At 33.6% G+C, this 68,501-nt stretch overlaps 3 protein-coding genes across 3 annotated transcripts; 1 reads left to right on the plus strand and 2 right to left on the minus strand.

Moving 5' to 3' along the window:
• Positions 1-22,667: 22,667 nt before the first annotated feature.
• LOC130624154 (uncharacterized) lies at positions 22,668-26,523 on the minus strand. The gene is made up of 7 exons (XM_057439720.1): positions 26,141-26,523; positions 25,689-25,906; positions 25,335-25,422; positions 25,026-25,185; positions 24,595-24,622; positions 24,107-24,194; positions 22,668-23,084 (listed from the first exon to the last, which is right to left on the minus strand). Exons 1-7 carry the CDS (start codon positions 26,370-26,372, stop codon positions 22,846-22,848), a joined length of 1,053 nt encoding a protein of 350 aa, XP_057295703.1. The 5' UTR covers positions 26,373-26,523; the 3' UTR covers positions 22,668-22,845.
• A 13,817-nt stretch (positions 26,524-40,340) lies between these two features.
• LOC130623951 (conodipine-P1-like) lies at positions 40,341-41,690 on the minus strand. The gene is made up of 2 exons (XM_057439502.1): positions 41,295-41,690; positions 40,341-40,761 (listed from the first exon to the last, which is right to left on the minus strand). The coding sequence occupies exons 1-2, from the start codon at positions 41,484-41,486 to the stop codon at positions 40,399-40,401; spliced, it is 555 nt and encodes a 184-aa protein (XP_057295485.1). The 5' UTR covers positions 41,487-41,690; the 3' UTR covers positions 40,341-40,398.
• Positions 41,691-48,535: 6,845 nt separating this feature from the next.
• LOC130624158 (uncharacterized) lies at positions 48,536-51,046 on the plus strand. The gene is made up of 2 exons (XM_057439723.1): positions 48,536-49,012; positions 49,087-51,046. Exon 2 carries the CDS (start codon positions 49,235-49,237, stop codon positions 50,978-50,980), a length of 1,746 nt encoding a protein of 581 aa, XP_057295706.1. The 5' UTR covers positions 48,536-49,012; positions 49,087-49,234; the 3' UTR covers positions 50,981-51,046.
• Positions 51,047-68,501: the final 17,455 nt, after the last annotated feature.

Here is a 68,501-nt window from a genome sequence, read left to right on the forward strand (position 1 = left end):
ACTTTCTCTTTTTAGCCAGTGGTAACTAACAGTTAGCTAGATAGCCTCCAGTAGCAGCTTAGTAACCATCAGATTGGTAATAATAACACAAAAAGAAATAATGCTGGCTAAGATCAAAAGCTGTCGTACAAAACTAAATAATAAGGCTAGCTAGCCGGCTTTTTAGGATGCTATGGTGAAATTTACGTTCGTAACAAAATTTTTAAAACTGATAAGTTCAAGATATGCATGTGGTTAAAAAACGTGACAATAAATTTATTTCAACCTGCAAAAACGTATAAAAAACACAAATAAAAAGCTTTTAGAAGAGAAGAAAGTAAAGAAAAACAGACTTACCAACGTCAACGCCACAGCTTTCAAAATGGCCGTAGCTCAGATTGTTCCTTTGTAACAATCGGGTTCTGCGAGGTTTTCAGGGATTTCCCGAAAAAAGCTGCGCGCACCAATTTTAAACAAAATACGGCTATTATTTTATTTTGCGAACCTGTTATGAAATTACTCTGCGGTAGTCATGGTCCCAGGAAAATTACACTTATAGGCACGGAACCAGTATAAACTACACATTTTTCCTTTATTATACCATAGTTTATCGAAAGTAGTGTTTAGCCGCTTTCTCCTAAAGGCCATATAGTCAGGGAGCTGATGATAAAAAAATCCTGCAAATTAGAGGGACCTTTTGAAGCAATGTTTAATAGGTTCCTTACAGACCAAAGATTCTAAAAAGCTTTACTGGAACTTTTAAAATCACTTGAGCCGCCCTATAGCGGTCAGGCTCATCACCTTTGCTGACTTTAATCAACCCTCCAAACCTCTACTAAAGCAACTTAACCTTCTTGATATTTTTGATACCACCAAAATCTGTAATGTAACTCTAGTTCACCAAATCCTGAGCAAAACCTCTTCACTTGACATAAATAGTCTTTTCAGTCTAGCGTTTCGCCCGGATACTATCAATACCAGAGGATCTTCTATTAAACTTTTAGACAAACCCCTTGTTAGAACTTTTTCTTTTGGTACCAACTTTATATCAATGTATACTAGCCTGGAACTTCTTTCAATCTCTTTTCCCTAGACAGGACCTTTCTTCACTATCAATATCTAAAATTAAATCACTCTGCAAAATTTCCCTCCTCAATACATATTCCTAACTAACTTGGTCCCTTTTCTACTTTTTGCAATGATAATACTCTAAACAGATTAAAAACCTAGTACAGTGTGTAGTTAATTTTCTTAAAGAAAACAAACAAAAAATTTATATTTAATTAATTATAATGTTAAACATATAATGGTGGCCATCTCCTTAGATTAGTTATTTAACTAGTGTGATGGTCTCCAGCTTGTTTAAAGTTTTTTAGCAATTTGTCTAGTTAAAGTTCTTTTTTCTATAGAACATTTTTGTTTTTGTAATTAGTGATGTTCTCAGCAAATAAACTCTTACTTACTTACTTACTTTATTTCGAAAATTTAAGCTACACATAAATCTGACATAACAAAGGATCCTGAAGTGTTTTTGTTTTCTTGTTAAATAGACACAATTTAGCTGTTGCTTGTCCTTTCACATTTATAATGTTTAGTTACTTGAAATATTATTATGGTTAAAGGTGAAAGTGTATAGATAACTAGAACTTTATATAGTTTTGTGTGCTTTTGAATTCTTTACTTAAGCTAGCTACAATCTTTGCCAAAAGTGTTCCAATTCTTCACACACTTTCACCTCCACACCCCACGTACTATATTGCTCTCAGGTTTTTTAAAGACAGAAGTTTGCTGCTATTACTCTCCAACATTGTGTAAAGGGATGAGGGGATAAAAAGAATCGTAATTCAGTATTTATTGCCTTACAAACGGTCCTACAAAACTGCCTTGTTACATTTCACATGCTCTTCAAAAATGCTTTTCTGGGACCACGTTTGAAAAGTACTTACTTTCAATCAGGATGACGTAAGGAGTAATTTTAACACAAAGAGCTTGCAAAAAAGCCATTTTTTACTGGTCCCAAAAAACTTGCATAGAAATGAGGTCCCAGAAAACTCACAAACGTTCCTATAAAAGTAAGTGAGCAAGTAAGTAAGTAACAGGAAGTTTTAACGTCCTTGGAAATTCTATCCTAACGGCTGGCTCTCCCCTCCGACTATAACTATGTGACATTACCGCTAGAAAACGCAAAGCATTGCTCTAACTTGCTTGCCTGCCACACAAAACAATTGGCGGTCAGTAGATGGCACTACATTAAAAGTGCGCGGACTCGGACCTGAAACCTTATGAGTGAAAGTCGGATGCTCTACCATTACACCATCTCCGCATATATATATATATATATATATATATATATATATATATATATATATATATATATATATATATATATATATATATATATATATATATATATATATATATATATATATATATGTGTGTGATTTGTATATGGCTTACATAATTAGTAAATTATAATTGGCCCACTAAGGTTTATAATTACGTTATATTAAACAGAATAGGAAGACAAGGGAGACAGCTGTAAAATAGACAATAAGAAATGATCGTGCGCACCCCAAGTTGAAAACGTTAAAAGGGGACAAAAGGGCGCCCGCAATAACAAAAATACACAAGTTACCAATCGTCTACATTTTCTACTATATCACAGGACAAACTAAAAAAGATTAAAAATAACTTATTTTTTGTTGTATTCGGTATATACCAATCACAAGAAGTCTTTAGGACCTCGTTAAAAGTAACCCATAGATTGTTGCGAAGGCTTTTCAAATGGATAATACCTTACCATTAGTGATGTACTCTTCCATCAGAGGATACAGTAGAAGATTTAGTGGCAACTGTGTGACTTTTTTCGGTTGTTTGTTAAACCTATTCGGTCCGGGGTATTTCGAACTTATTATGACCGAGGGGGGGCGGCGGATTCCCCCTCCATGACTTTAAACAGGCTTTAAAGTTTAAATTTGTTGGTTACGTCAGCATATTGGGTAATCGATTTAGTCACGAGACCAAAATTTTTAGAAAGATCCTCCTCGAGAAAATAAAGTTGTCTTGTAAGTTTCAAGTCATAAGGATAATCCTATCGAAAATTATTATATTTTCCCGGTTATAAGGATTTCTAGGGGTAGTTTCGAGTAATTGCCAATATCTAAAGCTCTGAGGGGTATGTGACCTAAATATTTGGGATACAGGTGCCTAATAGTTAAATATAAAAACTCAGGAACTGTCATAACCATGCAGCTTCCAAAAAAAGAGTTATTAAAAATAGTCTGAAGAGGTGGGAGAGTATCCGCCCCCTCCCCCGCACCGATTACTGTTAAGGGGCGTTTCAATTCAACTGCATTTTTGCTATAGCGCAAAGAACTCACGAGCTTTCTTGTTAACGCATGCGCGCTTTGTCCTTTTTTAACTTATAATTTCTAATTTTATCGCCCCGTTTTCAAAAGTTTTAATGTCCAATAAATGACGCAATTTTTTTTATAGGTTTCTATATAAAACATCAATATAGAAAGTGTTGCGGAGCGAGGGACAGGGTCCCCTGAAGTTCGCAAGCGAAAATTTATTGGTGCCACTTTTGGTCAAATCGTATAGAAACCACATTCCCACGTACTTCATTCGGTTTTATCACCAGCATATATATTTTATCTTGTTAACTGAAATCGCAGTGAGTCTTATCCTTAAAAGATGCCTTGAGACATGTCGAGGCGAACAAATATAGCCGCTTTTTCTTACGATGGAATAAAAAAGCTTTATGCAACATGGCACTTTTGTGCTCTATAAATGACGGTGATGACTGTATGCAACTCTCCCCTCTACGACTCAAACTACCTATTATCCTCAATATAGCTATATATATCATGTACTGATATATATACTGATATCCTGGTAGTGATAGGTGCAAGATAATTGTTTTTCCAAGCCCTTGATAAGGTACCCACGGCCGTAACGCTGACCTAAAATCCCGTGTGCACAAAATGCCGCTATTTCACTTCTAAGTAGCAGGGAGGAAGCAGCAAAGAAGTAAGATTTTTTAATTTATTTGTTTACAGATAAAATTGAAAAAATAGCTATGTGCTAAATAGTTTATTAAAATATTTAAAGCCTATATCACATACACACAAAACTAAGAATCGTCTAGAGGCATTTACCAGGGAACATGATTGTATGTACCTTTATGGAGAAGAAAAGCTGGCTTTGGTCAAATAGCGCTTTTGCTACCTGTCGACTTGTCAAGCTCTCCGCTATACTACATTGTTGTAAAAATATATAAAATATATAATTTCCGTCTTTTGTTTGAATTTTTACGAAGACTAGCAGATCGATTTCTGTTTTTTTCACGATTTTATTTCTTTTTACTCTCCCCTAAGGTTTATTATAGACTTTTTTTATATAAAAAACGTCAACACAATAGATATTATAAAGTATAATACAATATTACTGTAATATGACCACATAGGAAAAAAATTTTCGTGTCGAATTATTTTAAAGTAGATTGTAAAAATCGAAATATAAAATAAAAATTTAATTTTCGATAGACTAGCCAAGTTAAAGAAAAAAGAAAAGTGGCAAATTTTCAGAAGATTTTAATTTAATCATCTCCTTTTGTGGCTGGAAGGTGTTAAAGTACTTGGGTGGCTACGCTTCCGGGCATTTAAGGCGTCCTCCCGGGTGAAAAAGCCATTTCCCCCAGCAGCACGTTACAAATCAAAATTCTCGCGGCAAGCGTAGCCACCTATATCTTTCGATAACAAACTCTCTTTAAAAAATTTCCATGCCAATTCTGGCTCCTTCTAAATGGAAAATCAGTCATAATACAAATAAAATGTGGAGGGTAAACATGATACGACGAACAATGCGAACTTACTTAACTTTTAGAGAGGTATCTTCATCATGACTTATTGCTTATATGAATGACATGATTTGCTGCTTTTGGCAAGAAATACGCTACCGGTTTAAATTTACGAGGTTTTGCCGTTTTTTATTTGATCTTTGAAATTATATTTCCGCTAGTAACTTACACACCGTGAAATATCTTTCACCAAAGATTGCTGAAATTAAACTAAAATGCAATTCTATATACTTACTACCGTTGTTTTTATAGAGGCCAATTCCTCCGTGAACTTTTCACTTTCCTCTTCCTACAAGATATAAAATTAAAAATAACAAAGTGAATAAATGCCAATTTTAGAACTTAAACATTACATTCACCATTTGTTTTCTTAATGAGGCTGACCCCTCCTTTTGCTCGACCTAAATATCAAAATGAGAAAAGATTTGTGGGTGTGGTACTAATGCAATGTTGAAAGTAAACATTTATACTCACCATTTGTCTCTTCAGGGAGACTAACTCCGCCTTTTGTTTTTCCTACAACATAAAAATGAGAAATACCAAAGTGTATCAATGCTGATGTTATAACTAACTTGTGGCTATATTTAAATACTGATACTGAAAACAAGTGGATTCTGTACTCACCATTTGTTTTTTTAAATAGGTTGACTCCTCTATCAAGTCAACATTTAAACATTTCAAAGAACACTACAACAAATTGAATAAAACACAGTGGTATTAAAGCAACATAAATTGTTCAAAGTAAAATTATTAATGCTTTAAATTAAACCACACTTACCACTTCATTTTTTAAGGAGGTTATGTCCTCCGATACTATTTCCAACGTTTTCTGAATATAAAAAATATACGTGTTACAATAAAAAAAATACTTAACCTAAATACAAAAGTTTTTGGAGAAAGTTTATTTAAGTATTTAAGGTATGGGTTTCTATTTGACATTTTCGTCACGTCCGGAACGTCACGTCCGGAACACTGTTGCTTCTCAAAGATGGAGAATACTCAATCTTCGCAACCATATAGAAACAAAAATAAGATTTTGAAACTAACAATTGCATAGACTATTGAAATATATTTTACTTGCTACACCAAATTTTATGGCAATTCAGACTTGTGTTGTTTCGGCATATATTGGCTATCGGATAGCTCCATGCCGATCGTGAAAGAAGTGACATAATACGTATTGGATAGCTCTTAAGACGATATTTTATAAATGGAAACATAGGTGAATAAACGTTTCGGCATGCTAGATACTGGGCAAGACCAGTTAGAAGTAATATATACTTCACGAAAAGATATCAAACAGAAAAATCTTCAAATCATCGGGACTCTTCCACTGATTTACTTTTCTTCTAGTGCTCAAGCACGTGTTTTTTGACAATAGTATCCATGGTGAAGTACATTAACGAAACTCATCATCACAGTGTGCATACCAATAGAAAACATCTAATGGAAACATCACCGTGTTAAAACGAATTAATAGAAACTGTTTCCATTAAACAAAAATATCGTATTGATTTTTAAGTCGCGACGCTTTGCTAAATCGTCTAATGGAAACTAAGTGAATTTAGTTTCAAATATTGAAAACACATTGGGCAGATGTTTTAAAATCATATTTTAAAGTTTTCTGTATAATCATGGCTATGAAATATACCAAGTATTCGGTAAATCGTCCTTTTATCGAAAGTTATTATATTTTCCCGGTTAAGCATTTCTAGGGGCAGTTTCGAGTAAAGCTCTGAGGGGTACTGGACCTATATATTTGGGATACAGGTGCCTAATAGATAAACATACAACTCAGGAAGTGTCATAACCATGCAGCTTTCAGAAAAAGAGTTCTTAAAAAAAGTCCGAAGAGGGGTGGGTGTTAAGGGGCGTTTCCATTCAACTGCATTTTTGCTGGACCGCAAAGAACTCACGAGCTCTCTTGTTAACGCATGCGCGCTTTGTTTTTTTAACTTATAATTTCTAATTTTATCGCCCCGTTTTCAAAAGTTTAAATGTCCAATAAGTGACGCAATTTTTTTTTAAAAGTTCCTATATAAAAAATAAGCCTTGCATAATTTTTTGACCAAAGTTTGATTGCTTTTTAAGGTTTTTTAGAATCTTTCGGATGCCTGCGTCGCATTTTTTTTGTTTTTAATAAAACTCATGTACTTTTTTGAAGTTCTTTTTCTCTCGCAATTAAAATTCTTATTTATGGCTACAACGGTACATAACAACGTGCATTGTTCGAGAATCCTAAAACTCAGAAACCCTTTGACGAAGTTTATTAGGAAGCCAGCATTATGAACAAATAAATTCACCGGACTGACTTCTTTTGTGGCAAAAAAAAAGATTGAAAAGTTTCGACAAGTGGCATATTTTTCCCTTTAAATAAACTGTTTAAAATCTTACAACCTTTAAAAAACAAAATTCCACAAAACTAGTTTAATGACAGTTCACACTTCCAATGATAGTGTTTCTAACACAGCATCCACGCGCAGCATTGTACGCCATATTGCATGGACAGTGGTGACAATACGGAACTCCCCATGAACATTGACAGAAGTTTCTTTGAAGTGCATGAGCGACATATCCAAATGGGCCAGTACAGGCGTTACACTGGACATTGTCACCTAGATTAAAATATATATATATATATAATCAATTTAATTTATTTTTTCTTTTAGTTTTATTGGCAAAATAAAAACAAAAAGGAACTTACATGGTAAGATTGGGTGTGTCGTTGGACAGACACCTGAAAAAGAAGAACATGTTTAAATAAATGTGGTAAATCGGATAGATTTTTAATAATGCTCTTACAACAGTAAGCATTTACTTTTAGTACTACTCAGGTTTCTATACATAAATAAAACTATGAATGCAGATTGTTGCGCGCCCAAAAAAAGTATGCGCAAAGGGAGAAGTCGTATTTTTTTTAAACAAACTTATCTACAAGGAGCAGGGCAGCCCTAAAACCACTTGATTTTATAGAGAATCCAATCTACTTTCAGAAAAACTAGATTGTCCATAAACCATGAGATTTTGAGATAAAAACTTTTCAAAATGGTTACCCAGACGACAAGACTAATTCAAATGATTACTATTTCATTTGTTTGAAGTTGATTACATAAAAAAAATAAAAAATTCATGCAGAATGGCCTTTGCGCGAAAATTTGCACCTGCGCGAAAATTAATACGGACATAGTATATTGCACGGAAAAAAAACAAAAATTTATACTTGTGCTTGTTTGGTCAGCTGGACCGACACATGTTTGACAAATTTCATTTAACACCAATATTCTGTCATGGTCACACGGTTTGCAAATTCCACCAGCTTCGCAATCAATATACCAGTGGTTGTCTGTAGGATCTGAATATAACCTTTGAGCTCTTGTTGAACAGAACTGTCTTGTTCTCGCTGTGGGTGCTTCGGAACCTAAAAGAAATGAATAGTTTACTTTGCGATTCAGATAATATCACGGCTAGCTGGATTAATAATGATAATGTACAGTCTATTGAACAATTCTGATTCGTGATAGTTTCGTTTAAATCAAGTTTTGTGGGCAATAAAGTATCAACAATTACAAACAAGAAAAGAAAATATCCTATGGAAACAAGGAACAATACTTCGTTGTAAGAGGTATAAAATCCAACTTTAAGAGAACATACAAGTACCTACATGCTTTTAAAGATTGTGTGGTCCATGTTGGGTATGTTTGAGTCGTATGAAGCTGGAATCCTTAAAGAAAAGAACGAATTAAGTCATTAATTGTGATGTGCGACTTAATCTATGCGTTATGCTCTGAAAATCTTTAGAACCTTTTTTTTTAATTGACGTTACATACGTTTGAAACATCATGGCGCACATCGTAGAATAACTCAGCTGATTATATATGAAATCCGCATATCATATGACAGGAAAATTATGGAACAAGATTTCATTTTTGTATTTATAATTCTTTTTTTTCTTTTTTCACTATTGTCGTCTCCTGTTGAGGCTACTGCCACCATAAAGAAAAATTTTCAATTCAGAAATTTTTTGTGATAGATAATTTGTTTTTTTAGCTTATTAAAATCTATTACACTTCTATAAAAACGAAAAATTTACTACGACAAAAGCACAATGAATAGAAGAAAAGCGTAGCTGCTACAAGAAAAGAATAATTACTAAAGCTACTAAAACGATTAATTAAATTATTAATATTGATTTTGTTCTTGATGGATTGTTTTACATTCTCTTACGCCAAAACCATCAAGTATATGTCACAAAGTTTTTGCACTGCCTAACAAGCACTCACCACTAACTGTGACAGTTGCCAGCAAGAAAAACAGTATTTGTTTCATCATTCCTGCGATGTAGTTTCGATCTGTGTTGATTGCAGTGTTTCTCCAAATGCTGCTTTCATCTGTTTGTTAGATTTTGTTTGGAAGGTTTAAATACAGCTTTGAAACAATAACTGTTATGAAACACGTTTATCTTTCCCATCTTAGGTAAATAGAAACTCTTTTTTTCAATCGTCCTAAAACGCCGATAAAGGAGGCAGATAATTGATGTTTGTCTCAGAGTTTTAAAATGATAACAATTTTGAAAAACATAACAAGCCTTGCTTAACTACCTTTTTAAGAGCTATGTTTTTATAAACATTTTTAAGTTGGCTATAAAGATACAGTAACCGAATCAAGCTAAATTTTTTTTAAAAACGCAGAAATGAGGGCAAAATAAAATTTATAAACAAAAACAGCGTGAAGTTCCTTAATTGAGCCAATTAATGTCTGTTTCCTTAACTCTTTACAAACTATTATTATATTGTTACTTTGGCCTTTCAATCGGTGTTTATTACCGGGCAACATATTTCTTTAAATGACACTTCTCTTCTCTAACGAAAACAATAGATGCCACAGAGTTACAGCGTACATAGATACGATCTGCCTTATGTAATTTTCAATTCTTTTACTTTGTTGATGTTTTCAATCAGAGAATTTAGAAACATGGTGATGTGTTTACCTTATCAGTATTGTTATATAATAACTTGCCTTATCAGGGAAGAAAAGTCGGTAAATGGAGACTAAAATTCAATGACTAATAGTTTTTTAGAGACTTTATCACTGACCAATCATTTTACCGACTTTATTTTTTTAGCTAACAATGTTCCTGATTTCTTCTTTTCAGTTCATTGGAAGATACAAAAATCTGGATTTTTCAGTTTACGATTTGTGAAATTGTTATACAACAAGATCTTTCTGCAGCAATAATGCGGTGGAACCGATGTTCGCAAAGCCAATAAAAAAGCTCAAACATCGCTTCCCATGCAAGACTATACTGTTTCTTTCTTATATTTATATAAAGACAAGAATTTTCGGTAAATATGACTTAAATAAGATAAACCTTTCCTACATCTTTTTATTGAAGCTAAGCTAACCCCTTTTATGACGAATATGTATTATACATGTAAAAGGACTTATTACATATAAACATAAAAATATCTACAAGGGCTAGCTTACAAAGGACAATCAAGTATTTCAGCTTTGACGAAACACTTTAAAACACAAAACATAAAACAATTGATTAAAACAACGAAGAAAAAAAAAGAAAGAAAAAACTATGATGCATATCAAAATATGAAAAGCGTGAGACACATCTATATTGTTATTTCTGCGTTCCTTGATTCAAACTAGCCTAGATACCTGACACAGGACGCGTTGTATCATTTAGATAAATTAACAAGAAACATATAAAAAGCTTGAAATGTCTAACAAGTCATAATAAACACATAGCAGATTACCGCTGTGGGGCATCCCCTTAAGATTTTATTCTTATTACAACGCAGTGGACATAATTTTAAATCAATTAGCCTGTGTGGCTATTTCAGTGTTACCAGTATAAAAAACGTACTATTTCTCATGCTAGAAAGTCATGACATCGGTACAAATTACACCAATGATTTGAAATATGGTATGATGTTTGATGAAATGGAACGAAAAAATCTTTTTACTTATAAATAGTTCCTGAGTTTCTGATTTTAGTCGTTTTTAGAGACGGCGATAAAACATTTTTGACGCGTATTATAATGTGATGTGCAGGAAACATTAAAGGCAATTCTCATGGTTGAAAAAAGACAGACAATTTGGACCAAAGTCCTTATCTGGTTGGAGTGCTATAAAGTATGATGCAAGATTATTCAACCAAAATTTGTAAAGTTTTAGCCTGAAGTATAATCCAGAAATTTTCACATACATTCAATATGGTAATTGATATGACAAGTGTTTCTATAAGTATATCGTGCAGTGAGTTCGTCTGAGGTTTGAAGTTCTGTTGTTCCCGGATCGAATCTCGCTCACTGCCAGGCAGTATGTTAGTGAAAATTAGCTTACACGGATTATATTCGGCCGTCATGATCAGAGGTCCGATCGGGGTGGAACAATCTCTGTTGGGAATGAAAAACGGATGTTCAATGATAAAAAAAAATGACCTATACGTATAGCGCTTATAAACATAATTATGAGGAGATTTTTTAAGCATTGCTACGCATATTGTTCAATCTTTGTGACTCCTTTTGATATGTGCTGTTTAATCTTATGTATGGCGTATTTTAATTAGGTGCCGTCAATCAAATCTTAATTAACTCAATCTTGTGTAATTATACCTTGTTTTGTGGTTGTTGTTTTAAGACTAAAAACAGGTTATTTCATGTTATTCATATTAGTCAGCTAGCTACTTGCTGAAAAAAATGGTTAACTTTGCAAAGTCAGGGTACAATTTAAAACAGAAATAAACAACATCTAAGGATTGACAGAAATCTACTAGAATTTGGTAAAAAAGTGCTTTGTAAGAACATTTTACAAGTATGCTAGCCCCCTCTCCGGATTGGAACACAGTTTGTAATATAAAGCGCAACAAAAAGCTTGAAAATGATAGACCTCCTGATGATGATGCTAGAAGATTTTCCAATCGAAAAACCAAACCATGGAGGTTAGTTATTTCTATCAATTCTATCAATTTTAAACGTGTATAAGCTCAACATTCTACAAACCCTAATCTCTATGTACAAAGTTAAACTTAATCTTACACCTAGAATCTTCTTGGACCAATTCCCAACTGTAAATCATAGGTATGAGACCAGACTTTCAAAATATGGTTTTATATTTCTCAAAACCCAATTTCTCATGTTTAAAGTTTTCCACACTTTTCGCGGTCGTCATTTGTGGAACCGTATCATTATCCGTAACAATACCTTATTTACCACGACTTAAACTGTTCACTCCTTTAAAAATCAGTTAAGAAAAGTTCTTCTATATCAAGACATGAAAGACCTCTGCTAATTCAAAATGGCTTTTTCTATTTTACCCTTTTTGTTAATATAGACATTAGATTGTAAATAAATTTTGCTCGCTTTGAGGAGCTTGATGATAAGACAAAGTATGACTTATCATCAAGCCCCTTCTGCTTGCCCCTGCCATATTGTTAACACTTATATGACTATATTTCTTGTGTTCAGTTAAACAGTCGACTTTTCTATCCTTCATGCGGTTCTCAGTGGCCCCCAGCTGCAGCAATCCACTAACTATAGGCTTTTGTTATTGTTAAAAAATATGTTTACGGTGTAGAATTTTCAAGCTGATACAGAAAAAAGCTACGGTTCTCAAGAAACAAATTTTTTTCAATACGTTTTAAAATTACATAATAATAAGTAACAAAACACGCATCGCTTTTCAAAGTTACTGCCATTTGCAATACTTTGCTCTGAATCTTCGATCTTTAAAAACAGACAAACAAAAAATAAAAGAAGATGTATAAGAAAATAAAAAAGGTTCTAGCAGAGAAAATTTGAGAAAAAGCATTTTTTACTTTATAAAGGCATTCATTTAAACAACATTAAATAGGCGAACTTACTTAATATTGATACCATGGACTGCTGACATCCCAACGAACGCGTAACCAGAAGGAACGACTGTGTGTGGCAAAGGAAATCCAAAGTTGTTCAAAAAAGGCGTAAGATAACAGTCTGAAGTTGTCATTCCTGGAACAGCAGTGCATAAAAATTTATATCGTCTGTCCTTATGTTGACTTTCATAATCACCTATAATTCCGGTAACGATCCTGTTAGATCCGCATTTGGAAATCAATATCTGCATTAAAAATGTTGACATAATCTGTCCATGTGTCTTGTTGACCAGCTGGCAAAGAATTGGTGCAATCAGCAAGCCACACTCGATCTTGTTTTCCACTATCGAAAGTACTCGAGAACGAACTCATCCTCGTCTCTAACAAAAAGAAATGGTAACCCTTTTAATTATTTGTTGAATGATTTTTCATAGTAAATAAGATGATACTTACTGGATGGACATTGAAAGCTGAAATCCACTCCAGGATCATGTCCAATGCTTGCAGCAATGCAAAAAGTGAAGAAAACAATTGGCTTTATCTTTTGTTACTTTCTTTGTCTGTCTCAATACTCAACTGAAATTCTACTGCTTCTTTTCAGAATTCTAACTTTTTTATAGAATTTTCAAAAAATTGGTTGACGTACGGAATATGAGAATCGTGAGCAAAAACACGTGGACATGGTAATCGCCTCAGATGCTCCATTAATTGCTATTGCAAAATCATTGGTTTGTTTTGAAGGGAATTATTTTGTGTCAAAAAAATTGGCGTCGGAAAGTATTTTGAGGTAAGTGACGGCGAAAAAAAATTATTCTAGCTGCCAAAGAAATAACCATTACCTTAACAAAAACCTTTTGTTGATATGTCATGGCAAATGATTGGTATTGCCCATTTGTAATTGTAATTTAATCTCTTTGTAATTTTTTCTCTAAATTTTAAAGAAGCTCTCTCATCTACACTCGCGCAATAGAACACTTTTCATTGCCTTTGTTAGTTTGTGTCAGAATTTTTTCTAAAATTTCCCAAATTTTACACGTTTTTAGTATAAAGAGAATTTTTGGATGATTAAAGGAACATATATTGTTCTTAATAATTGAACATTCTTAGCAAAGAATTAAAAAATTAAAAAAACTTTTTGACTTAAGTCAAAACGTTCTTTCTTATTTGGTACAACGTTTCAAAGTTAGGAGACACTTTATGAAGATTAATTCCATCTTGAGAATGGAGGAAATTCCAAATCAGAATGAAATACGCTTATGCAGAAAACATAATCAGGCTTAGGGTATGCTTACTTAATGGTTTACGGAGAAATAAATTAAAAACTTAAAAGTTGACTTGTGAGATACATGTATACGATGAAATGGTCTTTAAACTTAAAACAAAACAACAATCACGAAGCAAAGGGCATAACTGCACCATGACCTGTTTCAGAAAGTGTAGTAGTATGACTTAAGCCCTAAAAGACTGTCTAATTAAAACACCTATAAGAAGAAAAACATATCAAGATGATTAACAAGCCAAAGCCTGAGCAATATGCTTAGCATGTGCTTAAAAATTTCCCTCCATTAAAGGTAGTTAACAAGCTTCAATCATTTAAAAATATTTAATTGAAAATCACTAAGCATGTACAGATTTGACGTATACGATTTGACGTACTTATTTCTGAATAAGATTTTTTGGACGTTTTTTCCTGTATCAATAAATGCGTTTGTTTTTTTAAAAAAATGGCAGATGAAGCGGTAGTATTAGCAATATCTGCGGCAAAAAAGAGCAAAAAGGTCTCCTTTTTATCCACATTAACATGAAAAACTTTTTATCTCCGTCTATCGCTTGCTGCAATTAATTTCTGGGCGCCGATGGTTGAATGTTCGCACGATTTGTGTAGAATTTAAACATGTCCAATTTTTTTTTGTCGCCTGCGAGAAAAGAGAATGTCATCATTAAAACCTTCAACTAAAAAATGTAGAAAATGTAAATGAGTCGTACATTTTCTTCGCGTAAGAAATTATATGACGCTTTGATTTTCCTCCCTTTAGTTATTTGAGTGGGATTCAAATTAAAGGCAGAATATTAAAATAAAGAAGCATTTACAACCACAAAGAATTAATTGTCATTGTTATGACGCATTAGACATGAATCCGTTCCCTACTATTTCGCAATGTAATTGGGCTTTATCGTCCCAAACTATGGTTACTTCAAAACCTCCGTGGATTTCTTTAGACTAAGGTGCCAACCATCGTCTCTTTCGAATTCTTTTTTTCACTTTTTTAATTTTTATGTCATTTTGAACTTTACTACGACATTTATCAAGTTTGTTGATAACACAAGTTAAGACTTTGCGCTAGGTGACATGACGGACACAGATATGATTCCATCTTCTGATTATGCAGTAGGTAGATAATATATACATTTAAAACACTTCACACCCAGCTAACACATAATTACTGTTGTTCCTCCTCCGATGTTTAAATTCTAGATGTATGCAATTGTATTCTCACAGATGGTTTCATATTTTTATTTCTAAGTAAATGGATGGATTCTATAAACTGTGCGATATAAAGTTAACATAAACAGAGACCTACAGTGAAGAGTTTTTACATTACATAAACTTGTGCCAAGTGTGATCGAATTGGCGGTACTTAGCTGCTCAGAACTGGAAATTTAACGATCGTTCATTACCGTGTGTGTTTCACAATCGCTCTCTCCAGAGCATTCGGTTTTTGTCCTTCATTATTATCATTATCGTTTGTTTTATATGGGTTTAAAATTTAAAGTCAAAGCAAAAAGTTAACTTTATACCAGGAAATTGATAAATAAATAAATTAATCAGGATATATTTTTTCACGTATTCCAGAAACAATTTAATAAAGTTTAGAAACAATGAATAATAAACCTACATATTTAATACAAAATAATTTTGCGATAGTTTAAATTGTGAATTCTCCGAATAATTTAAAGACACCTATCCACAGTTTTTTTTATACTTGTGACACTGCAGACGGAAAGATTACCCCTATAACATGGTTAGGCTGTTTGACTAGACATAAATTTTGTTTATTAAGTGTTGAACTGTTGTGACTTTACCAACTTAAGTTTTATTGTAACGTGAGATTAACAAAAATATTTTTGGGAAAACTTTATAGGTTGCGTTGGGCATTGCATTCTTGCAAGAGGGATAATTTTTTCCAATTTTAAAAAGTGCCGATATTGTTGTACGGGTGTTGTAAAATGATGTGTTTGTTACATAAGATCTGCCACATTTACATTGGTCACAAGGTGGTTACTAAGGGTTTGCTAAGGACAAATATGAGTGCTACAAAATAAAGACCAGATTTTTAGGAAATAATAATTCGGCAGGATCGACGTCTTATTTAAAATGTCATTACAAGGGTTTTTCTTACCAGGACCATCTTGAAATATAGGCGTATGTATCGTTAAAATAGCAATCTTCTTAATTCATAGTCCACAAGAAGCAATAATTAACTTTGGTAACAGCAGTAAAAGGCTTGAAATTAAAGTACACTTCGGGATGTATGGCCCGCCAGCACTTTGGGTTTTATAGATAAAATTAATGTAAACAAATCAGCTTTCTCAAGGGTATTTTGTTATCAAAACTATTATCTGCAATTCTCATTTATCCAAAATATCAATATTGTTTAAGAAAACAAGGAGCTTCATTGCAATAGGTGGCAGTGATAAAGTGCGTCCGAAATGTGGCACAAGATGCACATTCTAAAATGCTGTTAATGGTTATTTCAGACTATGCATGTGATTTTCTCCAAGTATGTAAAAAATTCTAATACTTTCTGTAAGTAATATCTCAGCAACGCTTTCAGCAAACTACAATTAAAAAATACCGCCGATGATTATTATAACAAAACAAAATTAATATCGCTATTACAGTCGAGCCATTATATCACTGAAGTTAACAGCAATTGAATAATGGTGCAGACGTTTTCACTTTACAGTTTTAGATATAATTTCTGATGCCAGGAATGAAAGATTATTGTTGAGAGAACGGAAATGCGTTTTTTCCGCAACGTTGATGTGAAATTTGCTATAGTAGCAAAATTTCACGTTTGTAGAAGAACCTGTTACACCTATCAGAATGTACGTTCCTAAGCACTGTATAGCTTCTATAAAAATCTATATTATAATTCCCGTATACGTCTGTCTGTCTGTCACGCAAAATGGTAATTCAGCTGCGCTAGTAGCGAGACGCACGCAATGCGGTATGAAAAGAACGGGTGAACAACCGTGGATTTTTCCACGGGCTAACGGCTAGTGTGTTATAAAATGTGCGATGCTATATAAATATGCGATGATATAAAAACTTGCGATGATATAAAAATGTTCGATGTTATAAAAATGTGCGATGTTATAAAATGTTCAATGTTATAAAAATGTGCGATGTTATAAAATGTTCGATGTTATAAAAATGTGCGATGTTATAAAAATGTTCGATGTTATAAAAATGTCCGATGTTATAAAAATGTTCGATGTTATAAAAATGTCCGATGTTATAAAAATATGCGATGTTATGAAATGTTCGATGTTATAAAAATGTCCGATGTTATAAAAATATGCGATGTTATAAAATGTTCGATGTTATAAAAATATGCGATGTTATAAAATGTTCGATGTTATAAAAATATGCAATGTTATAAAATGTTCGATGTTATAAAAATGTCCGATGTTATAAAAATATGCGATGTTATAAAATGTTCGATGTTATAAAAATGTCCGATGTTATAAAAATATGCGATGTTATAAAATGTTCGATGTTATAAAAATATGCGATGCTATGAAAATATGCGATGTTTCAAAAATATGCGATGCTATGAAAATATGCGATGCACATGTTACTTATATCAATAACCGCTGTAAAACTTTTTTAAATTGTACCTTGCGTGTAAGTCCTGTGTTAATCAGGTGTTTAAAAGAACTTTTTGGGTTGGCTTAACCGCGAGTGGACTTATACCCATGGGGGACACATACGCACGCACGCAAAGAAACAGTAGCTGGTGTAACACTTGTGAATAAAAACAAGAACTCGTAATTGTGTACTGCAAACATCCTTTGAAATACGATTTTTTTTTCGCTCTTGTGCAATCTGTTTACAAACCTTTATAAATAACGCAATGGATTACCCTCAATTATTATTATTCCGCAATTAGTTCGAAACTGTTGTACATTTGGGTAGGGAGCCAGGAGGAATTCCCCTAGATTTACCGTTTGCTTTCCTCTTCCTCTTTACCCTAGATTTCGACATGATTTCGACCACAATAATCCAATAATGAGGCTATTGTTTTGTATTTTGTTTGTTTGCTTGTTTATATTAGAGAATTGTCAGTTTCAACATATAGAAATAAAAACATCTAACATAAGTGCCTAGTTAGCTCCTTATCCCTCAAGCAATTAGGCGATAGCTCCTAAACCAAGTAAATCTAGTAACGACAATAGAAACACACTTGATATGTGCACTTTTTTTACTTCATGTATTAAAGTATGTGGATACTCAAGGACACACAATTTAATCAACATTATCGGTTCTTAAAATTACTCAACATTGTGCCCAACCATTGTGGGCGCAATTTTGTGGCCTCCTGATTACAAATCTCTGCTGACGTTGTTAATTACTTTATTCCCTAATTGTGACGCATTATGGTGTGCCAGACTTGGATGCTTTCCAAATGATTTCACAATGTAATCGTTGTCGTTGCTACAAATTGTGGTGTATGTATTTGAACTTTTTTAAAGAGGGAAAATATCAAATATGCGTGGGATTTCAAGAATTTTTATACCGGTATTTAGCAACTTGTTTTAAATCAAACAAGAAAACTTGGCAGTTAGCAGTGTGGTAAACATAAGCATGCATAAAAACAATGTACATGGAGATATGAAATGCAAGTGACAGTTAAATGGGGATAATTACAAAGCAGTAAAATGCTCAGTAACTTTGTTGAAAACCCATGCATAATGATTAGCTGTAGATGTGCACATAAATATACAGCACCTGTTCAGGTGGTGCTGCTAGAAATCTTCATTTCTACACCATTTCAAGATATTAATTTTATATATTTTGCTCAAACGACTTGTGAAATTGAGTTTTTGTTTTTTAAATTGCCTTGATTACCCATATAATATGTCAAAAAAAACAGCCTGGTGACAACATGCAGCTCAATAATCCGTTAATCAAGCTAAAGATACTTCAGTTTGGCATATCAGACTTTTCTCTTTGCTTGAATGCTGGGGTTTGTGGGTTTGTAGTTCCTGTTACCATCAACTATGGTGACAAGAGATTATTATTTATTCAGGACAATAGGAGATGAGCAGATTTTAACCTAAAAATATAAAAGAAACTAACAGTTACAACAAGGTTAATGATCTCCTGTTGTATAAAATTTCTAATTTACTAGTTTGCAACACATCATTTTATCTATATCATCTACATAATAATATCAGTAAACGTCAGCCTGTCACGCAAAATGGTACCGCAATTAGCGAGACGCACGTAATGCGGCGTAAAAAGGACGGGGGAACCCGTGGGTTTTCCACGGGACATCAACTAGTTTTATGTAATAGGCTACCTTTCCTCCACATAGTAGAAAAGGATGAGAACTTTAGACGTTATTTTTTAAATCAGAAGAATAATAAAAACAGTCGGTCTTATGGTAAATAATATGGTAAAAGCCTGCATTGTTAACGGGCTAATATATAGACCGATATTGACCTTCGTCAATAAAAATGACAACTTAAAATCTAAACAAACACGAAAACAAAGTTAGAGCAACAGTTAAGATGATTCTACATATAGTTCCATCAAATTACCCAACAGAAAGATACAGAAGCGAGATTCCAGTGAGCTGACTACACATTTTTCTTACCAGATACGTCGCTTAAGGTTGCTCCTGAAGAGGAAGCTTTAGATACCGAAGTCAGTGTATATATAAAGTGAAACTTGACATAAATGTTTGAAATTGATCGATCTCGATTGATTCGACTAATTTTATTTAATCAAAAATCTATAAGATTGATGAAATTGGCACTGTCCTGGCTACAAAACTGGAAGACAGATGCCGAAAAACACTATAGTAATAGCGTTAATTTTCCGTTTGTCACCCGCAACCGGGTCATGCTAAATAACGCACGAAATCTTTAAGCTATAAATAACAAATTCAATTTATTTCCGTAGACTTTGTTGAAATAGGCGAACTGATGTGCGTTTTTCATGGACCAAGGACTAGGTCTGTTTACAATAATCATCACCTGTGTGTCAAATATTGTAACTGGAACGCTACTTTATGCTAGAATTGCAAGAAGGCGAGTAGATAGGGACAAATTATCGTGATATCTTCTACATGTAACTGCTAGTTGTTTATATGGCTGCTTTCTATTGTTTTTCTAAATCGAGTCTAAGCAGATCGCATAGATTTCCTATGCAAACACGTGTAGTTTATACTATTCTTAATACACACATGAAAAGATTTTTATTGCAGATATATTTTTATACATATTAAATTCGAGGCGAGGATGAATGTGCTGTCTTTTTACACTTTTTTCAGATTTAAATATTCTTGCTTGGTGTATTTCCAAAAAGGGAGAATATGTTTTGTCGGATTAGCGGATGACGATGAATGTTTTGAGGATAGGATAAAAATGGTGATTTTAAAGTTTTCTACAGATACTTTTGTTCCTTCATTGTGTATAACGGAATTTAGGCAGAGTACGATCTAAGTATGTTTATAATTTTGGGCAACTCATCTCAACGTTCTAATAAACAAAGTTCTAACAAAAATACAGACAGGAGTAGGAACATTGAACAGGAGGAAAGGGTATACGAACATTTATTTAGACAATGCTTTAATCTATGCCAGGACTTATTTTTCACCGATTTATGTTGAAAACATTTTTAGGACCTTTTCATGGAACATTCAACGTCTTATATCGTTTAAACGCATTGTATAAGAATAATTCCATAAGAAGACCAGTCTGGGTTCGCCAATAATAAAAACAAAATCATACCTTCAGGCTCAAATATTGTTTTCTAAACCAAAAACAATTCCAGCTTGAATTTTGCCATAAATTTAATTCAAAATATGAATTCTCTTACAATTCTCTCTCAAGCTACCAATAATTGTTTTTTCCATTGTTTATCAGTTTAAAGCCATGACTTTTAGCAAACCTTGAATAATTGTACAATTGCTTTGTACATAGGGAAAGTTCTTCCTGAATACGACATAATATTCCTCGCAGTATCCTCCCAAACTTATTCATTTTTTTTTTACCAATTTTCTCCTAACAATACTAACTTTGCCACCTGTGACCGTTTTCTGTTGCTTGGTAGTGCGATGGAAAATAAAGTAGAATAATCCTTTTTTTAAGCAAGACACTGAGTGCTACTGCACTTTTACTCTCTATCCACTAAGCAACAAACTTCCTCCTTGCAATTTTGGACTTAATCTCGAAGTCACCCTCGTCCCCAGGGTTTTTGCCTTCTTGATACTTGTATATCAAAAAGGCAAAATGCCCTAGGAATGAGGGTGGATGGACGTAAAATAAATTTACTTTTTGAGGTCAGTAAAATACCTGCATTTCGGTTTAAAGAAGATTTTTTTACAGAAAATTTTGTTTTCTCTATTAAATTATTTAATTTCAACGAAGCAACCTCGATGAGTTTAGCAATTCTGCATCTATAGCGATGCGTTAAGGAAGTTCACACTACTAAACGGAGATGGTGTAGTGGTAGCGCATTCAGCTTGTATTCATAAGATTTCAGGGGGACCCACTCCGGTGCACTTTGAATGTAGTGTTGTCTGCCTATTTGGTGCTACCTACTGACCGCTAACAGGCTTGTGTGGCAGGCAAGCAAGTTAGAGCAATGTTATACCTCTTTGGTTATACGTATCTCTAGCGGTAATGTAACATAGTTACAGTCGGAGGGGAGGAAGAGCCAGCCGTTAGGATTGAATTCCCAAGGTCATTAAAACTTCCCTTCTAAACTTATTCTGACATAATATAAATTAAGACTGCCTTTCTTAAACCCTACCAGTATATAAGTTATTTCAGTGTTTTGGAGTATTTCCCTAAAAAAGACCATTCGTAACGGCGCCTTTTTATAGAAAGACGTTTCCTAAAAGACGGCATTTAATAAAAGAAACCGTATTTGTATTAAAAAACTCGAGTAAAGGAATTATGTTTCAGGAAACTCAAGCTTAATGAAGGAAGTTTTTCCAAAAAATGACATTCAAAAAAAGAATTGTTTCATTTACATTTATGAAGATCAGAACTCATATTGCTGGTATCAGTTTTGTATAAAGGTCATTTAAATTGTGTGAACGCATGTTGGGGAGTCTGTTTATCAAAATGGGATATACATGGCCCTAGCAACAGGGCCGTGTAATAAATGACCAGCGTGATATATGCTCAAACTTAAGGGTGAGTTTTTGATTAGCTCTGTGGTAGTGCTTACATATCATCTTTTATATTTTAACTTAACTATCACCCATTATAGATTGCAGTTAGTTTTGTCAATATAATATAAGATTGAATGGAGACTATATAGGATTAGGCCAAAACATTGTATAAGTGTACTGTGGATAACAGAACGTGAGTAAATTTGATTGAGATTATTTTCCTTTATCTACAGTTCGTTACATCGTGTACCTTGCAGATCACTATACATTGTGCGGTTTTTCTGTGCTATTACTTGGAAGTCATTAAAAACAAATTATTAATAACGAAATAGTCGCTTTTCTAAATTGTGTGGGTGTCATGACTCGTTATTTCTTTAAGAACGTTACTTCTACTTCCACACGTCCATTCTTTCCTACCTTAACAAGTCATGACCTCTTGTACTCTTATTTGTTTCCTTACTACAGGGAGCTGGTCTAAAGGTCGTCGTCAAAAACGTATTAACAACTTGACCTTTTAACGCAATGCGCGCGTGCTATAAATTGCATGGATATGCAACGTTAAAACGTGCAGTAGATATCTGCAAATAAAGTATACAAAATTAACTTATAATTATATACAACATGTTTTAAAATATCTTTGTAAGTCCACATATCGTGATTGTCAATTATAAACACGCAATGAAATGCTTTCGACACTCCACCTCACGTGTCTAACACTCCTCATGTTAATTATCAGCTTCTATCACGTGATACACAGGCTCAGTTTTATTCACAGTCTCATAATCTTTCTGTGTTTCGAAATAAAATGGTTCAGTTTCGAAATAGTCATGATTTTCCATTTCCACTTCCTCGTCTTTTCCATCAAGTTGTTCTTTTCGTTTGACGAGAGGTGTGTATTCCCTGTTATCAATTTTGCTAATATCTATACTCGTATACTCGCTACTTCCTGATGCTGTTGTCGTCACTAAAACAGAATATCAAAATAATACTTTTGCATAATTGCCTTTCCATATTTACTTTGTTAAAATAAAAAAAGAAGTGAAGACGTTGGGGAATATTGTATAGAATCATTGTTTATAATTTTAATTGAATATACAGTTTTAAGTGCCTTCATGTTAATAAATAAAAGTTTTATCATCTGATGATGCTTTGATATAGACTGTAGAGAAAATTTATCAAATAAAAATGTTTTTGTTTTCTTGCCAAACCCAAACAAAACTAACAAGGACAAATGTTATGCAATGATGAGTGACTTTCTAGTCGGAAACGAGGTTATCTTTTAGGGCTATTCCAAAGTTCTCACAATCTAGACCAGACAAGTATTATAATAAGAAAGAAAGAAAAGACTTGAATCAGGAAGAAGTTCAGAATTACAAATCTTTTAGCAATGAATTGGATTATAAACATGTCAAAAAATATGGATAAAAGTTATCTTCAGTCATTTTCTTTACTTTACAGTAATTTGCATATTACAAAGGTTAACAAGACCTTTCCTATGATTCAATTGGCTAAATAACTAAAAAAGTCCTGGGTACAAGGTTAAGTACGTCTTATTTTTTAAACTTTTTAAAAAGGGGAAGTCATGAAAGTAGCCATTTTAGTATTTGAAATACTTTCTTTGCTTTCAATGGATATTCTTTGTATTAGTGTGATGTAATTTTTAGCTTTAAGGGGAATCACTGTTCTATTTTTAGAATAACTTGAAAACCAAAATATTTTGAATTGTAAGAATAACTTTTGTTAAAAAACAATTTGCAAAAACATTGCCCTGCCTGTTAATAACATTACGTCATCTACCCACACATTCAACATGACGCCATAAAGAAATGAAGGATCGTTTAAGAGTGTTCAGAATAACATTGAATCACCCAAAGACTATTTATTATCCATTGTTCGTGCGATTTAAAAATTATCATGAGGTTAGCAGGCATTTTGATTTATATAGGATTTTGTGTAAAGCATCTGACGAAATATAAATATCCTTACTTGTCGATCCTTGTATGCTGGCATAAAAAGGCTCAGGACTTGTTGAATCTTTTATTGTTGCGTTCGGTTCTTCATTGCTACCCGAATCCTAAAAACATTTATAAATCCATGTAAGGAACAAGTCAATTAAAACAAAAAAAGCCTTCTGTTCTTAAAACATTTGCGACACAATGTTGAATCAACTTAATGCTTCAAGCCACAGAAATCATGGCAGGGAAATCCCAAAAAAGTTACAGATTTTTATTTTCGCTTATAGATCTTAGTGAAGTGAAGTAAAACATGGCGAAATAATGTTATTTTACTGTCTAAACCAAACACTTATATATTGTTTCGCAGTATGGCTAAATGGAAAATTTAAACAAAACTTCTATATTAACGGCGTAAAGCTTGAAAATGATGTTACTACCTAGCTTTGTTTTCTTGCTGCTTTCTTGTGTTTTATCTTTTCTGATTATAAAATAAAGAGAAGAGACACTGGTAAAACTCACCTTTTTGCTTGCAACATCTTTTGAATATCTAAAAAAAGTGCGGCATATAATCAGATTTAGTTAAATTCATAGAGTTGTTAGGTAACAAAACTAATTAAAAGAAAACGGCGAAAGGCGACTGTCATCAAATTTTTAACATTTGAAATTTTCTTACGAGCTGCTATCACGTAAGTCGGAATTATTTTAGCAACTTCAGCCAAGAAATTACTCATAACAATCCTATTTGCAGTAAACACGACAAAGAACATACAATTTGTTCTGGTTTTGATGTCGGAAAGGAAAATCGGAAATTAACGTGATTGGCATAACAAAGATGGAGAAAATAACAATATGTCTGCAGGTTAATCACATAAAATGTTAGCTAGTAAATGCAAGGAAAACAAAAAGGACCATAAAAGGTTTTGTTGACATTATCTTATGTTTTTATGTACCTTTTATAGACGAATACCAAGACTATAACTAGCACAATTAAAACAACTGCTAAACAGGCTAGTAGAATAGGAACCAGGCTAGTTTTCTTTTTAGTGACTGCAACTGGAGTTGACTTTGGTATGGCTGGCAACGTGGACGACTTTTCTTCAGGAAGATGATCTAAAAATATAAATTTAACATGCTGCATGGAAAGGATGATCGCTGCATCGTTATTGATGTAATGTGGTGCATAGTTTTTGGTGTTTTTTTTTTCATTTCTGCATAAATAAAATGTTTTAAGAAAGTCTAAGAATGAAGAGGAAACTTACATGTGAACAATCCACTAACTTTTGCAACTAAATTATAATGTTCTCCATTGCACGTCCAAAACAGTTTATACAGGCCTCCACCTTCTACCTAAAGAATATTTAAATTGATAGAAAAAAATCGCTTTCATTATCAAAGAGTGAGGATGTTTTAACAAAAGGCACTAACAGAGACTTGTGGCTTTACCAAGATTCCGTGGGTAAAATTATTGTTGAAAAATAAAAATTAAAAATATTGAGGTGCCGTAGCCAGCAGAAATAGACTATTTTTAAAAAAATAGATTTCGCTCTATAGCAACGTTTTTATGCATGAGTGCTTTGTGACGTCATAATTCAAAAAAAAAAGAATTTTCTTACCAGTTTATTGTTCGTCACATCAATGGGCGACTTAAATTTGTACGCTAATGTTGAGTTCTCAGTCCAAGCTGCTCCTGGCAGCCATTGGAAAACTTTCTTTGACTCTGCACGACCACATGTGTTTGGCGGTACATTGACAAACAGATAAATTTTTCTATTCTTATAAACAGTGTTCGTGACATATATAGTAGGCTGTTCATCTAACCCGTGTTCAGCTCCTAAAAAGGTAAAATTTATTGAACTTAGAGGGATTAAAGAAATACATGCTGAAACCAAACATTTGACGCAGGTTAAAAAAATGTAGTTTTAAGTTGAAAAAACATGACAAATGCTTTTATTATTGTCGACAGGTAAAAAACAAGACCTGTTTCAGTAATCGCAAAAGCAAACCAGTTATTCATAAGTTGTTTACTTTCTTAATTTTTTTTGCTAATGCGCGAAAATATTCTTACTTGCTCCTAAGTCTTTCATTGAGTAGCAGCCACCGTGGCCAAGTTTAACATGGAACGTGTTGTAATTATCCATACATTTACAGCCATCGTTGTAAATCGTGTTCTTAAACTTTCCACAACTTTTTTCACTAATATCAAGCAATTTATCACCAATTGGGCCTCTTTCGATAACTATCCCATACAAGGTTCGAAAGCTTAAACACCATAAACATAGACACAATAACAAATACATCTTCTTTAAACTTCAATACAAACTTTTTTTAAAATATAAACTTCTGAACGTCTTGTCTAACAGTATCAATTAAACATTAGGAAACGAAATTCGTCATTAACGGTTTTGACAACACGTACGAAATTACGTAATCACACGATCGTCAAGTCGTTAGAAGAAAATAAACAGTTTAAAAAAAACCACAGTGGGCTTTTACTTTCATTTAGCTTGTTTAAGAAATATACGAAGAATTCGCGCTCATTTTTTTATTTTTTTGTGATATGTAGTAAAACAGGAAAGGCATTTCCCGCGTGGGAACTTCTTAGTAAACTTTTGTTATCATTCGTCTCTGAATGTTTTTAATCAAAACTTTAATTTTTGTTACGTAGTTTCGTTCGTTCGTTGTCAGAGTTTTAGGTGTCATTCTAATTATTATTTTGAGGTTTTGAACATTCTGTTGGACAATTAAAGCTGTGAAACTCCACGGTTTTATTTGTAAGAACGTAATTTATAAGAACGCGAACGTTGTAATTTTGTTAAAGATTAAGAATATGTTATAAATGTACTGGAGTCCAGAATTACTGATTATTTTCCATCATTCCTATTTTTACATACAATGAAAAACATTACATTACAATGAAACAACAAAACATTACATTACAATGAAACTTACATTACAATGAAAAAAAAACCTTTAATATCATATATTCCTCCCAATCCTGAAAATACTTAACATCATCTGTAAATCTGATTTTCCTATCCTTTTTCTAACAGGGCACCAGTAAGAACCTTCAATGCTAAAAAAAGTGTTAAAAAATAAGCACATTCAACTTTCGCTAAAATTTAAATGTTCTTATAGAAAGAAAATATGTTTATACAACGAATACAAATTACCATTTTAAAGAAAAAATATGACCACGTTAATTGGAAGAAGGAAAGTACAAGTTCGTTGCGTTTCGCTATCAATTTCGAGTAACACACACCACATTTTTTTTATTTCCTCAATAACATCATGACTTTCACATGACGAAAGTTCAGTGTTGTTTAGCTGTTCCTAGTATTAGCAGTGAGTTCAAGTTTACGAACATAATTTTTAACTATCTCTATATTAATTATATCCGTATTCTGTAAGTCTGTCTGTCTGCAAGAAAATGATTACGCATTGGAAACATGAAATACGCGTTATAAAGGACGGGTACTCGCTGTCTGTAAGCCAATTTAAAAACCGGGGTTTTGTAATCAAAAACGTCATTATAATCGCACTTATAATTATAATAATAACCCCCGTCCAAGTAAATATTTTTACTTCATGTAAATAGGCGGCAAGGATGTCCAAAATGGTGATGCAACAAATATGTACGATGGGCGACCCACCGTAAATATTCCACGAGTTAACGACTAGTTTTAGACATTCGTGCTTGAAAAAAAATACGATATATTAAAGACAAGGTGTATATTCAGCTTCAACGCTTAAGTTAATTTAAAAACCGGGTGGTTGTAATCCAAAACGTCATTGACTTGCACCTATAATTATAGTAATAATCCCGTCCAAGCAAATTTCGTGACTTCATGTAAACAGGCGGCAAGAATGCACAAAATAGCGATGCTAGAAATTTCTACGTAACAACATATCGCAAATTGATTATTGAAGCAGAAAATGTTAAACTAACATCGATATATCCTTTCTTACACAGATTAAAAGTAGACTTATCTTTGCAGATATAGTAAGTACGTGGGCAGATATGTTTATTTTACTTTCGGATAATCTGGCTTGCAGGGCCAATCTCATTGAAATAGAGAAGAAAGACTTAAGATGGTTAAACCCTGGGGACCTGATTGCTGCGAGACCATAACACAATAAAACTGTTCCTTTTTCACCAAATACGTGATGAAGATTAAGAAGATATAATTTTAAGTACAACCCAGTGAGGGTCATTTCTCTTTTACACAATTTCGAGTGTACAGAATAAAGCACTTCTATCTTCTTTCTAACGTCACGTTTGATACATGTGTTAGCTGGCATCACACGTGATGAAACGCTAACTTTCTTTCCCTAGACAATTGTTTACGACGTCTTTTTCTCCTAGAGATTTATTCTGACCATAAGAAGAGCAGGAAATAGTGGGAAGGGTTTCTTATCTTACCCCCTTGTTTGTCGCTTCGGTTGCACTCCAAGGTAACATCAAACCGGATTTCTCATTTAAATTGACTTACTCAATAGGGTGTTGGAAATAGCCACCCTGTTTAGCCCACTATGGGAAGAAGTGGATACAGGAATTTGCATGACGTTATTCAACATTCAATAGGATCTACATATTACGTTTTACATAAATGACATCAAAGAACCTTTATTATTTTTAATAACTACAGAGGTGGGCGGTTAATTTATCAGGGTGAACTGCCTGTTTCAGCAGAGCAAAGTAGAGGTTAAAGATTGTAAACAATAGCCTGCTTGCAACAACACCTAGACATGCTAGGTTTCTATAGCACTGAATCAGGAATGAAAGGTCATACAACATTGCAAAACAGAAGAATAGTTGCTAATTACACTTAATCAACAATCAATTAAACAAAATCAATCAATCAATTAATTAATTAGGATATGTTAATTAAATTTAGATGAGTTACATGATCACCTAAAAGATAAACCTCGTTCCCAAGGATTACTTACTTTTTCGATGGATTATAGTTTTTAATCGTTGTTTTTATGATTGAAAAAACTGCATTATTGCAGGTTATTCTATCACATTATTGTCCGAAAAAAGAAATAATATTTTTACGAGGAAAGGAAATAGCCAAGAAGACCAAAATCATGACTAGCTCTTTTAAAAGAATTTAAAAGTGAAATGATTATTTGTTTATTTTACTTTGAGCAGGTGGTTTTGTCATAGTGCAATCTACAACCCTCCCTAAAATATGTTGAGACAACTCCAATAATAAGTCAAAATAAGGGTTCTCCATCCCCTCCCTCCTGTATCAATGTTGCCTTACTGGAGACTTGCTCAGCAGCTACTACCCTCAACCTTAAATTGGGGAGAGGGGGGGGGGGAAAATTTGCAAAAAAATCAGTTTGTCTCATAATTTTTGCGAGGGATTGTAGAACTACACGTGCCTTTTTTTTCTTGCTTGCTTGCGAGGATGTAAATAAAAACATGTGAAATAGATGTTCAGAAATTTTACCTTTAACTTCGTGACTACTTCTTTAATAAAATAAAAAGTGAGAATTGACTTTCGAAAGAATTATTTTCTTGCAGTGTCAGCATCAATAAGCACTCAGCATTTTCAAGCTCGAATACTAGCTTTCTTTACTTCTTTCACCGTTGAGAAGCAAATCAGCGTATGAAGTTACTACGTCTTTAATAGGCAACACGTATTCATCATTCAAGCCCTGTGGGGCTCACTTCAACGTTTTATTACTAAGTGTTAAGGTAGATTTCCATACGACTGTATTTTCTGCTCTAACGGAAAAAGGTCAAGAGCTTTTTCCACAAAAATACGCAAAGTCTGCCGTTAGTCAATATATATATGCACAAAATTGAAGCGTGTGTCCATTTGATTTGTTTATGGTTGGTGAATTTGAAAGAACTTATAAAATAACACGCGAGGTGATCTGAGTTCTTATTCTGTTGTATGCATTGCACCACTACCTTTAGGATTGTCAGGTTGGTGCATAATACGGTTTAGTATGCCACTGTCTTTCCAGCTGGTATTAAAAATTTGCTTCCATTCAATAGGATTGTGTAAAATAATTCACGGTGCTTGTTTTAAACGCCGCGTGTGAGATTACGTCGTGAAGCAAGTTACGTTAGAAGATTTTTAACTGCTCAATTACCGTTCAAAACAGGACTTTTGTTTGTTTCAAGAAACATTCGAGAGCATTTAAGCTTTCGTCAATCTACGTTAACAAAAACATACAACTGATTACCGAAAATTGTTTCACAACTCGTGGTCCGTTAAGCTCACTAATGTATGGAGCTTGCTACCTGTTATATGCTGTATGTTGGCTTGGATAAATTCAGTGCTTTAAAGCAAACCTGAACATAAAAAAGTTTCAACTGGCGACGAATTCCGGTGCACTAGCGTTACGATACTTCAAGAAGCACCAAATACGTTCTTGTATCGACGTAGTCCATTCAAAAATTCGTACTGGATAAAGAAGATCAGGCTTCTGACTTAATCTGTTGCTTTCTAAATTATATTATTATACCAACTGATGCCTTTTACCAACGTTTGGCTTCAGTTCAGAAAGCGTTGGGTTCAAACCCCGGACGAGTCTTGCTAAAAATTGTAATAGTGTGAATCAATCCTTGCTTAACGTTTTTTATGAGAATAGGATTGATATCTTAGGCGGTCGAGCGTCTGTTGTGCTTGCACGTCTTCCGTAACTCAAATGGGAGCCTTAAATGCACTAGGATACCTATGGCAGAATCCTTATTCATAAAGATATCATTAGGCTATCCTGGCCTAATAATAATAATTAGAAGTATTTCATTATCCTCCTTAGCAACACATCAACGCTATAAATGTTTTGCGTTGTTTTAAAGGCTAGCTTTTCTACGTTCCCAACCGAAATAATATCTCTGAAAATTGATTGTTTATTGCCGCAAAGTTTTAGCCAGTGTGGTATACAGTTCGATTTAAAATTATTACATGTTATTGTAGTATTTACAAATATTTATAAACTAGTTATGACTTTTAATTAACATGGAGTTAATTAGCGTTAATAAAGAGCGGAATAAAAATTTCAGACACTTTACTAGCAAGAGAGGCTGACATAAAGGAAGTCACAGTTAGCTAGTCCTGGATATTTTTAAAACTTTTATTGCAGTTGTATCAATAAATGACTAAATTCTAAAAAATATAGAAATTTTTTACCGTTCTGCTTGTTAAGGATTTAGAAACACAATGCGAATTCAGAAGTGATGTTTTTGTTAATTTCTATAAATGTAGCTAGCTAACCTCGTATTTGAAAGCTATGATCGGTATTGTTAGTAGAGATACTAGAAGCTAATTGAACCCTCTATAGTTACTATATTACTCAAACGGTATCGTCTTCTGGACCTGTACTTAACGTAAACTGCCTTATTTTTCTATACCTAACGCAGCTCCACGAAATATTCTCGGTTCACGTCCTCTGACGGACCATTAAAAAATCCCCGAATATATTCCATTCGGTGAGTTGAGAAATTTTGTCAATCACTCTTTTCACTGAATTTGAAATTTCAATGCTCTAAACACGAGTAAACAAACTTCACAAATCGTGTCTTTTTGACCTTTGTTGAGTTAAAAGTTAAACAAAAAATCACCTTTTTCCAAAACATCTCAGGACTTCTTACAAGGTTTTAAACCTTTTGAAATTAAACAAAATATTTCCAAAGTGTTCTGGATCACAAGCTATCTCGGTGCGTTAGTTTCCAAAAAATGTATTTTTTGGCTAAATTAGAAGTGCTACAACTTCGGTAGAAACCAAAATAATTATGCTCGTCTTACTAGATACTTTTTTGGACCGGTCTCATTAAATTCTTTCGTAATTATAGACCCCGAGTTCCTGAACTTACCGGCTTTCGGAAACATCAAAATACCTTTTTTCCTTTTTAGACAGAATATTAATTTTAACCAAGACATAGCTATGTTCGTTTCTAAAACGTCTATGCATGTTTAAATTTAGCCTCACATCATTTGAAATTTTCACTTCTGATATTACGTTTGGTTAATACAGTTCCTCGTTTTAAGGCGGGAAAACACAATAAAATATTTCTTTAAGGCGATCATACACAATCCAATTAATCGAATTCGATTTGTCGAAATTATATTAAATCTTAAAATAAGTTTTTAACGAATGTTTATTTTTTTTAAAAAAACTCACATTTTTCTGAACGCACATTTATTTAATGTACGGATTTTAAGTATTTTGATTGGTTAAAAACCTTTCGATTAAATGAAAAAGTTAAACCGGTCCGACTTTTTAATTTCGAATTCGACAAGCCCGAACATGCCGAAAGCATAAGATTTACCTATGATACACGATCCAATGTGTCGAATTCCACAAATCGAATTCGATTAATCGAATTGTGTATCACCGCCTTTAGAAACATTCAACAATTTCTACCGAAACTTTTTTGTCGTAATGTATACTTGGAAAGAATTTAAACACAATGAAAGTTGGTTTAACGTGTTGCAAAAGTTAACGGTTTTTATCAACTGAACGGTTAAATTTTTCTTGTCTTATAAAAAAGATCAATGGAAACCTTTGATAAAATTGCACTAGTTCAATGTTTTTCTACTTTTTTTTGAGAAGGAAAGTGTGCGAAGGTGGAACGTGAAACAAGGCACGTTATTTTTGATAATTTTTTAAGAAAGCTAGAATATAAGATTTAGCATATCGCGCTACGCCCTCGGTATTTCATTGGTGTTTTTGCTTTTTTAATTTGAATAAATATTTTTCTAGCCCTATACAGATCTGAATTCATCCGCAGATAGTTTTGAAACTTGTTAGGATTCGGAGTTTTTTCCTTTTCCACGTTTTTTCTGCTTGTTTAAGGTTACTGTAAAGGAAACAATTTTTTTTTAGGTTTTTTGCAAAAAATTCATGACATATAGGAAAAAAAATTCTCTTTCTCTTTCTGTTAATAATTCTAAACGTGTGCACGCATATTCAGCATAAAGAAAAAGTTCATACTTCCATCTTCTTTCTGTATACTCAGTTCACACATTTTCACAACACCGACGAAGATCTTTAAAAAAAAAATATCTCGTTAGTAAATTTTTGCATACATGCCTTTACGTTTGTGGTCTCTTTTTCCGAAAGCTTCCTATTGGCTCATTGAAATTTTTGGTAATGGAAAGCTGAATAAATTATGCACAAAAGGTTCCCGGATTTTTTAGTATAAATTACTGATTAGCGAATCATGACGATAGAAAGAAAATAATATGCATTTTTTTGAATGATTATATATAATTACAAATAATTTCATAACGACGTTGTTACCAAAAAAAAACCGGGAACATTTTTGAATTTAATTTATGCTGAATGTAATAGTGCAAAATCGAGAAGTCGGCGACCACGCGTTCGGAAGAAGAAGCCATTTTAAAACGTACGGTGAAAAAAAATGGTGTGTGTTTAATTCATTATATTTTCATTTTGAAAAATTAACATCTCACGAAAATAATACCATCAAAAAAGTCTTTCATCAAACATTCAGAAACAAAATAAATAAAAAAAAAAATATAAAAGTATTGGTAAATTATAAGGGTTTTTCTGAGACTACTCATCAAGTGAGTTTTTTCCTTTACAGTAACCTTAATATTTTAATTATTATTATACAAGCAGCTACCTTGCTCTTTGTAATTTTTTTACTCATCTCCAACAACAATTCTTTTTTAGAATACACACGTCAAAAGTCAAAAGAAATATTTCACCGTGTATTTAGAACTTACAATGATTGTGGCATATTGATGTTTGAGCCCATATATGATTCAGACGAACCGAATTGGACGGCGAGACGTGTCTGAGCATGCGCAGTTTTGTTTGTTTTGATTTAGTTATGAAAATGTCGCTTCGCCGAAAAGTTAAAACAGTTTATAATTTTTGGCGAAGAATTTATTTGCTGCGAATTTTCAGCGAATTCGAACGCAATATTTAGTGTTTATTCTTAGAAAAATTCATTACTGCAAAAATATTTAAAATATCAGTTTTGTTTTTAATACCGAAAAGGGTGCTCACATTCGGTATTTTAAATTCGCCTTCTTTTTTTTCTTTTTTCTTTGGAGATTAAAGAAATATTTTGATGAAATTCACCGTCGAATTCGCTTTTTTTAATTCCCTCCACAAAAACCCGCTTTTATACTTATATTCTTCCCTCTCTTTCGTGCTTGCAGAAGTATAAGTTATTTTAGTTATTTCTAAGTGTGACAAAATGTTAAGTGACTTTAAAAAAGAATCAGTACGAATGAGCCAGTTTGGTCGATTTTTACTGTTCATAAAGAAGTAAAATTAAAACCAATAGAGCGTTTTACTTACTCGATTACTAATAAATTGTAATTAAAATCAACATGCCGCATACATTTTTGAGAACATTAATTTAAAATAATGCGACACTCAGTCTTCGGCTTTCTTATACTTGTGTTCTTTGTTTCTGTACTGTCGTAATCTATGCTAGAAGAAGTATAAGGTATTTCGAATTTTATTTTAATTACTTCAAAAGCGTGGCAAAAACATAAAATTGTTGGAATTTCAAAGACTTGACTAGATAGATATATGCGCATATTTTATATGGCTAGCATCACAAATATCGAGGAATATACCCCGTCTATTATTTCTAGGAGGGGCCATGGCTTCGATGGGGAGTCCTAGAGTATTTAATGCTCATTTAGAGCTACTCAGACCCAATTACGGTCCGCGCTCTACAACATCCAGCGGTCCACACAGTGTGCTATCTCCCCAATTTCCCTTACATGGCTCGGGTTAACCCCGGGCTATGGTAAAATTTACTCGCCTATGTCGAATCGCTGCTAAGGGGGAATCAAACCCCGATCTCCCGTACAAACTGCGAGAGTTATAACCACTAAACTACGGCGCCACTGATTATAGAATTGTTACGTTACCACCCTGCAGTTTTTTTTTCCTTCTGAAAATAAATTGCACTTTTTGAATATTCTTTTTGTGTATTTTGTAGTTAATGTATGCAGTAGACCATAAAAAAGTTGCACTTTTTTGAGACATATTTTCGCGTGGATTAATATTTACCTCTTCTAGGAAATTAAGAACTTATTTTCAACGATACTTTATTTATGTCCCACAAGCTGTTAATCAGTTCATTATGGTAAAGTTATCTTGTTTTTAAATTCCTTTAAACTTCAGAATTATCTTTTTCTCCTTCTTTGAGCCACTTTTCAGTTTGCTCTTCAAACGTTTTGTCAAAGTACATTCATTTTCTCGTTGTCTTCTATTTCTTTATGCTGTTCTTCCATGTTTATGGATCCACGAAGAGATATTTCAAATTTTTGCCTACTTCTAAAGAAGTTTCTAATGGTTAAAGGGTAATTGACGTGTGTGTGTGTGTTTTCTGTATCAGCGACGCCTTTAATGACGGGAAGTTCGGAAGAAGAAATTCGTATTTACTTATTAATGCAGTGAGACCTGATTTTCACTAAACAAAAGCAACTGGCATAATTGAGACTACTGCAAAATTCATAGCGTAACTAAAGAAATGAGTTTTTCTTATAAAGACATTTACACATATATCAACAGAGAACAGGTTTATTTGTTTTTATTTAAAACGAATTGCAAATCGATTTTTTTATTAATTATCCCTAATTATCCTTTTAGTTTAAGTGCCTCTCTCAAATATGGCCCACTCTTTCCAGGAGCATTTTGAATTAGGCAGCCAGAACGCTCAATCGAACTTTTACGGTGCGTGATTGACCAAAAGTTTTTGTAAGGCACTGAATCCTTCTCTATACCCAGAAGGGAAGCATGAAAAATTAGTAATGATAACTTGCAACTGAACGTAATGAAATTGTAGTGCAGTTTTATTTCGGATTTATTACTAATTTGAAATAAGTCTTAAAGGATAACCTCAGACAAATATATCACGAATGTGCACCATGCAACAAAGAAATTATCAAATCCTTTCTTTAAAAGTCAGGAAATATTAGCGAAACAGTGTGAGAAATTGAGGAGCAAATCCTTTAAAAACAATGATGTTTTGATAAAGTGTTGAAGTTCTGAGTGGAACTTTTGTTGAATATCGATGTGTGGTTCTTCCCAAAATCCCACTCTTTCCAAAAATTTAGTTAAAATTTTGGAAGAAAAACACATTGATATCTGACAATAATAGAATATTGTGCTCCAAAGCAATTATTCCTTAATTGACTTTCTAAATTTTAGAAATGGCAAGGATATTTGATCCTACATTTCCATCTCTCCTGTTGTTACTGTGTTTGTTTAAGTTACAATGTGCTACCGCAAAAGTGAATTGGCAGAACACAGCTGAACTTCTCGACGCAGTGGATGGAAAACTTGGTTCAACGAATACTGTAATTGGATCATATTCGAGATTATTATCCGTGTCAGCAATATGGAGGAGATGACTTAGTGACGACCAGGAGAGTTTGAATCTAGCCATTACAACCTTATCTCTGTTAGATATTGGAGGTGGAATCCTAGCACCTATTGCCGATAATATAATCGACGGTATCACAACTGAAAAAGCGTTTGCGGCGACTAAAAATGCAATGACAAAATGACAAAAATCCAATGACAAACAATCTTGACGATTTAACTAATCTGAATGACAGAGAATTAAAAAATGTACTTAAAACGCAAAGAAACAAGGCACTGCAAGCATTCGGTGATGACGTTATGCGAGCGCATGGAAGTCGATCTCTTAAATACATTAAAAAAGCTAAGAGATTCTTGAAGGTGAAAAGTCTTGGAAAAGCATTGGGTCCTATTTTTGATGCTGTTAGCATAGGTGTGAACAGTTATGGTCTCTACACTGCAATACGTGATTGTAATAATGATGCTGAAGCATGCAATCCTTTTGCGATGACAGCTGCTGCATTTAGTATTGCATCTAGTGTTGTGGGTGTCGAAACATTTCTTGCTTCACTTGTAGTTGGAACAACAGTTTCTTCCGTTCTTGGACCAGCTGGTGCTGTAGTGTCATTGTGCCTTGCAATTACAGCCACGTTGATTGAACTCTTTTGGAAGCCCAAACCAACTCAAGCACAGCTGGATCGAGAATTAAAAGAAAACTTAATGAGAGACTTTGACAGCATTTCAAGGCTTTAACTGTACAATACAAACATGTTTCTCAATAAGAATGATGTTGAAAGGAGTAATTTGTATGTCGTGAATCAAGGTCATCTGCCCAAATGGTTTTCACATCATTTACACAATCTTCGGTTAGGTTTAATTAGTGCTAACCAACCAAGAAAAAAAAAACAATAAGGCAACTGTGCTCGAAACCTATGTTAGGAGATGCTTCCGTCGGTAACCAATACAACGTTAGAGTGTCCTTATCTTATCAATGGAGAAAAGTCCCTGAAAAGTCGCTCAAAAGATTCTCTTGGTTATAATTTCTGTGCATTTACTAAAAGTGGTAGGGACTATGCATGGAGGGCAAAACAAGCTCATAATGATCCTGATGATTATTTTTAACATTGGGTGCACACTTTCAGAAGGAAAGACCGTATATGTGAGAAACCGAAAGAACTGATTGCAAAGTGTTTTTTCAATTTGTATGTTTGTGTTTGAGTTTTTAATACTACAACACCAAAACAACAATAAAAAATACTTGTTTCTATAGCTTGTAAGATCTTTTTGTATTGGAACGAAACCTGAACCAGGAGGCCCTGGCCCCGGTCGTTCAATTTGTACAATTAAATCGGACAAGCGTTTTTCCTGAAATTATTCGAGTAAAAGCTGAGGATGACGTGTTGTTTTATTCTGGTTTTTAAAACAGATTTTTAAAATGCATGGATTGTAAATTGGATTGGAATTGTAAATATCCAAGTTAAATCAAACTTGGCATACCAATAGTACGTCCTTAAGGAAACAAACAGGGCGGCAATTAATTTTGCTTGTGTCAGCAATGTTTCTGTGACGTCGTTGAAGGCATGAAATTTGTCCAAAATATCATTATCTGATAATTTAACATATTTTCCGGCTTTACATAATTCGCCTAAAAAAATTATTGATCATGCGTCCAGAATTTATGAGATGTTTCCCCTTGATAAAAAAAAGTTGTGTTTCAAAAACGAAAGTTATTATACTTTTTCAATTATAAGGATTTCATTAAGATTTTTAGAGTGTCATTAATAGCCTATAATTAAGACTCTAATAGGTATGGAACCTGTAGAACCTAACATAATTGGCTCGCGGGTGCATAACATATAAGCATAAACGTTCAATACTTATCATGGCCATGCAGCACAGTAAAAAGGAGTTGTTGAAAAAAAACGGCAGGGTAATCCCCCCCCCTTCCTATTCCTTTAACCTCTAGAGATTAATTATTCAGCCTACAGGAATTTTGGATTTTAATAAAGGATAATTCAGACACAGAAAATTACAAACCAAATTTTTATAAACAAAGCTGAAGGAACATTATGAAAATCATGTCTATTCTCAGAATTAGGGAAGAGCAGATGTCTTTTGTTTTCGAGAGATAACATTCACCAAATAAAAAAGAATACAACAAAATAAACATGGATAACGAATGCTGCAGGTCAGATTACAAAGGCGGAAGTAAGAGATTTTAGCAAAGACAATAAAATTAATCATCCTAACTTGCATTAGATCGTGCCACATGGTCTAATGCAAGTTAGTTTTGAACAGTGCATTATTAGTGCGTTATTCTGGGGACGTAAAATTAGTTGTCGTCTTAGGCAGGTGGTCATCTTTTCAGACACCTAAGGCTTATCTGCACTAGGCGGAATACTCCGCGCGGAGCAGAATATTCTTCCAAGTGGAAATGCTCAAAGTTACCTATCCTCTTTCAGTCGCGGAATAATTCCTCCGCTAAAATGAAATAAAATATATGAGCGCTTTTTTTAATAACTTCTTAATGCTACTTTGCGTGGCTAGGATACTTACTAAGTTTCAATATTTATCTATTAGACACTTACATGGCAAATTTTTATGTCCGTTTAGAGGCTTTGATATTAATCGAAACTATCCCTAAAAATCTCTATAAAAGCCTTATAGTGGGAAAAATATAATAACTCTTGTTAGGATTATCGTTAGAACTTGAAACTTCCAACACAACTTTGTTTCATCATGAAACATCATTTTGCATCCTTTGGACACGTGATTAATTCGACTTCCCGATTTTTTCAGATTTACCTGAAATCAGGAAAACCCGGATTTCCGGGCAATTTAGGCAGTTTTATATGCGATCTGTGTAAAAATCGGAAAATATCTTAAATAACTTTTATTTAGCTTTCAGAAACTTCAAACAGAATGTAAAAATTCGCTCTAGAACTGAAGTAATTGAATTTTAAGCATATAATGGCATTTTGAACAAATTTCAAGCTTCTGATGTGACGTACTACAAGTGTGCTAAGTTTGATTCAGTTTGGACAAGCCTATGAAAAGTTATTGAGTCTACCGACGGTTGTTGGGCTCATTCTGTAGCTGGCACCAACTTGAGCATCGCCCGTCAATAAATATGGCGAAGGATTATTAGGTTTCCGCTGTTGTTGTTGTTGTTTGTTTTTCAATATGTAGCGCAAATTTACATAAAAACAATGTTTGTGGAGACACACAAAAAAAAGTATTCAAAATCGTAAAACTGAAGGTCTGGTACCAACATATACCATTTTGGCGCAAATTGTTTTGCGCGTAATTTCTATACTGTTATTAGTGGACTAGCAAACTTGTTTGCACGAAAGGGCGAAATAACGCACAAAGGTTAATACGGATAAGGTAGCTCTCCTCTTACTTACTAAAGCTTTTACTTTGCACAGAGCAAAGCAAATCTCAACAATAATAACTCCTCCTTTATAGATGTAAACAAGCGATTAGTTCTGCACAAACAGTGACACAGCGGTGCAAACACAAAAACAGAAGTATCTCAACTTCGCAGCAGCTGCTTAACTATTTCACTTTTTTCGACTATCATGATTGACCTGAACTAAACACACGCGTTAAAAGAACTATAAAAAACATATGCCTCCAGGGGGTCTAAAATTTTAAAATATATCATAAGCAAATTTAGGCTAAAATTCAAACTTTGAAAATGGCAGAATGAGAGGAAAACAAGAACAATTTAACAATATTTTGAGGCTTCAAATTAAAAAGGTAAGGAAAATTAGAAGGCTTTTTTTAAGTACTGATGTTATACGACAAACGTGTATGAGGTGTCTGAATCGGGTACGTATCTGCGGAGGAGCGCAATTATGTTAACCCACAAATGTTTAAAGAGTGCGTCGCGAAATTTGTTTAAATGTCAAATGTAACGTAAAACAATTAAAAGTACTAAAGAATTCAATGCAATATATATTTTGCGTTACATTAGCCAAGAAGAACGTTACATTTTACTACTCAGACTGCCGTGTCGTTCAAACCACGTGTTGGATCAGCCAATAGCTTGGCACATGGAAGCTTGCAATCTGCAATAGGGTTATCGATCTCAAAATCTTTCATTCCGAAATTTGACACAGCGTTGTAATAAATCTCAACTCCATTCAGACAATGTTTTAGAGATCCGGTCTTCAACGCCAGCCATTTTGCCATTCCTGCTCCAACTAAGAAAGTTCCTTTGACCATTTTTAAAAAATTTTTAAATTTTTCCCAAGAATACCCTGGCGTTACACTTTTACTGTGTTCTTTTAGGTAACAAAGGAACTTCATATGGTCTTTAAGTCCGCTATCACAATCAGCCCTCTTCCAGCCATATAAGCTTCCCTAAATGTTAAAAAATGTCTTGTTTATTCGCACAACCTTTATCATTGGAAAATATCACTTAAAATTAGGCATAATTGAATTATAATTGCGGCCTGAAGTTTAAAAAAATATTTTAAAGTTAATCCTGAAGTGCGATATTGTTTTCTTTTAAATGTTATATAAGCAGATGTTATATAAGTAACACAATAGTAACGACCAACATTAATTTGAAATACTTTTCATGGTAATGAACAACACAATCCAAAATGTTTGAAATTTTTAATGTTGAAAAAACAACATTTTTGTATTCTACGCAAACTGCAGAAAAAACAGGTCAGCCAACATTAATAGACATATTTTAAGAGTATATTTTGAGGCTGAAATAAATGTTTTCATAGGGGAACAAAAGCTGCTAGTTACAGAAAAAATGTTCCAGTGAGAATATAGCTAACCAAAACACGGTCACACTGAGGCTTCAAAAAACAAACGCAATTGTAATCGCAGAAGAAGGGTTCTATAGAGAATATAATTGACCAATACATGGTCACACTTACACAGGAGTAACAAATATCGTGTCTCTCACAAGCAGGATCAAAAAACTCCTTATACGGAAATGATATTCCCCAAGGAATGCTACATCCATTAATCAACTTTTTGTCTGTTAAGCATTTCTGTCCTTCCGACTTTCCATTCGATGATACAACCAAAATAGAAAATACTATAAACCAAAATAACATAAGGGACATGTTAAAACCGATTGATAGACTTAGGTTGTAGCTAATAACGCACGAGTTAAATTCTACTTTTTTTTATTGACATATTTACATTACACAGCTGCAACTATGCATACTATAGAACCCTCTACATTGCAGTTTTTCTTTTTTAAGGCGTGGCATCCCTTCCACCCGCATTCCACTTCAACCCCTTTCCCCTTCCCACTTCCGCCCTCCCCCTCACATTGAGCTGAACTAGGAAAGTATTTTTTAATCGTTAACCCATGAGTAAGATTGAGTTAACTTCTTTCACCTTTCGCAGAGTAACAATTGCGTTAACTCATTTTTTACACCCTCCTTCGTAATAAAAAATGCATAAATTGCTAAATTAAAATGCTCTCTAAACTCGAAAAAACAGTATGTGTAATTCTAATAAAAAGAATTTTTTTACATGAGGTTATTTATTACAGAATATAATAAATAAATAAATTAAAAAACAAAAACGATTTCACTTAGTTATAGAAGTGACAACCTTGTACCCAGGCCATTTTTTGGTTGACAGAGGGACATGAATCTTCAGTCGCTTTTTCCAATATGAAGATTGGGAACGAGATAGGCAACTTTTCTTATTTTAACAATAATTAGAGCAGTTTCCAAACGTGAGCTGCGTGGCCTTTATTTTTAGTAGATCTTCATCTTAAACAGACAAAAAAAAATTTTTGGTAAAGAGTCAATTCTGGACGGCTGACCTATTGGAACAAAGTGCTAGTTCTCTGGCTCAGTGTTGTTACGTTTACGAAGATGAGCGTGGTAAGGCGCCTGCGGAACATTTACGCCCTAGCTTCACAGGCTGAAACTGTTAATAAATATATTTAAAAACAAATTGTCTCATTTTTTCCTAACCGATGAGTCACCGTGACAACAGGTGTCATGTCGTACCGGTTATCTTGGATTTTCTGAAGCTAACTGGAAATGATGTCAAATGTAAAGTCATAAAGCGGCATGTTTGAGAAGTTATTAGCTTTTCAAGCCACCCGCCTCCCCATTGTGAAAAATCTAATAAAACAAGCTTCTTTCGGACAAACAGATAGCCGAGTTAAATTTTTTGAATAGGACGTCGAATTGTCAGATTTCGGAATGAAAAAGTATAAATTATTTTGATGCCACGTGCACAAAAACTTTAATAAATAAAAAAATAAGCTTATGATTTTTCTGCTAAAAGGTATGAAAACCTAAAATATGAAGATTTTCCTTTATATTTTCTTATGATAGTTTATTTTATCTGTACGTAACAAAATGAACGATGAAGTCACACTACTTTCAAAGTAAGAAAGTAACTTGTAGTCATGTTTTGCTAGATGAGTGGCTAACTTGGTAATTATTTTTGTTTTCTTTTAGAGACTTTAAATGTTAATAAAGATCTGCACTGTTTCTAGGCATAAATTTGAAAAAACACATAAAAGAGGTCACATAGTCAAGACTGGAACACTGGTATTGATCTCTATTTTTTGTAAATGGAACAAATAAAAATATTTAAAAAACGAACAAAAATTATTTTATTGCTTTCTAGAAAAAAGTAATTGCATTGCAGTAATTTTCAAACGCCTTTACTTTTTATCCTTTTTATCCACTTAACGCCCCCTCCTCACCTCCCCACCTAATCAACGTGCCTTCTGCTGGAATAAACAGACGAAACAAAAAACCTTCCAAATGTCCAAAATGTCGGTACTGACCATTTTTTAAAGTAAGTGACAATGCCAATATTATTGATGATAATGCAGATATTACAAAAAAAAGTAAAAAGGATTTGCCTTAAAAAGAAATTGTAAAAGTTTATTGAAGACACCTTCACAAAGACACCGTCCCCTCTATAACTCGAAATATTTATTACACGACTGGGACTTCATTCACAGCATTGTGGTAAATTTTTAACAGTTTTGTATCAGTAAGCAAATCGAGAGCGCCAGCTACAGTCATTTTGAAACGATATTATTTAAGTCCTTCAGTTGGCAGAAGATGCAAAAGCAAGTTTTTACCATAGTATTTGTTGTGTTTTTAATTTCTAATGACTTGTTGTATTAAAATGTGCCCTTTATAAGTTTGCCGTTTTTTACATTTGCAAAGCTTCTCCTTTTTCTGTTACAGCTTCAAGACATTTTTTACGTTTGAAGTTGTACTTACATATATTGGAAAAGATAGTTACCTTTTGATCTGAGAATCGCCATATTCCCAGCAAAAGAGCATCAAAAATATTTGCATTTTGCATGGACAATTCCTGACAGTTTAGACTCGCATCAGGGTGTTATGCGTTTCAAAAATAATAAGACTTTAGTTAGTCAAAGATTATTTTTATTTCTCTGAAATGTGACTTTATATTGAATACATGTTAATTATTTCATAAAGCTTATGATTTTTCTGCTAAAAGGTATGAAAACCTAAAATATGAAGATTTTCCTTTATATTTTCTTATGATAGTTTATTTTATCTGTACGTAACAAAATGAACGATGAAGTCACACTACTTTCAAAGTAAGAAAGTAACTTGTAGTCATGTTTTGCTAGATGAGTGGCTAACTTGGTAATTATTTTTGTTTTCTTTTAGAGACTTTAAATGTTAATAAAGATCTGCACTGTTTCTAGGCATAAATTTGAAAAAACACATAAAAGAGGTCACATAGTCAAGACTGGAACACTGGTATTGATCTCTATTTTTTGTAAATGGAACAAATAAAAATATTTAAAAAACGAACAAAAATTATTTTATTGCTTTCTAGAAAAAAGTAATTGCATTGCAGTAATTTTCAAACGCCTTTACTTTTTATCCTTTTTATCCACTTAACGCCCCCTCCTCACCTCCCCACCTAATCAACGTGCCTTCTGCTGGAATAAACAGACGAAACAAAAAACCTTCCAAATGTCCAAAATGTCGGTACTGACCATTTTTTAAAGTAAGTGACAATGCCAATATTATTGATGATAATGCAGATATTACAAAAAAAAGTAAAAAGGATTTGCCTTAAAAAGAAATTGTAAAAGTTTATTGAAGACACCTTCACAAAGACACCGTCCCCTCTATAACTCGAAATATTTATTACACGACTGGGACTTCATTCACAGCATTGTGGTAAATTTTTAACAGTTTTGTATCAGTAAGCAAATCGAGAGCGCCAGCTACAGTCATTTTGAAACGATATTATTTAAGTCCTTCAGTTGGCAGAAGATGCAAAAGCAAGTTTTTACCATAGTATTTGTTGTGTTTTTAATTTCTAATGACTTGTTGTATTAAAATGTGCCCTTTATAAGTTTGCCGTTTTTTACATTTGCAAAGCTTCTCCTTTTTCTGTTACAGCTTCAAGACATTTTTTACGTTTGAAGTTGTACTTACATATATTGGAAAAGATAGTTACCTTTTGATCTGAGAATCGCCATATTCCCAGCAAAAGAGCATCAAAAATATTTGCATTTTGCATGGACAATTCCTGACAGTTTAGACTCGCATCAGGGTGTTATGCGTTTCAAAAATAATAAGACTTTAGTTAGTCAAAGATTATTTTTATTTCTCTGAAATGTGACTTTATATTGAATACATGTTAATTATTTCATAATACACAATATTTATTTTAGTATCAATGTAAAAATTTTGCATCGCTTCGGACTTGCTGTTCTTCATGTTGTTTTTACTTTTTTAAGCAAATCACGAGCGTACTGGAGTACTCTTTGTAAGTATATTCCCAAATCTCTGATGATTACAAAACCCACCACGTCATGTTCACATTGATTTGGTGGTGATTTTTCGCAAACAATTTTCTCCACCCCATTCTCCTTCACAAATTTAAAAAATGCCGACTTCTCTTTTTTCATTTTACGTGGTGAATAGGCACGGATCACTGGTTGTTTAGGTGTCGGAATTGAGAAAGCGGTAGTGACACTTACAAACCTTGTGGAAAGATCTATTAATTTCTGGTTGATGTGCTTAATCCTTCCTAGCAGACTGCTGTTCGGGTTTACATTCCCCTCTTGAATACGTAAATCTCTGATGGCATTCTTCAGTGACGATGCTGCCACAGCATAATAACTGATAGCCAGCAGCTTCTTATTGTTTCCAGGTTTTGAGAAAAATTCTTCATTCGGTTTAGTGGCTTCTGGAGAAAACATGACATCGTATGATTTCTTGCCAAATCTTTCCTCAGCAAATTTATTCTTGCAGGTGGAAACAATAGCAAACAGGTAATTTGAGTCCCTGATAAGAGCTTCCAATGCTTCTGTCTTTGTCTTTGTCAAGGATCGCTTGTTAAATTTAACCTCCGTACTTGAAAACTAAAATAAGAAAAAGTTAAAGATTACATTAAGCCATGTATTTACATTTAAACTTTCCTGGGACAAACAAAAACATTAACAACATTAAAAACTTCTCTACGTCATGTTGCATACTTCGAGCATAAAACTGAAAAACTTGTCCTGATATTGTAAATTGATTTATAAATAAACTTTGGGAATAATGTTCTTTTGACGAACGATTTAAGAGATAGATAGGTTTGAAGGTTTAAAGGCACGTACACCTAACTTTAGAAAATTGGTCACATCTTAGCTCCAGGTGGTGCACATGTAGGAGATGACTGCAGTTATTTCCACTTGTTTTCAAGTTATTTAACTACAAACTTATAAGTAATTTTCTCCGAAGAAAAAATTTGATGTCTTGTTGTTATTGCTAGTCTTGTTTACTGTCGTCTGTAATGAACTAATAAAAAAAAGGCTTTTACAAGTGAAATCGTAGCACAATTTTTCGCACTATCTTGCATAGTTTAAGGCGAAAAATTTTGCAGGTAGAAACTTCCGCGTGGTCATTTTCGCGAAAATCTATACCTTTGGAAATTATAAATCAGCAAAAAAGTTTTCACGCGAAGTTCTTTTAACACAAAAAAATAAAAATAAAATTAAATCTTATAGTTGTGACTCATTTCTTCTTTAATGATCAACTACAATAACATTTGGCATTCTTATTCTCCTTTGGTGCCACGAACATTTGTTTTATATCCTAATTACTTGAAACAGTAATGGAGGCAGACTTTTGATTACTGATAATAAGAGAAAAGGAAAAAAAAAAGAATTTTTCTTTTTGCCATTTTCGAAAGATTGTTCTTTGCATATAAAGTGATTTTTAATTTACGCGAAGTAAGTTTCAAAATTAGACTTCGCAAAAGTTTTTGTCGCAAAAAGTAATAAAGATAACGAATTATACTACACTACTAGAATTTCTATAAAGTTATTTCTACAACGTAATGCATACTTTTAGACTTCACCTAATAAATCTTTTTAAAGATTATTTTACAACACTTCTTATGATTGCCAATACCTACGAAAAGAGGAAGGACGATGAAGACAGACCGGTAGTCAAATTTTCTTACCTGTGGCATAAAGAAAAGAAGCAGACATATCATCAGTTTTACTTCAATCATCTTGCACAGCAATGTAGCTCTAGCAAACCACTGATTATAATGAAGATTTCAATACTGTTATATGTGGCCTATCCTCCACCACATGTTTGACTATTGCGCATTTCTTTTTGGCTTACAACAATTACCATTGAACCAAAATTATATGGAACAGTAGTTATAAAGAAAATAATGTTGGACACTTGAATTTACAATTCAAGCACTTGGTTAAACACGAGCTCTAAGTAATTCAAGCATACAAACACCTGTTACCGGGAAACTCTAAACTTTATCTCACATCAGTTCCGGTTATTAAGCATTAAGATAGCGGAAATTATATGAAACAGTAGTTATGAAAGCTCTAAAGGTTATCTCACATCAGCTCTGCTTATTCAGCATGAAACTTGTTCCGCAAATAACAACAGTAAATACATAATCACATAAAAACGAGCGAGTTTAAAGACAGCACCCTATGCAAACGTCCCTTTGAAATGATATAGAACAGTAGCTATCACTCCACCTGAGTTTTTAATTCATGCACTTTGTTAAGTAAAGGGTAGTTGTTCATTTTTCATTATATTAAGTTTGACTATTACTCATTTCTTTTGACTTACAACAATAACGATTAAGCTGAAGGTATATGGAACAATAGTTATGAAGAATAAAATATTGGACACTTGAATTTGCTATTTGTGGACTTGGTTAAACGGGAACTTAAGGTAATTCAAGCAAACAAACACCTGTTACCAGGAAACTGTAAACTTTGTCTCACATCAGCTCTGGTTATTAAGCATGAAGCTTGTTCCGCACATACATACAGTAAATAACACATTTGCATAACAACGAGCGAGTTTTAAGACAACACCATTGTAAGTGTACCTCTAAATTGAAAACAAGTGATATAGAACCAGCGTTTTTAAATGCATCTGTTTGGCATTCCACAGTCACATTAATACAGTTATCTTAAGATAACATGTGATATCGTAGGATAACTCTATTAATGTAATTTTGGAATGCGTGAATATTCACATTAATGTCCTGGTTGTAAGATAACTTGAGTTAACTCAAGATAATAACTTACCAGAAAAATATTGTAATATTTCCTAATCATTGCAACATTACCGACTTTTTTATTTTTTTATAGTGGCGCTATCTTAAGTTAACTAAATGCTACATAAGACTGCGAGAGAGCTGGATTAGCAATAAAATATAGTGAGATTGTTGTCAACTTTTTACCGTATAAAGACAACAGCGCGAAAGTGCTATAATAATTGCGTTCACATGTAAATTCCATGCCAAATGTTCGCTAAAATGCACTCCAAATATTTTAAATGCAGTAACACGACCAATAGATTCATTGTCATTTACCAAGGTGACATTATAATCAAACAAATTATGCTTTCGTTTTTTCTTTTTGTTTTACTGACATTAAGACGTAAATTGAAGCGTTAGGACGAATCATAAATACGTTCCATTTCGTGTTGCATTGATAATATGTCATCTTTTATTTTGTCTACTTTAACATGCCGTTGTAGTGTTGTATCGTCGGCATATTGAAGATAAGTACTTGGTCCATTGTTGCTTAGCAAAGTACATAAAGATTAAAAAGAACAGGACCGAGTATGCTACCTTGAAGGAGTGGTTCACTTAAAATTCATTAAATTTTTCTTCTTTAAATTTTGTTTTAAATGCTTAATATATTTATAAAAGTATATTTATTTTTCTTTTTAACGAAAGTTTATGCAATTAAGGCCTAATATGCATAAGTATTTTTACAGTGGTTTTAAACTAATTAAATATTCTGACATCATTGGGGCATATGTTGAAAAAAACAGCATGTGAGGAGATAGTGTCAAAAGGTTTAAGAAAGTGAAAGTTTAAACGAAATTAAAAACAACATTAAAAAGACAGCAATTTTCTAATTAAAATGGGCTGGTGTGTTGTTGTTGGTTGTAGTAATAATACTTTTACAAAAAATAGAGAAAAAAATATCAGTTTTTTTCGTTTTCCGTCAAATATTACCTTGAAAAAGAAATGGTTAGCTAACATTAAAAGAGAAAACCCACCTAAAAAGGCGAAGATTTGTCATCAGCATTTTGAGAATTCATGTTTTACAAGAGATTTACAGGTCTGTATAACACATATTAAATTGTTCTAACTTTTGAAATAAAACTATAATAAGTAATTCTTTGTCTTATTTAGAACGAACTTCTTAACAAACCACTCAGACGTTTGCTCAAAGATGACGCTATTCCAACTTTATTTCCTCACAACTCAGGAAAACAACCACAAAAGCGAAGATCCAGCGTTCTAAGAGAGGAGACTGCAGTCAAACGAAAACTATGTGAAGATGCAAATCATTCACAATGAAGAAGTAGAACACTTGGAACTTGAGATGAATTCTAAAGGTACACAAGCTGACTTTACACCTGGATCAAATTGTGTATCTACTCAAACGGAAAAACAAAGTAACGCAAATAAAGTGAATGTTGCAGTTCAATGTGATTATAAGCCCATTCAAGTTGCAGCTAATAATGACCTTGGTGAAATCACTTGTAGCAGTGATTCAGAAAGTAGTTACACCGAAACTGATTGTGAGTATCTAAATGAAAGTGAATATAGCAGTGATCATGAATATAATATCAACACGCAAGTTCCCCAAAAAGCAGCTTTCATAGTATATTGGTCATCATTATTGGTATTCTTTCAAAGATGTTTAACTTGTTCAATGCCTGCTTTCGTGAAATGCTTCAGTACAAAGGGTTCTCAGCTAATGGTAAAATTGCTCTGTGTGAATAATCACAATAATACCTGGAGGTCTCAACCAATTATCAATCGGTATTTACAGGCAAACTTAACGCAAGCAGCAGCGGTACTTTTTAGTGCAAATACGTTCAAACGAATAGCTAAATATTTCAACCTTGCAAGCATTCAATGGATAACTAAAACTAGTTATTACACAATTCAAAGAAAATTCTTAGCAGGAGTAGTGCATGAAAATTATTTTAGAATGAACACAAAATTAATAAATGAAATAAAATTAATGGGTCCATGTCATCTCAGTGGCGATGGAAGATGTGACAGCCCTGGCCACAATGCAAAATATCTTACTTATTCACTAATGAACCAGAAGACCAATGAAATTATTGCATTATCAATCACTCAGGTGTCTGAAGCAGGGAATTCTTACAGAATGAAAAAACTAGGGTGTACGAAAGCTCTTACCTACTTGAAGAGTCAAAACACTGTAATAGAACAGATAACAACAGATAGGCATAAACAAATACGAAAGTATATAAGAGAAGAACAACCTGATATTATCCATCAATTTGACATTTGGCACTTTTGCAAAAACATTAAAGCAAAACTTGTAGCTGCCAGCAAAAAATCTTCCTGCAACATTATCCAGAAATGGATAAAATCTATTTGTAATCATCTATGGTGGGCGTGTGCTACTTGTAATGAAGACGAGGAGCTTTTGCGTGAAAAATGGATAAGTGTTTTATTTCATATCCAAAACAAGCACAAATGGACAGGCAGTAATAAGTTCACGAAATGTGAGCACCCTCCTTTGCCAAGAAAAAAAGCAAAAGCTAAAGAATGGATTAAAGCAAATTCCGACGCATTTCTTGCTTTGCAGTCAATAGTTTTAAATAAAACGCTATTAGCGGACTTAAAACATCTTACAAGATTTTCTCACACAGGTACATTGGAAGTGTACCATTCATTGTACAATAAATGGGCACCAAAAAGTCAACATTTTTCACATCTTGGAATGATCACTAGAAGCCAGTTGGCAGTTTTAGATTTTAACAAAGGTAGCAACTTGGAACAAGCAACTACAAGTGGAGGAGAAAAAAGATATAATGTTAATTTTTCCAAAATCACTGGAACATGGTCATCAAAACCAATTAAAGCTGATAAAAACAATTCATATTTGCACAAAATGGTTGAACAGACCCTTGAATGCGCTTCAAACGGATTGACACTAGAGCTTCCAAAAGTGCCACAAAACCTGCCAAAGAACATTGCTAAAACTCCCAAGCCGAACAAAAAGGAGCTGATCACAAACCAGGTCTCTAGATTTCAGAAATAAAACTATTTTTTTCTAGACATTTATATTTAATTCACCATATTAAATATAAAGATGACACAAGTCTTAAATTTCCATGTTAGTCTTTCTTTCCTTTGGAGTAAGGAACATAATTATTATCAAGCTCTGGATATAAGTTTCGTAGTTCCCACAAGGCACAAGACGGAATAACACGTCGATTTCCTTTCCCCAAATGTTGGTACAGCCACCATGTAAACTGTTTGTATGCAGCATATCGCATTGACCTATTTTTTATGTTTTCTTCTAAATGGTCTCCTTTTGATTCGTGTAATCCAACAAGAACATTTTTTAAAACGTCTTAAATTGGTCTAATTGTGTTACACATAGTTGCTGCTCAATTTTGTCTTGCAAAGCCCCAACTTCTTGGCAACACAAACAATCAATATCTCTTTGCTCTACTTTACATTTTCCACAGGTGCACCACTCTGTATTTCCAGTTCTTGTCTTTTCTTCTGCTGAAACTTCATCATTAGTTAAATCTAAAAATTCTTCCTCGTCTGAAGCTGCCGACTCAGAGGAAGAGATATCTATTTCTGGTTCAAAAAGATATGGTTTCAACGACTTCATCATTCCTTCCATTTCTTCAACATCTTCATCTTCACTTTCTTGTTCAAAAAATATTTCATCATTTGAAAAATTTTCTGAGTCAGACAATTTTTAAGTATAGTTTAAGTGTGGGTTGTTTTCTGTTTTTAAACTCTTTTCAGCACATTTCTTTCTTAAACATTAACACATATGCCTCAATGACGTCAGAAAAAAAGGTTTAAAAAAATAGCTTATGAAATTGGTTCAAAAGATCAATTGTTATGAATTATTTATTACTTTAGTAAAAGTTTTTTTGTTTTCTTTACGTTAACAGAATCAGTTACACATGAATTTAAAAAAAATTTTTTTTGACTGAACCACTCCTTTGAGGTAGTGCAAATTTTACAAACAATTTCTGCGATACTTTATCGTTAACCTGCACAAACTGGTATCTATTACTGAGTTAATCATCAATTAGTCTAATAAAATGTTTCGAAAAACCTAATTGGTGAAGATAGGATAGTCAACAGTGTCAAATGCTTTAGAAAAGTTTGCAAATATAGAAAGCGTGATTTCACCCTTCTTCATGGCATGTAAAATATTATCTTTTAGTTTTACCAAAATAGTAGTCGTAGAGTGTCCTTTTCTATATCCAGATTGTGTTTAGCGGTAGACTGAGCTTTTTTCGATGAAGACAATGATTTGCATCAATATAATCCCCTTGAATACTTTGGGGTACGACACTTACTGGATGGTAGTCAGCCAGATTAGAAGGATTTGTTAGTTTAGGGATCGGACAAATACAACTAATTTTCCATTGCTCTGGAAAGGTGAAATTTTCAATACAGTAGTTAATAATGTGCGTTAACGGCGAGGCGATATAGTAAGCAACATATTTTATATACCTTGCGGGAATATTACCAAATCCCATTGAGCAGTCAAGTCATAACGATCTAATTGCATTTATAACATTGAAAAGAGTTAGGTTTATTAGAAGAACAGTTTATCTGAGCAGTTGTTGTCCCTGGAAGGTGTTCGTTTATTCCAGTTGTTTTTGCAGCAATTCGTTAATGGCAACAGGATTTACATTTACATTTTTCGGATTTGGGTGAAGAATTTTGTTAATGACTTTCCACACATCTTTTGTGCTTTTATTTTTAAGAAGTTTTCTCAGAAAAATTGATTTAGTTAACCTTATCTCCTTTTCAAGCTTGTTACGAATAGATTCCATTGTATGTAGTGTTGGTAGTCCCACGTACTTCCTTCCTTAACCCTTGGACACTGTATAAATGCTATATTTTGATTCGTTAAAAAAACAATGAAATATAATTATGTGTGAAGTTTTCGTTATGAAATACTTAAGCTCGTATGGTCGCTGATAATGTTTCTAACGGTTTCTCTTCTTCACTAAGATGCAGGCAACAGACGTGTTGGTAGCAAAAAGAGTTCCTTTAAATTTTCGAACCAGTGGAAACTGCCACAGAATGAGAAGTTATGCACTCCGTTTCCCATAAAAGAAGAAGAAATGTTTATGCTGCTGAAGCAAAGGGCTGAGGAAAAGGTAGCTGATATGTTTTTCCACTTTTGCTGGATTGGACGACGAACCTATTATTTGGTGAAGTGGCTTCCTTGGGATTGCTTTTGGGAGCCTAAAGATAACATTTTGGATCACCGATTATTAGAGTAAGTAGAGTTTTCACAGAGATGGAGCAAAGCTGTAGACAAAAGATGTGCTGTTTATCACTTGTTTGTTTTCTAAAACTTGTTATCTTGTCGCATAAAGTTACATAACAGTTACACAACATTATATAGATTTAAATAAATTAGGATTAACTGTTTAGTTAGCTAACTAGCTGCCGAACAAATTACAAAGTAATAGACTACTTATTTTCTATATAAAGTAGGTCGTAGCTGCAGTGAGGAAAATCTAATCAGTTAAGTTCTAAATAAACCCAAAGCTATATATGTATATATATATATACGAACATTTTTATATATATTCTTCAGTCATTGGAGTGAAACATTTTTATATTTTTTTAGTCATTGGAGTAACCCCCTAGTCTGAAGCAAGGGAAGTTTAATGTCTTGGTAGAAAGATTAATTTCTATCTTTGAGTCTGCAATAAAGGAGAGGTTGTCTTCTTCGAAATATCTCGATTTCTCTATCCATATTTTTAGGTTCCTATTTTTAGGGAAGGGAAGTGTTATAAGAAGGTTTTTACTTCCGCGAAGACTTTTGCCTACCTTGTTTTACTAATGGTTGGGATGAGGTTCTAATTAATAAACGAGGTACTAAGAGGATTGCCCATTTTCTAGTGTACATGAAAGTTTTTTTATCTAAATCTACTCAAGTGTATTCTTCAGATGGACAGGATAGTATTAAGCGAAAGAAACGGCGTCTTGTACAAAGGTTATTGGTTTACTTTCTAGAAGAAGACAACCAAATTCTTGAATTTCTTTTAAAGAGATACATCTCATCACAAACACAAAGTTCCAAACAAAGAGTGAGCAGTAGAAAGTAAAATTCAAAGTTTAAGCAACATACACATCTTTATAAAAATCAGTAATTTACTGCAAGTAGCAGTATTGAGTCAAAAACGTTTCTCACCAAATAATGTATATGTTATGTGGAATGTTGAAGCACTGTCAATTAAAATTGCTTTCTGCATACGGTTTGTGAAAATTTGTCCGGTGGCAGCTTTGTAAATGTCACCTGGCTCCTTCATTTTCATTTTTTCTCTATTCACGTTTGGTGGTGCTGAAATTTTTTTTGACAACTTCTGCTTCATTGGTTGCCTCGATTTTATCTAAACTTGCTACCATAAGGCTTGATGATGTGCAAGTGTATTCTCTCTTGGTGCGTTTGAAGCCACTCGACTCAAGCTTTCCTATTCTTTTTTCCACCTGCAACATATTGACTTGCACGCACTCCATCTGTTATTCTTTCGCAAGAAAATATTGCAGAAGTTATCATTCTTTTCTTCTACTCATTTAAAAAAGGAAATTTTAAGGGATTAATTTTTTTGGCATTCGGTAGTTTAAAAAATTTTTATACGTAACAAACAAAGGAGCAAGGTGCGGAACCTTACAAGCGATTCAGGAACATGTTTTACCATAACATGAATACATGGTGTTATGGGTATGACCAGTTATAACCGCCACCTTTGGATTGCCTGCAGACATTAAAATATTTAGTGTTTTTTGTTCGTGTATTTAAAACATTTCAATTTAAAAATGATATTTTGATATGTTTGGCACAAAAAAATGGTGAAAAGTTAACAATATCATTTCCCTTAAAACGTTTCCCATCAATGGTGGAATCTTAAGAAGCATTTTCTTCTTTTTTGTACCCATTTCCCAATTTTTTTTTATCTCAACAACTTTATATTAACACCAATAGATTACAAAATGGTTGGAAGCTTTTGTAGCTTGTCTGTTCGGTGTTTCTAAAGATTTTTAACCATAGTTTTTACTTACAATTCTTGTCTAAATTACTTTCATTAATTCTTAAGCTCTTGATTTATACCTTGTCATACAACACATTCTCTGGGCAAAATATACTAATATAGTATAAGTGTATTCCGTCCTTAGTAATACATATACGGTATATTTACGGCAAAGTCAATTAATACATACACAGTATATTTACAAAACGGAAGGTGCCATTATGGACAGCAGGATCAATCCTGCCAGCGTAGCTAGGGTTGTTGTTATCAGGTTATTTTTTCGATGAACAAGAAGTTTCTGCACGTAACGAAGCTAGCTAGTTTAGCTATTTAAATTTATTTTAGCTAACTCATGTAACTGCCGGATAAGCTAGCTAGTGCAGCTAGTATAGCTAATGTAGTGGGTTTGCTGTGTACTGGTGTGGCTAGAGCTAGCTAGCTAGCTAGCTAGCTATTCTTAAGTCTCCAATAATGCTCACCATACTTTATATATTAGTTTTCGGAAATTATTTTAGCCAGGACATCCTTCTTCACTTCTTCCACTCCCTCCCTCCCCATCACTAATAATATTTTTAGGTTTTTGCCACCATCTAGAGCCCCCTGAGAGGGTGACATATAATACATAGCAACTATTTGGTTTTCCATTATAATTAGCTAGCTGGCTATACTAGCTTTTATTGTTAAGGCATAAAATTGAGTGAACTCAGAGATAACACACAATTGAGGAATCCCCCAAATTCCACATTTATAAAATTATATATATATAGCTATATATAGCTATATATATATATACTATGTATTTATAGACTGGGGGATTCCCAGCACTTTGCTAGTTCATTTATATACATAAGTGGCACACTGTTGTTGCACATCTGGTCACTATGCAACGTTACTTTTCTCTATTTTTCTAATTCTACATTCATGAGAATGATTAATTTATGACCAGGCAGTATGAGAATCCTGATTATATAGCTAGCTAACACCCTGATCAGGGGATATATTTACACCAAAGTGTAATTTTATATTGGGTGGGGTGTATACCGATACACTTCAACTTGCAAAGCTGTTTGAACATTGGGGTGAATAGTCTTTTTTGATTTGCCCTGAATGAAATCCTTGTGGATTTTCCCGGGAGGATCTTGGTATATATCACGTTTGTGTGTGGCAAAATATAAAGTTTGTTTTTGTGATCATTTTGGTTCTGCAAACTTCACACATTAAACAGAACATATATATATATTTTTATTTTGAAGTATATATATTGACGGAATGGACAGGAAGCTCAAGAAACATGAAAAGGGAGAGGGGTCGTCTTCAAATGTACAAAGTCAACAGATATTATTGGGGGTGATTAAAGAAAATGAGGAAAAAGAAAAGGTAAAAGAAATAGAAAGAAAAGAAGTAAAGAAAATAGAAAAGGCAAAGAAAGCAATGGAAAGTGCCATTGTTAATTATTCTAAAAAGTCAACCAAAAGGAAAAAAAAAGACAGTTGGTATATTGCTGGAAATGCAAAGGTGGAAAATAAAGCTGTCAGACGTAAAGGGGGTCCAAGTATTAAGAGACCTAATCCTTTGTTACAAGGTAATAAGTATATATTCACTAAAGTATATATTGAATAGAAAATTTATACACAGAAAGAAGATAAGAGCACTATTTGTTATTGTTACTGTTGTTTTGTACATTATATTTTGTATATATATACTATTTATTCTATCAATTTTTTAAATCTTTTTTTAAACCATGATTTGTTTTAGAATCAAGTTCAGAAGAAGACATTAGTTCGAGTGCTGCCGTTTTTGGTGACAATGGAGAGAGCAACGACTCAAGTATCAAAGGTATGTAATATAAAATATTAATAAAGCTAACAAAAAGTGGAATGGGTACAAGGGATATTGGTTCAAATCCAATTCATCTAAACCAGATGGTAGCTCAATGCTAGAGCATTGTACTTGCCTTTTCACACTGATTGCACATTTTTTTGACAGTGGTTTATATGTATGTAGCACTAGATCAAATGTTAGAGGCAATATCAGCTGTGTCCACAGAAGATAATGCATGGAATATCCGCATTTCAAGAGCAGAATCTAACTGGGCAGATGCTAGACAGACTTTATTGTCGAGTATGATGGAACGTGAAGTCCTTAACACAGATGTATGCATGAATTGTGGAAAAAATCCAACTTCGATTGTATGCAATGATTGTGCACCTTACTGCAACTTTTGTGTGGCATGTGATTACGCGTTGCACCAAATGGATCCATTTCATAATAGAAAGGCTTTTAATGGAAACTGTTATGTCTCGTTCGTGCCAGAGAGTCATTTCATAATATGCAAGTTATCACCATTGGTACGCCCTGTTGTTTTACTGTAAAGTTAGGAATTGATGTAAACAAGTCGGTGTGATTTGTTTTGTTTTTTTCTATAGAAAAAACGTTTTCCCTTCCCATGAGCAGATGTACACAATGCCATCATCGCTGCAGTCAGTGTGAAATCCAAATGTCCGACAGTTTAATCGCAGTTATCACCACAAATGGTATTATGCAATTCATCTATATTGTCCATATGTAATATTTAGTACTGTTTTTGTAGATTATCTCCTCAGTTTTGGATATGATATAATTATTCCTTATCTTTCTGTTATTTTTATCAGGAAGATTTGATTTAAACAAGCACTCTGTGCATTGCTGTCAATGTGATCATCTAACTGATCCATTCACCCTGCCATTTCTGATACAATCAAGATATTGGCCGGCATCCTTAAAGCATATCAACTGTGTGTACCAAGAAAACTGCTTTGAGATGTGGGATCGATTTTCCAAAAGAATGCCTGGTTCATCTCTCAATAGCTTCACCCGCAGTCTTAAAGACATTTCGAGTAAAAACGGGAGGGTTAGTGTTGAGAGACTGATATTTATTCAAGCCTTCTCTTTGTCTGTATAAAATGCGAGAGCTAAAATCACAATATTAAAATTTGATGAAGTTTTGTTTTGCTTTAGTTTTCCATTAGGCCAGAGACACCTTCATTTATTTTTAGAAAAATGTTGTTAGCCCTGTTTTGTTCAAACGAACTTACAGAGAGTGGTGTTATATTAATTATGAACTATCGAAAGTGGAAAGGGAAAACTTATTTCAATGCCTATCATGTTATAATCAACAACATTCTTGTCACGTTGATGGAAACAGTAAATTATACCGATATAAATCTTCAGGGCGGTATGTTATCACTTTTGTTTAATTAAGCGAAGTACGTTATGCAGAACATTTTGTATAATAAATTTAAGTAATGTCATGTGTTATATTTATTCAGAGCCTCTGGGGAATCTTATTATCAGGGATTGTTTTTTGCTAAAAACGTAGCTGTTGACGCTCATTTAGACTTGTTAAATTTGTACAAGAAAGGATCTTTTACGAAGGTATTTACCTTTTGCGCCAAACTTTTAACTCGAATTAATGTGGTTTTGAGCTTGATTGTAGAGTATTGATTTTGACTTTGCTTTCAGCAACCAGTACATTGCGGTAATAGTACCCTCAAAGCAGCTCAAGATACAATTAGGAAAAAAGCAGCTCTTGATGAGACTGGCCTTGAATACTGCGTATGCCGACATGGTGTAGCACAGAAAGCTGTGAACATGTTCAGAGGAGAGATAATTGGTTATGCTCACTTTTTGCAGAAAACATTTATGATAGAGCAACATACCCAGTTTATGTGGTACGATGTGATGTGCAAGTACTGGGTGTGGTTAAAATCTAATGACCCATTTCTTGCAGAACAAATGCAACCAGCTTTATCAGTAATGCATGGGAAAATCCACAAGCTTTCCTGTCAGGTGTTATATTCTGCGATTTTTATTGCATAATAGTATTCTTGTCAATGTTTAATGAAAAGAAATGTACTTAATGACTGTTGTTTGATGTCTTGAAACAAAATCAAAAGAGAAACATTCTTAATTCACGTAAATATTATTGGAACTATCTCGTCTCATTCTTATGTTTAAATCATAGCGTTTATTTTAATTTAGATAAAATGGGGAGGAAGGTGGCAGGTTGGAGCAGCAATGTCTACTGGAGAGGAGGCTGAACAAGTCAATAGTTACCTTTCACGTATCGGTAATGTCACCAAGTACATGTTAAAACAAAGTATGTGTTTTATATAGTTATTTCTTATTAACATTGCCAGCCTAATTGCTTTGCCAAAATAGTTACCTACATTTGTGGAAAATGACATAACTACGTATGACGTATCTATGTTTGCTTAGACCGCGAAGACTACATTACAGAATTCGCGATGGACTGAAACGAGCATAAAATTGATCTTTTACCTGAGTCATTATTTAAAAGATGGAAAAGAGTAGGTATTCCAGTGCGAATAAAGTTAGAATTAACGTATAGACTTTTTCATTGTTATTTAAGTTGCATCCTTTCATATAATCATTTAGGCAAAAGAGAATATAAAGCGTTGTGAAGAAATGACAAGATCTTTATCGCAGGAAAATAACATAGATATTTCGGACATTTCACTGCAAGGTTTAATTGAGGAGGTGAAATGCTGGGCAGCAAGTACGATTTCGTCAGTTATTGCTCTATGATTATTGAATTGATTTGTTCTATGTCACAACTTATGACAAAATATTTCTAGGTACAAAAACAAGCACGTCAATTAGTGATAAAGATTTGTGCGTACTATATCGGGTTCAGTTACTACGTAACGGTATTTTACCCTATGAAGATAACATTCAAAAGTTGTTACCCGTGTCATATTTGGTCAAAGGAAACTAAAAAAAATGCTTCGGTTATTCTTGGCAAGTATAAGCTGCTCCTTTCTAGCACCAAGGAGAAAGACACTTCCTTCGATGTCTCGTCGTTCAACGCAACAGTAAATGTGGCCAACAAAATTATTGATGAAATTGTACGTTTAATCGATCAATGTAACTTTGAAATATCAATGAAAGCGGCTTTTATTAATAAATTAGCGAGTAAGTTTGATATCACAGAACGAGCATTTTTTAAGTAATTATAGCATCATTAACACTGAACACTACATACATTAAACGTCATCAGTGCTTCAACCTTAATTAATACTTTTGTCATAGGCACCAGCAAACAAAGGATACGGCTCCGACGTATTTTAGACAAAGAACGAGAAAAAGTTAAAACGTTTGTCCAAGATTATAACTCATTGATAGAGACATGCGGCATAAACAGAGAAAAGATAACTAGTACTGATAACGCAATTCGAGGGGAAGGTAATTGTGTTATTTATCGTTAAATCCCCTTAAAACTCAATAATTCTTAGTTGTTGTTGTTTAGAGAAGGTAGAATAACAACGTATTCGATCTTCATGCACAGGTTCAATTAGTATGAAGAAAGCTGTTGTTGATGCATCCATGGAGAAACGTCGCAATGAAGAAGAAGTGACTTTAACAATGAAAGAAATGGCGCGATATATTCAACAATATGTAAATACGAAAGATACCTTGCTAAACGAGACACAATTATTGGAGTCATCTGACAGGGGTTAGGGAAAGTTATCCTAAGATATAATAACATTTACTGCAGTGATGATTACGTAAATGGTAATGTCAAACCTTTTCTTTCTAGGTAGAGCTGATGACATCGCTCCACAATTGCATCAGGTATGTACAAATGTAAAAAAAATTACTTCCTTGCATTTATATTACCTTTCCTAAATTTTAATCATATTGATCATAGGATAAACTGAACAGGGCTACGCTTGCTGTCCTTCACAGAAGTATGCAAAATGTGCAAAACTGTCTGGATAAGGCGTATATGTATTTTAAAAAGGTAACAGGATGTAACATGGAACTACGGAGATGAATGGCGACAGTAGTAGCGATGAGGAACTTGATGCTGATTTCGAAATTTTGTCAGAGTCCGAAGATGAATTTGTCTCAGACAAAGAAATAGAAGATCTCGGAGACGACGAAAACGATTTTGACGAGCCTGGGAATACGGAAAACCAAGATGATGAATTAGTTTTGATTTTGCTTAGCTTTTAAATTTTTCTACTTTATTTTTCCTTTGTAAATTCATTTTTAGTGAAATAATTGTAATATATCGTGAAATGACTTTTTCGATGGGCTTATATTCAATATATCTCAGCATTTTCAACCTCGCTAACTAAAATTTGTACCGCTATTTCGAATCCCGCTATCCCGCTATCGATCTTATTCTTAGACCCAGATAAACTGTAAAATCATTAAATAATTATCCTCATTCTGCTTTAGATATCTTAGAGACCTTTTAAGTTATACCGCAACTTCTCAAGCAAATTAAAACCGAGCTATCTCGCATTTTCTCAGATCTGTATACGAAGCCATACAAACCGTTTTTTAAGGTAGGAGGGCCTGCATACAGAACTTCCAACATGCGATAGGTGAAATCGATTAGTACTCAGTATTAGTACTCAGGCATGGTTAATTCCTATTTTAATTTTATAATCGTCGCTTTAACCACTGTTATCGCTTTTTTGAGGAAACTTAATCTATATCTCGTTTATAGAAGCAATTCATCTTAATTCATTTATCGTAATGGATAGTACATTACCAGATAAAATTTTAACAATTATTTTTAGTATTAATTGTTACTATAATCTTCACAATCACATCATCAATCTTGATTAGGACTGGGTCGAAAACTCCGATGACGGTAGAAATCAACTGACGATCTCATTATTCAGTTAGTTTTAAATAATCAATGAACCAAAGAGCCTACTGTAACACTATGTTCGCTTGTAACAGAACAATTGTTTTAAAAATATGCTAGAGAACTAGAAATTGTGTTGCAACCGAATTACAATTCAACAACTAAATGGATTGTTCAACACACGATATGGAAAACGAGAGGGAATAAAACACACTGACTGATCTTTCTGGCAAATACGTTCGTTGTCAAGTTTTTGTAGAAGAACAATCGTTTAATATCCACATTTTTGGCCTGGTTTATCTGGAGGTGTAAAGCAATCCCGTCACTGTGATGTGACACTAAGGGTCTGTGAGAAGTGAAATTCGGGATATCGGCTAATCAAACGTTATTTTATTTATTTATTTCAAGCGTACGATTTTTGTCCTGCCAAGACGGAGTTTTGATTGTGAGTAATTTATGAGATGTTTCTTATCCTTACAGACAATTTTTCGTCTTGGTAGGCTGTTTCCATAAAAAGGTGAAGGAAGTAGCAAGTTACGCTGTTTGTTAGCTTACTCTAGTAATCGTCGCGCCCCGGGTGACATATAAACAGCTTTATGCACTTCGCTGTAAAAAGTTTCTGTGTCTGTGTATTCTTGGAGGTTTGTTTAATTCACAGATTTTACCTGCAACTTGCAACAACAACATAAAATTAACACTCCTTCCTCACCAATACGTCCTTGACAACCAAAATCAGCATAAATGAAACGGTAACCTTTGTAGTTTTAATATTACGAACCACTGTTATGCTTGCTGTCGGCAGCTCCAAAGCATTTAGGAAATTGCCATCGTTCACTGGTTTTGCTTAGAAAACTCTTAAGTTTCTGGACGTTTGGTATACTCACCACATCATCAGTCAGAGATATAGCATGGCATATGGGAACAATAAAACGACCTATTGTTACACTATGGACGCGGTATTGCTACATCAAACTTTCCATTTATTCGCCAGTTGCTACCGTAATTATTCTAATTTAGTGCGGATGACCATTTTTGCGAATTTTTAATAATTTTTTGCCGTCTAATTAATAGTGCGGGTAAAGTATTGGTCAAGATTTCCTCTAATTATGTTGCGGATTGACTACAACATGAATTTACAATGTTAAAGGATGTCTTCATCAACATCAGCATTATCTTCAAGCATTTCCAATTTTTTTTTTTTATAAAAGGAACCATTTCGAACTTTATCTTTGTAATGCCGCAGACATCAAAAGATCTTTTTACCATCTCGGTGTCGAGTGGAATGGTGTTGTAAGCTTCCTCTACCCAATCAACCATATCTTGACGACTGGGTGGAGGAATTTGATCATTGCTTTTCAATCATTTTGCTACTTACGCAACCCAGTATTTCCTTATCATGCCTGTAGACGGCTTGTTGATGCAGACACTTGGAAGTGCAGCCAGCAGGATCTCTTGGGGTATATGATTTGTATTTACATTTCAAACTTCAAACGAAAATCTTTTTTCTCAAAAACATTGGCTGAGATTGAAACATTTGAGGGGAAAAGGAAAAAAAAGGAAGATGAGCGGAATACAAAAATGAATTAAATGGACAAAAATGAAACAAATAAATAGGAAAAATGAGAAAAAAAAGATTAAAAAGATAGATGTTATTTTATCTCCTCTAATTTAATGCGGTAATGACTAAATTTCCCTTTAAATTTTTGTGCGGGCTTAAGTGGACGATATGACGGTAATATATCTTCTCTTATTATTACTGCGGCATACCATAATAATAATTTTTTCAGTCACACTAAGTTAGAAACATTATGGTTGATATCTTAATTTTATAGCTAGCTTTTCTTCCGCACCAATTGGTTCCCTTAAACGTCTTTTTTATTTCGCTATATGAAGGGTCTCACTTTTTCCATTAGCTCCTAAAAAGTAATTTATCTTAAAGTTTGATCGGGTAAGGAGAAATTTCAGCTCTGATGTCATATTAAAAACGGAGTGTATATTCGTACGCACTTTATTATAGTGCGTACGTATATGTTCATCCGCGATTCGTACGTAAAGTGCGTATTAATAGTGCGTAGCGCTATTCGTAAGTAATATATGACATATTTACGCGGGAAAAAAAGAAAACATAACACACGCACGTGGAAAATATTTTTCTTTTCAAAACTGTTTTCGCAAACATGAAGATAGGTTCAAGATTTTATTCTTTAAAAGATTTAAACGAAGCTATAGAAAATCAGAAAGAAAAATTTATAGCTTTGTATATTCGCGATTCTAAAAAGATTTCATTGGTTAAAGGTGATGATTCTAACCGTGAAAAAAGAAAAAAACGCGTTCCCAATAAAGATTTGATATACCAAAAAATTGTATACCACTGCAGTAAAGGTGGAAAGAAATTCAAAACAACTTCAACTGGCGCTCGTCCACATCAGAGGTAAATTGATTTACTGTGACACTACTACACATTTGTGAAATCTTACTTAGATGATATATACTTATTGTATACGTGGATTTTAATCTCATTTTCTTTTTCAGCACTTTCCAGCAAGGGTGTGAGATGTTTATAAAAATTTGCTTATCAAAAGACGGACAGCATCTTTTTGTAAAAGAAATTAACGAAGATCACTGTCATGTTATCAACGAGGTAAAAATTAAAATTTACATTCGTAATACTTTCCTTTTTTCTTTTCTTATTTCTTATCTTTTCTCATTGAAAGTTGATCAAAAGATCAATTAAACATAGCACACAATAATAACATTATGCGCACCTGATTAATTATTCAAAAAATGTATAAGTTATCAATCATAGTTAAAACAACCTCATACTCATTCTCTTTTTCACAGAAAAGTTACCAGTACTTGCCACAGGCAAGGAAATTGGACCAAGATACAGTCGTGGAAGTGGAATCTTTATTGAAATTAAATTGCAATAAAAAGTTATTACAAAACCATGTTGAAACTAAAACGGGTCAAAAATGTACGTTACGTGATTTGTCAAATCACAATACGAAAATGCTTAAAAAATCGTCACGCAATGACCTGGAAAGTTTGGTTCAAAAACTGGAAGCCGACGAGGGTAAGCTGTTTCTAACAGTTCTTTGATAGCGTCTTTTATCATAAATGAATATTTTTTCCAGTAGGTGAAGAACAACTTCAGTCCCAGGACCCCTTACCATTGATAGAGATACGCATATTTATTTTTCTCTAGAATCGACAGTGGAGATACTTACTGATGAAGATAATACTTTATTTGGAATTTTCTCTCAGCATCTGCATATAAAACGTAAGTGCAGTCTATTTATAGTATTATTCATGCTTTAAATTTTTTTCTTCTCATTATAAATGCATGCTTTTATAGAATCTTTTGCATCTTATCCTGATTTGTTGATGGTGGATGCCACACATAAAATGAACAACCTGAAAATGCCTTTTGGAACTAAAAACGAACACAACTCTTTAACGACGTTTCGGCCGTACGACGGCCATTTTCAAGTATAGCTTTTTACAATTGACAAATTCAACACTATATACAAAATATCGTACGATATATCATCGTACGATCAAATATTCCGTAGGGGCAAGTCAATTATCTGAAAATAGAAATAATGGCATTGATGCAATATTTCTATTAAGAATTGGCTTATCCCTACGGATTAACAAGCTTTCCTTCAATTCCAAATCAAAATTATTAGATGCGGAGGAGATAATAGAAAAATTATCTAAAGATGGTCTATTTTTACAGAAAACAACATGCTCCAAAACCGCACTAGGGTTAATAGATTTGACGGATTTTCCAGTCAAGGCAGAAACGGCCATGTGTTCGCAGGCTCTAACTTTCAAATGTCGCATAGTTTTCCCATAATAGATGGCATTGCAGCCATCACACTGATATTTATATACGACTTTTGAACGCAGAGCCTTTGAAACACGGTCCTTAAACCGGAAAAAATTGCCAATTCTACAACCCGATTTGAAAATAACCCTAAGCTTACAGCACGGAAGATGCTTATCAAATGTTTTAACTAAGTGAGTTCGCAGTTTCAACGATATATTACCCAAATATGGCAAAATAATAAGAACTTCTAACTTAGGCACGGTACTGAAAACTTTCTTATCTTGAGACATTCTGTCGAGAAAAGACTTGATGCATTGATCAATCAAACTTGACGGGTAGCCATTTCTTAACAGAATGTTTCTAAGATCTTGCATTTCTAAGTGAAACCTAGAAAAATCAGAAACAATCTTAAATATCCGAAAAATCAATGTCATTATCAAACCCGTTTTATATTCTTCCTTATATTCTTCTGAAAATGCCTCTCTACCTCCTCGTTGTGGAAGATGGTAATGGCGAAAGTGAATTGGCTGCTCTGTTCCTCGTTATTACAGAAAGCGAAGAAACTATAAGAAGGATGACGATGATTTTTAAAGAGCATAACGAAAACAGCTCACTAGTGAAAACTGTAATAAGTGATAAAGACTTTACGGAGCGTGAAGTTTTTGCATCAGAATTTGAAGGAGCGAACCTAATAATTTGCAGATTCCATGTACAGAGAACATTTAGACGGGAGGTTACAACAGCGAAACTGGGAATAACGGAGCACGAACGTCAAGTTTGTCCTGCCATTTTACGTGATTTGATATATAGCAAATCTCAAGAACAATACGACAAAAATCTTAAAGCTCTAAAAGATATGAAGGTTCGTAGTGTAACAGAGTACTTCATGTCAAACTGGCATCCTTTGAGACATGAATGGGTGTTCGGTCTTATCAATGGAGTATCTTACATGAATCTTACAAACAATCGTCTAGAAAGTCTCAATCAAAAGTTTAAAAGTGTGTGTACCAGTACTGCTGACCTGAATACTTGTTTCGATCAAATCTTGGCTGTTATTTCGTGTCTTCGAACTGAGCGTAATCACAGAGCAGTTATGATGAGTGAAAAGGTCTCCATTCAAGTTGCAGACGAAAATTTGAAGGAATTTATTGATTTTGTGACACCATATGCTTTCAAGCACGTGAAAGAACAGTACTCGCTATTAACGATATGTCAAGAAGATAAATTGGCGACTTATAAAACAACAAAAAATTCCTGTCTCTGTTTCTTCCGAAGTAACATGGATTTACCGTGCAAACACATCTTTGCTGTTCGAAAAAAAGAGGGAGTTGGAATGTTCGATGAATCTCTCATAAATAAACGATGGCTTCTGGGTGCATTCAAGGATAACTCTGCTAAGCTGTTACGAGTTCCATCACGAATTGCATCATCAAGTACTACAAGTGTTTGTTCTACCTTCATTAACAAAAACTCAAAGCCGACTCAGGGTAAAAAATTGAAAACAGCTCAGGCAATTTGCTTAGAAATTTCATCAGCTATGCCATCGCTAGAAAGTCGCCATTTCCAACATTACTTATCACAATTGAAAGCCGTTCGAGATGCTATCAAACAACAGAAGGAGTTTGGGATTGTTTTTCACGATTTAGAAACTGACAAACACATTGATACAAATCCAGGTGAGGTTAAAAAAACCAGCGAAACACTTTATTTTTTGTCTACAATCTCTTTAAATATACAATTCTTAAACATTAAACAAAATCATCTGATGATATCAATTCAATGCAACAACCAATCGACTCAACGGAGGAAATTGATCCTGCTCAAATTCAATTCAGCGTTGCTCGTAAGTTTTTTCCACTATTTCTAAGCGTAGTTCCAATTTTATTGTGATTTTAAAAATTAAAATATTTCTCTAAAGCTTTGACTGAAAGTAGTATGGAGGATCGTATAGAGTCTATGATGAGAGAGATCAGGGAACGTGAACCATGTAAGTACGACTTGATTGAAAGCTGTAGAATATATAGTGTTACAATTGCAAGTGTCATGAATATATCATTTTATCTCTTATAGCGTCGTCTCAAGATATCGAAAATGATACACCTGGAAAATCTGATGTACAAGATATTGAAAATGATACACCCGCAAAATCTGATGTACAAGATACTGTCATGGGTATGTGATGTCCAATATGGCCCTATACCATTTTTTAATTAATACAGTTGTAAAAATTATTTTTTGAACTTCAGACGAATCGGATGATGAAGATTCAGAAAAGGAGAGATTGGAACGAGAGAGAGAAAAGAAGATTAAGGAGATGGATAATGTCATCATGAACATCGATCGAGACACATTATCAGATATATACAAAAATCAATGCATTTGGACAACATTTGTCAAAAATAATGAACGGAGAGAGAGAAAACTGGCGCCACAAAGTCTTTTTCAACATAAAGAGAGAAGAATCGGAAATTGGACGGAGACATCTAAGTCAATATTTTGATTGCGGGGCACTCAACGACGATCAAATTGAAACGTTGTGCCATCTTACAGCGAACGATGTCAACATTCCTCAATGTTCTCTTGATTATCGTACGAAGGTTCTCCTGCCAGAATGCTTTGTTTAAGTATACATGAATGTGTTTGGGTGTGGTCGACAAGAGTCAGAGGTGTATTTGGATGAAGGAGGGATAACTGATTACGTTAAGGTTTTTAAGTTGAAAGCGAAAAGCGTCGAAGCAAAGAAGAATATGGAAAATTTCTCCTTGCATAAAGATGGACAAGAGGTGGATAGTAGGGAAAAGAAATCTGTAAAGCTTGAAAATTTGAAAAAAGGTAATTTATATGATTTCATGTTTGAAGTTAGAAGAGAAAGTATAGAAAACTTTTTTATTGCGAAAATACATAGTAACTGCTCCACTCGGGCGAGTTAAGGCGCGTCAAAATATTTTACACCGCCCGCGATCCTCTGATCAGCGTCCTCAATGTTTTTGTCGACGTGTCGGAAAACATGTTGAATTCGGCTACCGGGACAGAGATT

Source organism: Hydractinia symbiolongicarpus, chromosome 13 (assembly GCF_029227915.1).
Source record: "Hydractinia symbiolongicarpus strain clone_291-10 chromosome 13, HSymV2.1, whole genome shotgun sequence".
NCBI classification, from domain to species: domain Eukaryota; kingdom Metazoa; phylum Cnidaria; class Hydrozoa; order Anthoathecata; family Hydractiniidae; genus Hydractinia; species Hydractinia symbiolongicarpus.

Coding starts and splice junctions, on each gene's coding strand:
- LOC130624158 (XM_057439723.1), top strand. CDS start 49,235: ATGCAAATCATTCACAATGAAGAAGTAGAACACTTGGAACTTGAGATG.
- LOC130624154 (XM_057439720.1), bottom strand. CDS start 26,372: ATGTATTTGTTATTGTGTCTATGTTTATGGTGTTTAAGCTTTCGAACC. Junction 25,423..25,688: donor ATGTGACGAACAATAAACTG/GTAAGAAAATTC, acceptor AATATTCTTTAG/GTAGAAGGTGGAGGCCTGTA. Junction 23,085..24,106: donor CAGCATACAAGGATCGACAA/GTAAGGATATTT, acceptor ATTCTGTTTTAG/TGACGACAACAGCATCAGGA.
- LOC130623951 (XM_057439502.1), bottom strand. CDS start 41,486: ATGTCCCTTATGTTATTTTGGTTTATAGTATTTTCTATTTTGGTTGTA. Junction 40,762..41,294: donor ACGATATTTGTTACTCCTGT/GTAAGTGTGACC, acceptor TTTAACATTTAG/GGAAGCTTATATGGCTGGAA.